Source organism: Salvelinus sp. IW2-2015, linkage group LG35 (assembly GCF_002910315.2).
Source record: "Salvelinus sp. IW2-2015 linkage group LG35, ASM291031v2, whole genome shotgun sequence".
In the NCBI taxonomy this organism is placed as follows: Eukaryota; Metazoa; Chordata; class Actinopteri; order Salmoniformes; family Salmonidae; genus Salvelinus; species Salvelinus sp. IW2-2015.
Genome location: NC_036874.1, coordinates 7,821,847 through 7,893,935, shown reverse-complemented (window position 1 = coordinate 7,893,935; position 72,089 = coordinate 7,821,847). Strand labels below are relative to the sequence as shown.

The following is a 72,089-nucleotide window of genomic DNA, read 5'->3' as shown; positions in this document are numbered from 1 at the left end:
TTATTTTACAGTGGAATTGCCTTGATGTTAATCCCCTGGACTGTAAGAGTCAAATTGGAGCAGAATGGATGAAAGTGTGCAAGGATCTGTGGCGCATTCTTCTAGGTTCAAAGGGCAAGGCCATGCGGTAGAGGGGTCACACTCCCACTATAAAAATGTGCATATATTTTTTTAGAATTGGGGCCAGATCTTAAAGGTGCAATATGCAGAAATCGTTCTGCCATTTCCTGGTTGCTAAAATTCTAATAGTTTGCCTTATTTTAGTTTATGTGAGAAAGCAAGCAATGTATAGAGAATTACTGTACCATCTAAACCTCTGTGAGATATCTTTTCAGTAACCAAAAATATTGTATTTTCAGCTGTTTGAAGCTGGTATACAAAACCGAAAGTAAAAGACACAAATTCACATAGAAGTGCATGTTATAGATCTATCATTCACAATGAAAGCAAGTCTAAGAAGCGGTAGATCTGTTCTATGTGTGTTATTTCTATGTTTCCCATTCATTAAATTTAGTTATATATATTTAGTGCCGTACTAGTTAGTGCAATATTAACAAGTAATTGTTCAAATATATCTTTAATGCAAAAAAATTGATTAGTGTGGAGTCACACTTGCCCAGAAACGAAATAATACAACTTAATTGTATGCATTTAATGACTCCCATATGGCTCCATGACACATATTAAAAAGATATGGCCGTTTTTATAGTGGGATTGTGACTCCGTTACCGCGTGACCTTGCCCCAATGCTTTTAACTAAGCCTGCTATTAAGGACTGCAGATGAAGCTAAAAGCTGCAGCTGAGCAACCCGTCAAAATATATTCTCATTCCTGGATTGTTGGGACTGTATAAGCAGCCCTGTCTCACATAACTTTTCAATTAAAAACAAGTCCATTTAAACTCCGGTAATGACGACCAAGCAAAACAAAGAAGGCACTGATGAAAAATACTTTCTTGCTTGACCCAGATCAGGTCAGGTTGATAATTAAAAGTCAGGGTAAATCATTCCCCTAACAAGGATAGTGAAATACTTCCTGTGCATAAAGCACCTCCTGATTAAAGTGCCTATTTGGCCAGTCACCAAAAGGTGCTCTTTGGCACTCTGCTTTGCCAGTCGCACTTCATTGTTGTGATATTCTCCTTCTTCTGTGATTTGCGCCATCTCTCTGGCTGGGGAAAAAACGTACAAAAAAAATCTACAAGCTGGATAACATTATTGTATCTTTCTCTCTCCCTTGATGAATTATAATTGAAATGTTAATTTTAGTTTATCAGGCTGCAGATGAAAATCAATTATGAAATTGAAAATATATCATAAACATCTAGTTATCTAATTATACGTTTTAAAGGATATTTATATGATTGGCTCATCCAACTTATTCTAAATGATAAGAACATTTACCATGCTCAATCAGGATTGCTTTAAATGTTTGAAAAAAATGGTCACCACCGGAAAAATTTTGCATCATGCATACACTTACATCTGAAGATAAATCAAGTAGTCTAGCCTTTCCTTCTTTGACAATATAGCCTAGCCAACCCAGGTACTGTATTTTTGTATATTTATTAATATTACGTTTGTGTTTTTGTTCCTTCCATATTAGGTTGTGGACCTGTTCAAATGTTGAGTCAAAGGAACAAAATGGAAATGACAGTCACCATTTTGGCACTTATTGTGGGATTAAAGTCGAAAGCCATGTCAAGAACTCGTTTGAGGAGGTCTCTGTCCAGAAGCCCACGTTGACCATAAAACTATTACATGGGGTCTGAATTAGGCTGACCCATAAATCAATCGACGCCAAAGGGCGACAACACAAGTCCGCTCCTAGACGACTGTCCTGCTTGAGTTTCCAGAAACAAACAAGTAACGTTATGATGTAATTCACAATATGTACAAAATATTGTTGCCCACAGGTGCTTAGTTCATATTATTGACAAGTAGCCTACAATGCAGATTGGTAAATCAGTAGCCTAGTTTATGAACTGTCTAATATAAAAACACAATTGCAAAATGAATTAGGGTTAGGGTTACACAATTTAAAATGTACAKTGAAAATTGTATACAATGAACGAAAACTCACCAACTAATGACTTCAATGAAACGTTGATAGTAAAACATTTCCATATTTTACGCACAACTCCAAACGTTCGGGTTCCTTCTCGCCTAAGCTTTTCGTTCGGTTGCTGGTTGATTTATCATGTTTTACAAGACTTTAAAACATATGCCTTGAGACCTTACACAATTTAATTTGTCCTCCTTCATTAATTTATTCTGACTACTGCACCACCCTCGGGGAGTAGTAGGATAATTACGCTACGGAAAATAATTTAGGTCGACTACTTTATTCTCTTCTGACGCTATCGAAAGCCCGCCTTCTTGCCCCTGCTCGTGCTCTTCTGCGTGGTAGTGATGCTCGAGTCGCAATCGCATCCCACAGAAACATTTCATAATTACCTCAAGCGAACTGGAGGAAAGTAGCCTATAGGTGTGAATCAACGAACCAGTAAACTACATGAATGAAACACTTGTCCATGAGGACAGAGAGCAACGGCCAAGTGTGCAACAACGGGTTCATGGTAGGCTACCATAGATGTGCGAATATGGTGGCGAAATCCCTGAGCTCTCAGCATTCTGACAGGATTTGTGATTTTATCCACTAGACTGATTGAGTTCTGGAAATGATCCAGGACAGTACATTACTATCGTGCTGTGTAGGCCAATATTTGGGAATGATGGGCAAATGTGCACGCTGGTCAGCCAAATCTTTTGACTTGGGCAAGAAATATAGAGAAATAAAAAACTATAGGGCAATCACAGACTAAATTCATCCCCTTCGGGGTTAGGTTGGAGAGTCCATGCCTCAAAGTGTGCATACACATGCATGCAATCATTCGTGGATTTGCCCCAATAATCCTCACAAAACATGATTTGATATTTTAATTGGTACAAAAACATGTTGGTATGGTTGATTCTAACCTGACATTGAGCATTCCCTTTAGGTTATACAAGAGATTTGTGTTCAAGAAGAATTCTGGCGAGCACCTTATCAAGTGTGGCCAACCTGACAATACCCTGTGAACTCCCCATCAGTGGGATTCGGGCAAACTACTCTGGGTTTTGTTTTAATCTAACACTGTGACTGTTTCTCAGAAAGATGCCAGATGGGAGCCAAGGCCCAACATCTAGCCCGCTAGTAAATGGTAGATTTGGGCTCAACCTCACGTTCCATTTTAAAGAATCCCCATCAGTTTGCCTGGTGTTCTCTGATTGGAGCAGGGCAGCCTTGCGGTTCCTCTCTATGGAGCATAACATGGAGCATCTGCCAGCCGGTATGTTCCTGATGAGGAGGAACAGGAAAAGAGGAAAAGTGCGTCTGAAACTGAGGCAGGTGCAGAAGGTTATTGCGTTTAACAACACTCAACACATGGCCATGTTAATTTGGAGAAACTGCCCGAGGCCTTGTCAAAGTTCGTTTTGAACAGATGATATCCCTACAAGCTCTCACATTCTCACGTCAGAATTAGACATTCATCCATGTTTCTCAAATGTGTTTAAGGTTAAGTTTATGCATCAACTCCACATTTTTAAGGTCATGTTTAAGGTCAGGCATGAACTCCGATAGGTTAAGGTAAGGGTTAAGGTTTGGGATAGGCTTAAAACAAAAATATAGAAAACAACTTTCTATCACTGGATTCAAACATGCAACTTTTGGAATTAGAGGCAGATGCTTGAACTTAACATCGCTCACTGTTGCCCCTAGTGGCTGGTTTCCGCGTCATCTCCTGACATCCTCGGACATGGATGGACGTCAGAACACTGACTTGTATCACAGGTGACCTGCCTGCGATATCCAGCATTCAGATAGAATGGGATTGATATAAAAAAATGTATTAGAGGTACATTATGTCTTGATTGTACAGGAGTCTCACACTCTCCACATGACATTCTGTTACAGTGTTGTTCACTCAGGTGCATTAATTGGCATTGGTTGCTTTGCCGACATAATGTAGCTGATAGTCACTTAATTCATTTTAATGACCAGTATGGTACATTTGCTGTAATGATCGTGAGGAGCCTTTTATTTCTCTGTATCTGAAACTGGTGCGCCATCCATTAGTGATTTGGGAGGACAGTGGCACTCTTGGCAAAGCCCAAAGGACTTTAATTACGTTTGGCCACTGGGGGGAGAATGTCTAAAATGAACAAAGGGAGATGGAGCCGGTTCTCTATAATTAACCAGGTTCACCTTTACCACCGAATGGAGTTCACTTACTTTAATCTGAATTAAAGTAGTACAACAAAACAATCTAGTGGACTACATTAGTGTCACATACTCCATTTCACATATATCAGACCTGAACGAAATCTGAGAAAACATGACGAGGAATGATTTGCATCATTGTCAAAATCTTTATATCAACATTGTTGATTAATGTAGATATATATTTCTAGCCAAAAACAAAACATGTACAGAATAACAGAAAGATAATGTTGTGTTTCATCAGAATGATACCATAAAGGATCATAATCTGTATAATATGAATAATCTTTATGTTTTTCTCTGCGTAGGAAGGAGCCTGAAATTAAGGATGAGCTCTTTCTTGAGGGTTTTTCTTTTTGTGGCGGCTGTCACAGCCAGCTGGTCAAAGGCCTGCTAACAGGCTCTGCTTGGTTAGCGGCCAGCACTTCGTTTTGTAACCCAGAAGATTACATTGGGATTATTTGTTTTGGGTGGCTCTGATCCATCCTTAAATGTTTTTATATAATGAAAACAAGAGGAAAACAAAAACAAAGCACACTCCCTTCTCCAAAGCAAGACTCAATAAATTAATTACATGTAAATGCTAATCTCAGACAAACATGTAATTAGTAAAACATTGTTGTGATGAATTCGTTAAATGTTTTTGCAAAACAGAATCATGTGTTGGTTATGTTGCTTGGTTGATGCGGATAATAGATTCTGGGATACTGGGAATTTGTGAAAATGGCTTTCGTCTGTTATAATAGTTTGACCACCATTTAAATTTGAGATTTGAGTTTAAAGTCTATAACAGACCAGACCAAACCAACCAACCAACCAACCAAGTAAACAAACACTCACATACACACACACACACACACAATAGTAACTGTGGTGTATGGAATTTCATATGATGTCAAAGGTCATCCTAATACTATTCTGTGGATCAAAGCATGGAACTCCAAATAGACCTATCAGCTTTTAATCCCACAGCGAGGCCTCAGCTGCTGTCTCTTGTGGCTCTGCTTGGCTCTACTAATGAACAGGCCCATAATGCAGAGTGCTCAAGTATTCTTTAAAATATTGGCACCGCTATAAAGTGAACATCACTTAGCTACAGTCTCCTAGCTCATTTCATTTTCTCTTCTGCACGGTGAGTGTTTGACCCTGGTCTAAAAATATGCTTTTGAGACCGAAGCATGAGGCACGCACCACTTTAACTAAATCTTGTCTCGGACTACTAATCCCTAAAGAGCAAACTTGGAGATGGAGCAGCATGATGCAGATGAGATCTACCAATTTTTAAATACAATAGTGAATGAGCTTGCAGTCTGTGGCATTGTAATTGGCTTTTCATTCTTTCTGTGTGATGTGGAGGTTAGCCATTTCTGCTCTACATGAACTTTAATCCCATAAACAGTAAAGGGAACATGTGCACGTCAACAAAAATAACAGACGCCTGCACAATGATCCCTATTAATATCATTAGTTATTAGGAATCATGAATGGCTTTGTTTCATTGCCAGATATGATGGTATCCCGTGATAATTTCCACGTCAGCACATGTCAAATCAAATCAAATGTTATTTGTCACATGCTTTGTAAACAACAGGTGTGGACTAACAATGAAATGTTTACTGACGGGCACTTCTCAACAATGCAAAGAGGAAGAAAATTGAGAAATAATAGAATAGTAAAACACGTAATAATTAAAGTAATAATAAACTGTATACACAATGAGTAACAATAACTTTGCTATATGCAAGGGGTACCAGTACCAAGTCAATGTGCAGGGGTACTAGGTAATTGAGGTAAATATGTACATATAACTAGGAATAAAGTGACAGATAGTAAACAGTAGCAGCAGTGTATGTAATGAGTACAAAAAGGGGTCAATGAACATAGTCCGGGTAGCTATTTGGTTAACTATTTAACTAACTATTTAGCAGCCTTATGGCTTGGGGGTAGAAGCTGTTCAGGGTCCTGTTGGCTCCAGACTTGGTGCAACGGTACTGCTTGCTGTGTGGTAGCAAAGAGAACAGTCTATGACTTGGGTGGCTGGAGTCTTTGACAATTTTTAGGGCCTTCATCTGACATTGCCTGGTATAGAGGTCCTGGATGGCAGGGAGCTCGGCCCCAGTAATGTGTTGGGCCGTACACACTACCCTCTGTAGCGCCTTGCGGTTGGAAGCCAAGCAGTTGCCATACCATGCAGCCAGTCAAGATGCTCTCAATGGTGCAGCTGTATAACTTTTTGAGGATCTAAGATCCCATGACAAATCTTTTCAGCCTCCTGAGGGGGAAGAAGCGTTGTCATGCCCTCTTCCCAACTGTGTTGGTGTGTTTGGACCATGATAGATCCTTAGTGATGTGGACACCGAGGAACATGAAGTTCTCGACCCGCTCCACCCAGCCCCGTCGATGTGATTGGGGGCATGCTCAGCCCTCCGTTTCCTCTAGTCCACAAGTATCCACTATGTCTTGCTGACGTTGACGTAGAGGTTGTTGTCCTGGCACCACACTGCCAGGTCTCTGACCTCCTCCCTATAGACTGTCTCGTCGTCATCAGTGATCGGGCCTACAAGCATTTCGCTACACTCGCATTAACATCTGCTAACCATGTGTATGTGACCAATAAAATGTTATTTGATTACTACCATCATGTCATCGACAACCTTAATGATGGTATTGGAGTCATGCGCGGCCATACAGTCATGGGTGAGCAGAGAGTACAGGAGGGGACTAAGCACGCCGCACTGAGGGGGGTGTTGTTGCCTACCCTCCCCACCTGGGGGCGTCCCATCAGGAAGTCTAGGATCCAGTTGCAGAGAGAGGTGTTCAGTCCCAGGGTCTTTAGCTTAGTGATGAGCTTGGAGAGTACTATGGTGTTGAATGCTGAGCTGTAGTCAATGAACAGCAATCTCGCATAGGTGTTCATTTTGTCCGTGTGGGAAAGGACAGTATGGATAGAGATTGCAATAGAGATTGCATCATCTGTGGATCTGTTGGGGTGGTATGCGAATTGGAGTGGGTCTTGGATGATGGTGTTGATGTCAGCCATGACCAGCCTTTTAAAGCATTTCATGGGTACAGATGTGAGTGCTACGGGGTGATAGTCATTTAGAGAGGTTACCTTGGTGTTCTTGGGCACAGGGACTGTAGTGGTCTGCTTGAAACATGTACAGTTGAAGTCGGAAGTTTACATACACCTTAGCCAAATAGATTTAAACTCAGTTTTTCACAATTCCTGACAATTGGTCCTCGTAAGAATTCTCTGTCTTAGGTCAATTAGGATCACCACTTAATTTTAAGAATGTGAAATGTCAGAATAATAGTAGAGAGAATGATTTATTTCAGATTTGATTCTTTCACCACATTCCCAGTGGGTCAGAAGTTTACATACACTCAATTAGTATTTGGTAGCATTGCCTTTAAATTGTTTAACTTGGGTCAAATGTTTCGGGTAGCCTTCCACAAGCTTCCCACAATAAGTTGGGTAAATTTTGGCCCATTCCTCCTGACAGAGCTGGTGTAACTGAGTCAGGTTTGTAGGCCTCCTTGCTCGCACACAGTTTTTCAGTTCTGCCCACAAATATTCTATAGGATTGAGGTCAGGGCTTTGTGATGGTCACTCCAATACCTTGACTTTGTTGTCCTTAAGCCATTTTGCCACAACTTTGGAAGTATGCTTGGGGTCATTGTCCATTTAGAAGATCCATTTACGACCAAGCTTTAACTTCCTGACTGATGTCTTGAGATGTTGCTTCAATATATTCACATAAAGTTCCTCCCTCATGATGCCATCTATATTGTGAAGTGCACCAGTTCCTCCTGCAGCAAAGCACCCCCACAACGTGATGCTGCACCCCCGTGCTTCACGGTTGGGATGGTGTTCTTCAGCTTGCAAGCCTCCCCCTTTTTCCTCCAAACATAACAATGGTCATTGTGGCCAAACAGTTCTATTTTTGTTTCATCAGACCAGAGGAAATTTCTCCAAAAAGTACGATCTTTGTCCCCATGTGCAATTGCAAACCGTAGTCTGGCTTTTTTATGGCAGTTTTGGAGCAGTAGCTTCATCCTTGCAAAACGGCCTTTCAGGTTATGTCGATATAGGACTCGTTTTACTGTGGATATAGATACTTTTGTACCTGTTTCCTCCAGCATCTTCACAAGGTCCTTTGCTGTTGTTCTGGGATTGATTTTCACTTTTCCCACCAAAGTACATTCATCTCCAGGAGACAGAACACATCTCCTTCCTGAGCGGTATGACGGCTGCGTGGTCCCATGGTGTTTATGCTCGCGTACTATTGTTTGTACAGATCAACATGGTACCTTCAGGCATTTGGAAACTGCTCCCAAGGTTGAACCAGACTTGTGGAGGTCTACAATTATTTTTCTGAGGTCTGGCTGATTTCTTTTGATTTTCCCATAATGTCAAGCAAAGAGGCACTGAGTTTGAAGGTAGGCCTTGAAATACATCCACAGGTACACCTCCAATTGACTCATATGATGTCAATTAGCCTATCAGAAGCTTCTAAAGCCATGACATAATTTTCTGGAATTTTCCAAACTGTTTATAGGCACAGTCAACTTAGTGTATGTAAACTTCTGACCCACTGGAATTGTGATACAGTGAATTATAAGTGAAATTGTCATGCCATGACCTTGGTTATCTATGTTTTCTTTAATATTTTGGTCAGGTCAGGGTGTGACGAGGGTGGGTATGCTTGTTTTTGTCTTGTCTAGGGTTTTTGTAGATCTAGTTTTTTTTGAAAGTGTAGGTCTATGGTGACCTGAATTGGTTCCCAATCAGAGGCAGCTGTTTATTCATTGTCTCTGATTGGGGATCCTATTTAGGTTGCCATTTTCTCTTTTGGTTTCGTGGGTTCTTGTCTATGTGTAGTTGCCTGTCAGCACTCGTTTTTGTATTACTTCACGTTCGTTTTGTTAGTTTGTTGTGTGTTCTTTCTTCATTAAAAGAAGAATGTATGCATACCACGCTGCGCCTTGGTCTCCTCAATACGACGGCCGTGACAGAAGAACCCACCACAAAAAGACCAAGCAGCGTGAAAAGGAGGAACAGCGCTTTGTGGAGAAAAGGACCTGGGAAGAAATACTGGATAGAGCAGGACCCTGGACGCAGCTGGGGGAGTATCGCCTTTCTAAGGAGGAGATAGAGGCAGCAAAGGCGGAACGGCGATACTACGAGGAGAAGTACCAAGGGAACAGGACTCTGCCATGGAAGCAGGTAGCAACAGCTCAGGAGGAACAGCGAAGATATGAGGGGACACGGCTAGCACGGAAGCCCGAGAAGCAGCCCCTATCATTTTGGGAGGGGGCACACGAGGAGATTGGCTGAGTCAGGTTGGAGACCTGAGCCAACTCCTCGTGCTTACTGTGGGGAGCGTGTGACTGGTCAGGCACCGTGTTATGCAAAGATGCGCACGGTGTCTCCAGTTCGCATTCTTAGCCCGGTGCGCTCTATTCCAGCTCCCCGCAGTTGCCGGGCTAGAATGGGCCTCAAGCCAGGACGGATGGTGCCGGCTCAGCGCTCCTGGTCTCCAATATACCTTCTTGGACCAGGATATCCTGCGCCGGCTCTGCGTACTGTGTCTAAGGTTCGTCTGCATAGCCCAGTGCGTCCTGTATTAGCGCCCCGCACTTGCCGGGCTCAAGTGAGCATCCAGCCAGGACGCATTGTGTTAGCTCTACACTGCAGATCTCCAGTGCGCCTCCAGAGTCCAGTACGTCCTGTGTATCCTCCGCGCACTCGCCCTGAGGTGCGTGTCCTCAGCCCGGTACCACCAGTTCCGGCACCACGCACCAGGCCTCCAGTGCGCCTCCAGAGTCCAGTACGTCCTGTTCTTCCTCCCCGCACTCGCCTTGAGGTGCGTGTCCTCAGCCCGGTACCACCATTTCCGGCACCATGCATCAGGCTTCCAGTGCGCTTCTACAGTCCAGAGCTTCCGGCGACAGTACCCAGTCCAGAGCTTCCGGCGACAGTACCCAGTCCAGAGCTTCCGGCGACAGTACCCAGTCCAGAGCTTCCGGCGACAGTACCCAGTCCAGAGCTTCCGGCGACAGTACCCAGTCCAGAGCTTCCGGCGACAGTACCCAGTCCAGAGCTTCTGGCGACAGTACCCAGTCCAGAGCTTCCGGCAACAGTACCCAGTCCAGAGCTTCCGCCGACGTTTCACAGTCCGGAACCTCCAACGACAGGCCACAGTCCGGAACCTCCAACGACGGGCCACAGTCCGGAACCTCCAACGATGATCCCCAGTCCGGAGCCTCCAGCGACGATCCCCAGTCCGGAGCCTCCAGCGACGATCCCCAGTCCGGAGCCTCCGGCAACAATCCCCAGTCTGGAGCCTCCTGTGACGATCCCCAGTCCGGGGTCTCCGGCGACGGTCCCCGGCCCGGGGTCTCCGGCAACGGTCCCCAGCCCGGGGTCTCCGGCGATGATCCACAGTCCAGAGCCTCCGGCGATGAGCCACGGTTCAGCTTTACAAAGGTGGAGGGACCAGTGTAAAGATGGGGGGCGGCGTCCAGAACCAGAGCCGCCACCGAGGGTAGATGCCCACCCGGACCCTCCCCTATAAGTTCAGGTTTGCGGTCTGGAGTCCGCACCTTTGGGGGGGGGGGGGTACTGTCTATGTTATCTATGTTTTCTTTCATATTTTGGTCAGGTCAGGGTGTGACGAGGGTGGGTATGCTTGTTTTTGTCTTGTCTAGGGTTTTTGTAGATCTAGTTTTTTTTGTAAGTCTAGGTAATTGTAGGTCTATGGTGACCTGAATTGGTTCCCAACCAGAGGCAGCTGTTTATTCGTTGTCTCTGATTGGGGATCCTATTTAGGTTGCCATTTTCCCTTTTGGTTTCGTGGGTTCTTGGCTATGTGTAGTTGCCTGTCAGTACTCGTTTTTGTATAGCTTCACGTTTGTTTTGTTACTTTGTTAGTTTGTTCTGTGTTCTTTCTTCATTAAAAGAAGAATGTATGCATACCACGCTGCGCCTTGGTCTCCTCAATACGACGGCCGTGACAGAAATAATCTGTCTATAAACAATTGTTGGAAAAATCTGTTAAAAAAAAAGAAAAGCTGTTTAAAGGCACAGTCAACTTAGTGTATGTAAACTTCTGACCCACTGGAATTGTAATACAGTGAATTATAAGTGAAATAATCTGTCTGTAAACAATTGTTGGAAAAATGACTTGTGTCATGCACAAAGTAGATGTCCTAAACGACTTGCCAAAACTATAGAATGTTAACAAGAAATTTGTGGAGTGGTTGAAAAACGAGTTTTAATGACTCCAACCTAACTGTATGTAACTTCAGACTTCTACTGTAGGTATTACAGAGTGGATCAGGGAGAGGTTAAAAATGTCAGTGAAGACACTTGCCAGCTGGTCAGCGCATGCTCTGAGTACGTGTCCTGGTAATCCATCTGTTCCTGTGGCCTTGTGAATGTTAACTTGTTTAAAGGTCTTACTCACATCGGCTACGGAAAGCGTGATCACACAGTCGTCCAGAACAGCTGGAGCTCTCACGCATGGTTCAGTGTTGCTTGCCTCGAATGCATTTAGCTTGTCTGATAGGTACGCCTCACTGGGCATCTCACGGCTGGTTTTCCCTTTGTAATCCATGATAGTTTGCAAACCCTGCCACATCCGTCGAGCGTCAGAGCCGGTGTAGTAGGATTCAAGTTCTGTATTGATGCTTTGCCTGTTTGATGGTTCTTCAGGATTTCTTACAAGCGTCCAGCAGCAGCTCTAGCCTTTAGCTCAGTGCGGATGTTGTCTGTAATACATTGTACAGTCACTTGTGTGACAACTTTGTCGAGGAACTTATTAATGAAGCCGGTGACTGATGTGGTAAAATCCTCAATGCCCTCGGATGAATCCCAGAACATATTCCAGTCTGTGCTAGTGAAACAGTCCTGTAGCTTAACATCCGCTTCATCGGACCACTTCCGTATTGAGCACATCACTGGTACTTCCTGTTTGAGTTTTTGCTTGTAATAAGCGGGAATCAGAAGGATAGAGTTATGGTCAGATTTGCCAAATGGAGGGCGTCTCTGTGTGTGGAGTAAAGGTGATCCAGAGTTTTTTCACCTCTAGTTGCACAGGTGACATGCTGGTAGAAATGAGGTAAAATATATTTAAGTTTTCCTGGATTAAAATCACTAGCCACTAGGAGCGAGGCCTCTGGATGAGCATTTTCTTGTTTGCTTATGGCCCTATACAGCTCGTTGAGTGTGCTCTTAGTGCCAGCATAGCCACGAAAAATATAGATAAAAACTATTTTGGTAAATAGTATGGCCTACAGCTTATCATGAAGTATTCTAACTCAGGCGAGCCGAACTTTGAGACTTTCTTAATATTAGAGATCGCGGACCAGTTGTTGTTAACAAAGAGACACACACCCCTTGAGCTTACCCGACACTGAAATTTTGTCCTGCTGATGCATAGAAAAAACAGCTAGATGTATATTATTCAGGTCCTTCTTCAGCCACAACTCCGAGAAGCATAGAATATTACAGTTCTTCAGGTCCCATTGATAGGATAGTCTCGAACGGTGCTCGTCCAGTTTGTTCTCCAGTGATTGTACATTCGCCAATAGAACAGAGGGTAGAAGCGGTTTATTTACTTTCCGCCGTAGTTTCATCAGGGTGCCTGCACGTCGGCCTCTTTATCACCGTCTCTTTCTTTTCCACGTGTCCGAAATCCACCTCCAAATCAAGGTTAGTTATCGCTGTTCTGATGTCCAAGAAGCTCTTTCCGGTCATAGGAAATGATATCACAAACATCATATAAAAATAAAGTTCAGATCAGCGCAAAAGAACACACAAAATTATACATTCCAGCGCCATTCCTCCCCATGTGCAAAGCCAAAGGAGGAAGCCCCTAAGTGACATTACATCCCAAGCCTTACGGTTGAACTAGTTACCCCAAAACTAACAACTGTCACGTGGATTTTGTGCCAATGTCACTGATGGTATTTCAGTACATACTAAGGTCTACCAGCACAAAGATCAGAATGTGGTTGGATGCATTCTAAGCAATGATAGATTTCCCATCCAGAGCCTCAAATCATTGTTGTAATACAATGTGTTGCTAATTCTCTGAACACTTGGAAAATATGCAGTATTTTGTTTTTTATGTGTTATTCCTTACATTGGTACCCCAGGTAATCTTAGGTTTCATTACATACAGTCGGGAGGAACTACTGAATATAAGATTAACGTCAACTCACCATCGTTCCAACCAGGAATATGACTTTCCCGAAACGGATCCAGTGTTTTGCCTTCCACCCAATACAATGGATCTGATCCCGGCCGGCGACCCTATGCGACGCCGTAAAAGGGGCAAACGTAGCAGTCTCCTGGTCAGGCTTCGGAGACGGGCACATCGCGCTCCACTCCCTAGCATACTACTCGCCAATGTCCAGTCTCTTGACAATAAGGTTGATGAAATCCGAGCACGGGTAACATTCCAGAGAGACATCAGMGATTGRAACGTTCTCTGCTTCACGGAAACATGGCTAACTCAAGAGACGCTAACGGAGTCGGTGCAGCCAGCTGGTTTCTTCASGCATCGCACCGACAGAAACATACATCTTTCTGGTAAGAAGAGGGGCGGGGGTGTATGCCTTATGATTAACGAGACGTGGTGTGATCATAACAACATACAGGAACTCAAGTCATTCTGTTCACCTGATCTAGAACTCCTCACAATCAAATGTCGACCGCATTATCTACCAAGGGAATTCTCTTCGATTATAATCACAGCCGTATATATTCCCCCCCAAGCAGACAAATCGATGGCCCTGAACGAACTTTATCTGACTCTTTGTAAACTGGAAACCACACACCCTGAGGCTGCATTCATCGTAGCTGGGGATTTTAACAAGGCATCTAAAAACAAAACTCCCTAAATTCTATCAGCATATCGATTTGCTACCAGGGCTGTAAAACCTTGGATCATTGTTATACTAACTTCCGCGACGCATATAAGCCCTCCCCGCCCTCCTTTCGGAAAAGCTGACCACGACTCCATTTTTGCTTCCAGCCTACAAACAGAAACTAAAACAACAAGCTCCCGCGCTCAGTCTGTTCAACGCTGTTCCGACCAATCTGATTCCACGCTTCAAGACTGCTTCGATCACGCGGATTGGAATATGTTCCGCATTGCGTCCAACAACAACATTGACGAATATGCTGATTCGGTGACGAGTTCATTAGAAAGTGCATTGACGATGTCGTACCCACAGCAACGATTAAAACATTCCCAAACCAGAAACCGTGGATTGACGGCAGCATTCGCGTGAAACTGAAAGCGCGAACCACTGCTTTTAACCAGGCAAGGTGACCGGAAACATGACCGAATACAAACAGTGGAGCTATTCTCTCCGCAAGGCAATCAACAAGCTAAGTCCCAGTACAGAGACAAATAGAGTCGCAATTCAACAGCTCAGACACAAGAGTATGTGGCAGGGTCTACAGTCATCACGGATTACAAAAAGAAACCAGCCCCATCGCGGACCAGGATGTCTTGCTCCCAGACAGGCAAATACTTTTTTGCTCGCTTTGAGGAAATACAGTGCCACTGACAGGCCCGCTACCAAAACCTTCGGGCTCTCCTTCAGCAGCCGAGGTGAGTAAAACATTTAAACGTGTTAACCCTCGCAAGGCTGCAGGCCCAGACGGCATTCCCACCGCGTCCTCAGAGCATCGCAGACCAGCTGGCTGGTGTGTTTACGGACATATTCAATCAATCCTTATCCCAGTCTGCTGTTCCCACATGCTTCAAGAGGGCCACCATTGTTCCTGTTCCCAAGAAGCTAAGGTAACTGCTAAACGACTACCGCCCCGTAGCACTCACTTCCGTCATCATGAAGTGCTTTGAGAGACTAGTCAAGGACCATATCACCTCCACCCTACCGGACACCTAGACCCACTCCAATTTGCTTACCGACCCAATAGGTCCTCAGACGACGCAATCGCACACACTGCACACTGCCTAACCCATTGACTGAACGCAGAGAAATACTATGTGAGAATGCTGTTCATCGACTACAGCTCAGCATTTAACACTATAGTACCCTCCAAACTCGTCATCAAGCTCGAGACCTGGGTCTCGACCCCGCCCTGTGCAACTGGGTCCTGGACTTCCTGACGGGCTGCCCCCAGGGGGTGAGGGTAGGTAAACAATCTCCACCCCGCTGATCTCACACTGGGCCCACAAGGGTGCGTTCTGAGTCTCTCCTGTACTCCTGTCACCCACGACTGCGTGGCCATGCACGCCTCCAACTCAATCATCAAGTTTGCGGATGACACTACAGTGGTAGCTTGATTACCAACAACGACGAGACGGCCTACAGGGAGGAGTTGAGGCCCTCGGAGTGTGGTGTCAGGAAAATAACCTCACACTCAACGTCAACAAAACAAAGGAGATGATTGTGGACTTCAGGAAACAGCAGAGAGAGCACCCCCTATCCACAGCGAGGGTCAGTAGTGGAGAAGGTGGAAAGTTTTAAGTTCCTCGGTGTACACATCAGGAAAACGAATTGGTCCACCCACACAGACAGCGTTGTGAAGAAGGCGCAGCAGGCGCCTCTCAACCTCAGGAGGCTGAAGAAATTCGGCTGTCACCAAAAGCACTCACAAACTTCTACAGATGCACAATCGAGAGCATCCTGTCGGGCTGTATTCCGCCTGGTACGGCAACTGCTCCGCCCACAACCGTAAGGCTCTCCAGAGGGTAGTGAGTCTGCAGAACGCATCACCGGGGGCAAACTATCTCCCTCCAGGACACCTACACCACCGATGTCACAGGAAGGCCATAAAGATATCAAGGACAACAACCACCCAACCACTGCCTGTTCACCCCGCTATCTCCAGAAGCGAGGTCATACAGGTGCATCAAAGCAGGACCGAGAGACTGAAAAACAGCTTCTATCTCAAGGCCATCAGACTGTTAAACAGCCACCACTAACATTTAGCGGCGCTGCCAACTAACTGACTCAACTTCAGCCACTTTAATAATGGGATTGATGGAAATTATTGTAAAAATGTACCACTAGCCACTTTAAACAATGCCACTTCATATATGTTTAATACCCTACATCTCATTCATAATTATATTATATACTGTTACTATATCATCTACTGCATTCTTGCCATTTTATGTACATGTATCACTACCACTTAAAACTATGCCACTTTATGTTTACATACCCTACATTACTCATCTCATATGTATAGACTGTACTCTATACCATCTACTGCATCTTGCCTATGCCGTTCTGTACCATCACTCATTCATATATCTTTATGTACATATTCTTTATCCCTTTACACTTGTGTGTATAAGGTAGTAGTTGTGGAATTGTTAGGTTAGATTACTTGTTGGTTATTACTGCATTGTCGGAACTAGAAGCACAAGCATTTCAGGAGGCTGAGGTTGAATACTCACCATACTCACCAAGATCCAAAATATATGGATTGGTTGTAAATTTCAAAGCTTCTACTGTGGAATTGCTGTAAATTCTGTTACATGGTATAGGAGGGGTCTTATGGATCTTGGTGAGTATAAATAAACTTGCTGTATATATAGTTGTTTATGATTACTTTGTTGCTGTTACAGAACAACACAATGATGTCAGATTACTTATTATTATAGTACCAGACCAGCTTAGTCAAGTTGGAGATCACATCCCATGACTCAGTCACGGGATTGGTCATGTGATCAGAGCAGAGGATCCTGGGAGGTGATCTGCTTCCAGTTTTGTGGTGGGCTCAATAGTATGCCCAGAAACAGGAAACAGATGTGGCCTCCTCTCCAACAGCTCTGTCAGGTCTCACTGAATATTGCACGTAAATTCAAGTAAATAGAAAATAAAATCTGTTTAATGTAACGGTACAAGGATTTTGGACAGAACAGAAAGCTCTCTAGTAACACAATGACCATACCATTTAAGGAACTGTATGTGAGAGTGGGGTAAGTCATGCCAAAGGGTTAGCTGATCCACACCTTGTTGCTAGGATACCATACACAAAATGAATCATGTAAGCAAATATTTGGGAATAGGTAATCTTTTCATGGAATCTGTGAAAGAAGAAACCACATGGAAAAATTGGTAGGTCCCCCAAAAATATTTTCACAAAGTCATATTGATGTATTGTGTTATAGGTTTCATGATGCTTGTATCTAAACCAAAGTAGATTATTTTAAGACATTTTTATACATCAGTTGGGGTCTCTATAAGCTACAATATGAGGTCCTAAACATGGCATGAAAGCTCATACTCAGCTGTGTATGCTACTATAATCAAAATGGTCGCTTTGGGGTAAATTGCACCATTTGTTTTATGCATAATACACATAGTATTGTCATGCATTATGATGCATTTGTATTGTTACAGAGCAGAAAATCATATCCCATGTATACAAACGTAAAACAAGCAAGGGTCTAGCCCTTTGAATTTCTTGAGAGAGCAGCCAAGGAAGTGAGAGAAAGGAAGAAGTCCATTCGAGCAGCAGCAAGGGATGAACAAATAGACCAAATTACACTTAAGAGGTACATAGGCAAAAAAGAAAATGAACATGTACCTGTGCAAAAGAGAAGCTATGATAGAGTAGCAGAGGCACACAAGGTTTTGTCTGACATGAGTCTGAGCTTGCTGAACAAATCAAGAATCTTGCAGACCAGTTTCATGGGCTTAGTAGCCTCAGATGCAGACAACTTGCCTACGAATTTCCACATTGAAACAACATCCCTGTCCCAGACATTTCCTGCCCCCTTTTGAAGACACCTCGCATTTGTGTGATTAGTCAAGTTCAAATTCTGAAAAATTCCTTCCTCAGTTCTGTTTGTATTTGTATTTATTATGGATCCCCATTACCTGCTGCCTTGACAGCAGGTACTCTTCCTGGGGTCCAGCAAAATTAAGGCTGTTATATAAAATTTTTAAACATTACAATACATTCACAACAGATTTCACAACACATTAAGTGTGTGCCCTCGGGCCACTACTCTATTACCACATATCTACAACCCAAAATCCATCTGTACGTGTGTGTATAGTGCGTATGTTATTGTGTGTGTGTATGCATGTGTCTGTGCCTGTGTTTGTGTCTCTTCACAGTCCCCGCTCTTCCATAAGGTGTATTTTTTATCTGTTTTGAAAATCTGATTCTATTGCTTGCATCAATTACTTGATGTGGAATAGAATTCCATGTATCATGGCTCTATGTGGTACTGTGCGCCTCCCATAGTCTGTTCTGGACTTGTGGACTGTGAAGAGACCTCTGGTGGCGTGTTTTGTGGAGTATGCATGGGTGTCCGAGCTGTGTGCCAGTAGTTCAAACAGACAACTCGGTGCATTCAACATGTCAATACCTCTCACATATGCAAGTATTGATGAAGTCAATCTCTCCTCCACTTTGAGCCAGGAGAGATTGACATCCAAGTTATTAATGTTAGCTGTCTATGTACATCTAAGGGCCAGCCTTGCTGCCCTGTTCTGAGCTGATTGCAATTTTCCCAAGTCCCTCTTTGTGGCACCTGACCACACAACTGAACAGTAGTCCAGGTGCGACAAAACTAGGACCTGTAGGACCAGCCTTGTTGAAAGTGTTGTTAAGGCAGAGCAGCACTTTATTATGGACAGACTTCTCCCCATCTTAGCTACTATTGACTGTATCAATATGTTTTGACCATGACAGTTTACAATCCATGGTTACTCCACACAGTTTAGTCACCTCAACTTGTTTAATTTCCACATTATTCATTGCAAGATTTAGTTGAGGTTTAGCGTTTAGTGAATGATTTGTCCCAAATACAATGCTTTTAGTTTTAGAAATATTTAGGATTAACTTATTCCTTGCCTCCCTTTCTGAAACTAACTGCAGCTCTTTGTTAAGTAATGCAGTCATTTCAGTCGCTGTAGTAGCTGACGTGTATAGTGTTGAGTAATCTGCATACATAGACACACTGGCTTTACTCAAAGCCAGTAGCATGTCGTTAGTAAAGGTTGAAAAAAGTAAGTGGCCTAGACAGCTGCCCTGAGGAATTCCTGATTCTACCTGGATAATGTTGGAGAGGCTGCCACGAGTGTGCAAAGCTGTCATCAAGACAAAGGGTGGGTACTTTGAAGAATCTCAAATATAAAATATATTTTGATTTGTTTAACACTTTTTTGGTTACTTCATGATTCCATATGTGTTAGTTCATAGTTTTGATGTATTCACTATTATTCTACAATGTAGAAAATAGTAAAAAGAAAGAGAAACCCTTGAATGAGTAGGTGTGTTCAAACTGAGTAGGTGTGACTGGTACTGTATATGTGTATATATGTAGATATCTTTGTTAGAAAGAATACTATATTTCTCACATCTAATTTGTTTGCCAGGTAATTTCTATATAAACTGGGCAGGTCTTCGTTCAAAATGAACTCTCCATTGGAATTCCAGGTAATTCAAGTATTGACGCTGTCACATAAACATGGTAAATCAGAAAAGACCTAGTAAAACACCAACGCCCCCCACTCCACAAACACACCAACATGCACATGCATGTACACACACACACGCCAACATATAATCATCCCCACATCACCATGACATGTTCTCGGTCTGAGAGGGGAACTGCTGGTTGATCAATGGAGACAGTCCAGGTCTCATTATCTAGAGTGGCTGGCACAATCAAACAGTGCCTGAAAGAGTCATTATCCCTGTTTGGGATAGGGGGCAGCGTTTTCACTTTTGCATGAAATGCGTGCCCAGAGTAAACTATCTGCTACTCTGTCCCAGATGCGAATATATGCATATTATTAGTAGCATTGGATAAAAAACACTCTGAAGTTTCCAAAACTGTTTGAATGACGTCTGTGAGTATAACAGAACTCATATGGCAGGCGAAAACCTGAGAAAAATCCAACCAGGAAGTGGGAAATCTGAGGTTTGTAGTTTTTCAAAGCTTGGCCTACCGAATACACAGTGTCTATGGGGTTAAGTTGCACTTCCTAAGGCTTCCACTAGATGTCAACTGTCTTTAGAAACTTGTTTCAAGCTTCTGCTATAAAGGAGGGGGAATGGAAGCTGAATGAGTCAGTGGTCTGGCAGAGTGTCTCAGGCTCGTGACGTGTGCTCCCGACAGAGTTAGCTCTCGTTCCAGTGCTTTGCTACAGACGATGGAATTCTCCGGTTGGAACATTATTGTTGATTTATGTTAAAAACATCCTAAAGATTGATTCCATACATCGTTTGATATGTTTCTACGACCTGTAACGGAACTTTTCGAGTTTTTGTCTGGACCTAGTGCTCATGAAGATGGATTACTGGGCTGAACACGCTAACAACTAGTGGCTATTTGGACATAAATTATGGACTTTATGGAATTTTATGGAACAAATCAGTCATTTATTGTCGAACTGGGATTCCTGGGAGTGCATTCTGATGAAGATCATCAAAGGTAAGTGAATATTTATCATGTTATTTCTAACTTCTGTTGACTCCAACATGGTGGAAATTTCTTTGGCTGGATTTGGCTGGATTGATCTCTGAGTGCCTTACTCAGATTATGCTTTTTCCGCAAAGTTTTTTTGAAATCTGACACAGCGGTTGCATTAAGGAGAAGTCTATCTTTAATTTTGTGAATAACACTTGTATCTTTTATCGATGTTTATTATGAGTATTTCTGGGATTTCTGTGGCTATCTGCAAGATCACCGGATGTTTTTCAATCAAAACATTACTGCACGTAACGCGCCAATGTAAACTGAGATTTTTGGATATAAATATGCACATTATCGAACAAAACATACATGTATTGTGTAACATGATGTCCTATGAGTGTCATCTGATGAAGATCATCAAAGGTTAGTGATTAATTTTATCTATATTTCTGCTTTTTGTGACTCCTATCTTTGGCTGGAAAATGGCTGTGTGTTTTTTTTACTTGGCTCTGAACTAACATAATCATATGTTGTGCTTTCGCTGTAAAGCCTTTTTGAAATCGTACACGATGGGTAGATTAACAAGATGTTTATCTTTCATTTGCTGTATTGGACTTGTTAATGTGTGAAAGTTACATATTTCAAAAAAATATTTTTGAATTTCCCGCGCTGCGTTTTCAGCGGAATGTTGTCGAGGGGTTCCGCTAGCGCAACGCCTGCGCTAGAAAGGTTAAAGGAGCTTAAGTCTCATTCTGCTGGCCAGTGAGCTCCGGAGGGCCAAGGGCATATGCTCCAGATGCCCCAGTCTATGCCAGAGATCAGACAGATTACAAATGGTCATTGACGAGTGCCAGGCTAGCTCCCTTGCACATGAATGACTCTCATACTCGAGCCTCCACATGGCTTGACCTTGAACATCACACTTCTACTTTTGAAACAGAGAGAACTAAACATCTTTATTTTGTTATCTAGTGTTTTATGTTGAAATAATGATAATGTCTTATCAAAAATGGTAACTAGATTTGGTGGATAAGACCAAGAAGCATGTTCTTGAGATGCAAAAATATTAGGAAATGTAGTGAGGTGCTTACTGGCGGCAGAGAAGTCAGGCACAGGAGAGCGAAAACTGATTTACAACGGTGTCGTTTAACTTTTAGGATAGGGGGCAGCATTTTCACGTTTGGATGAAAAGCATACCCAAATTCAACTGCCAGCTACTCATCCCCAGAAGATAAGATATGCATATTGTTAGTAGATTTGGATAGAAAACACTCTGAAGTTTCTAAAACTGTTTGAATCATGTCTGTGAGTATAACATAACTTATTTAGCAGGCGAAACCCCGAGAACAAACCATTCAGAATTTTATTTTTTGAGGTCACTCTCTTTTCAATGAGTTTTCATTGGGAAACCAGATTTCTAATTGACTTGCTTGCAGTTCCTACCGCTGGCAACAGTCTAGAGAAATTGGTTGAGGTTATTCCTTTGTGTATTGAAGAAGTATGGCCATTTTGAACGAGAGTCACTCGAAGTGTCCTGTTTGTTAGAAGCGCATGAACAGAAAGCATGCTACAGTTTGTTTTAATCCTGTATTGAACACAGATCATCCCGTCTTCAATTTTATCGAATATTTACGTTAAAAAATACCTAAAGTTGTATTACAAAAGTAGTTTGAAATGTTTTGGCAAAGTTTACAGGTAACTTTTGAGATATTTTGTAGTCATATTTCACGAGTTGGAACCAGTGTTTTTCTGGATGAAACGCGCCAAATAAATGGACATTTTGGATATATATCGACGGAATTAATCGAACAAAAGGACCATTTGTGATGTTTATGGGACATATTGGAGTGCCAACAACAGAAGCTCATTAATTATATTTTTATTTATGCGTTTTGTGTCGCGCCTGCAGGGTTGAAATATGCTTATCTCTCTTTGTTTACAATGGTGCTATCCTCAGATAATAGCATCGTATGCTTTCGCCGAGAAGCCTATTTGAATTCTGACATGTTGGCTGGATTCACAACCAGTGTAGCTTTAATTTGGTAACTTTCATGTGTGATTTAATGAAAGTTAGATTTTTATAGTAATTTTCATAGTAATTCACTTGAATTTGGCGCTCTGCATTTTCTCTGGCTTTTTGCCAAATGAGACAGTAGCGTCCCGCCTAAACTCTGATTTTTGGATACAAATATGAACTTTACCGAACAAAACATACATGTATTGTGTAACATGAAGTCCTATGAGTGTCATTTGATGAGGATCATCAAAGGTTAGTGATTCATTTTATCTCTATTTCTGCTTTTTGTTACTCCTCTCTTTGTCTGGAAAAATGGCTGTGCTTTTCTGTGGCTATGTACTGACCGAACATAATCGTTTGGTGTGCTTTCGCTGTAAATCCTTTTTGAAATCAGACATGTTGGCTGGATTCACAACATATGTAGCTTTAATTTGGTGTCTTTCATGTGTGATTTCATGAAAATTTGATTTTTATAGTAATATATTTGAATTTGGCACTCTGCATTTTTACTGGCTTTTGGCCAAGTGGGAAGATAGCGTCCCACATATCCTAGAGAAGTTAATATCCATAAACCCCCGTCAACAGAATAATACAATAAATGGGTCAAACAAAACCCGGTATACCAGCATACCGTGCACAAGCACTACAAGAAACAATTACGGACAAGGACATGGGGGGGAACAGAGCGTTAAATACACAACTGGAAATTGATGGAATTGGAACCAGGTGTGATGGAAGACAAGACAAAACCAATGGAAAATGAAAAGTGGATCAGCGATGGCTAGAAGGTCGGTGACTTCGACCACCGAACGCCGCCCGAACAAGGAGAGGGACCAACTTTGGCGGAAGTCGTGACAGGAAATCCACTCAAAGATGAACTCATTCAGCACAGGAAGAATAGTTTGGGTTGAATAGGGCCCCATTTTACATGAAAAAGTGTGAGTAATCAACATGCAGTTTAGTGTTATCATTGTTGAGTGTATGTCACGAGATGCATTCTTTTTTAAGGGGTGATTTAAGCATGTAGAGTCATGTCTGACTGCATGTACCTAAACATCATGAGACAGTCTTCATATATACACAGTCCTGACACATTGGCTCAGGACCATAGGGGGTTGACTAACACAGGGAAGTACCCACTCCAAAAACAGAGCAATCGTGATCATATTCAGAAGGGGGGACCATAGCATAGAATTGTTGGGATTTACCACAGACAGTATTTAATATTCTATATAGAGAGGCCACCTTGAAACTTTCGTATGTATTATACTTAACTATGATTTGAGTCACATGGAAAAATTCAACTTTGTTTCAGCTATCCAAAGTGAAGGTCCAAATTTATCCAAATGGCATATCCCCCCCACCACCAGACAACACCACCCCACTCACCACATACCCTCAATTTTACCTCTGATTTACAGCATGCCTAGAATTATTTTGCATTACTCCATTAAGTAATTTACAACGTAGGCTCATTCTGAAATAAGAAATATTATACACATATTTAGTTGTTTGATATACAATCATTAATTTTCTTTTTTTTTCTCTTGAATCTTCTAAATATACAGTAAGAGGATACTGCTTGCCTACATCTTTTAATTCAAATAATCGTCATACGCTTGTTATAAACATATGCGATTGAGATAAATGTTTGCAATGAATAAAGGACTATTGCAATGTTAAATATTGACTTTGAAGTTAGAGACGCTCCTGAAATCTGACACCTGACATCATCTGGCTGGCTCCTTTAGATGAGCGATTCCAGATGTAATTCCCCTTTACTGAAACTTTTCCCCCTCCTAAACTCCGAGCTCCCGTCGCACTTCCTCAAACTCCAGACTATATAACTACTCACACAGCGACCTACTTCATCGCAGGGAAACAACTGGTCAAAGGAATTCATCCGACACCTTCTCTCCAAATCTACAACCAAGGTAGAATTTGCCAACTCCCCATTTTTTCTATTTCTTAAATCGGCAAACTTTTGATGTTGCCTTTATGCCTACATTATTTTTTACACTGTCATTTTGTAGAACTATGTTCATTAGAACTTTCAGTTTCACTTGGGATTTTATGTTTCCATAAAACAATTTACCACATCGAAGGAGTTAATTAAAAATAACATTGGTAATCACTGCGTTTTGACAAATAGTAGGATTCGTTTGTTTTATAGCGAAAACATTGCAGAGCAGTGATGTGATTATAAGTGTACTTACTATATATGCTGTTTGCAACAAATGCACTTTGGTCATGGTGTAGCCAAACAGTTATCATATAAATGAAACTGTTCATCGAGTTAATTATGAAACCTTTATAGCCTACATTAATTTATAGCACCATGAAACAATGGGAATATTAGACATTGAGTAAACCATTAGTTGCTAGCATTATTACTGTGCAGCAAAGGTTTATACAGTAACATGAAGTTCCCTATGAATGATCTGAGGAATTTCCCATAGAACATAGAGGTACTGTCTTTTGTTATGTTACCACTTAATAATGAGGCGGAGCCAGAAAAATATGAATTGAAACTCAATGTACTTCAGCTCTCTTATGTATGTTATGTTGTCAGTATGAAAGTCAACATCCATTTCTGTATTTGTACTGTAATTAGTGTCCATCTTTGGTATTGCCTAGACCAGCCTTTCTTAAAGTATGGGTCGTGACCCGAAGTGGGTCGCTGACCTGTTAATGGTGGATCGCGACGTGTCAGAGTAAATTTATAATTATTTCATTAATTACTGGAATTGATTTGGCCAAGTGCATCTGCGTGTGCTTCGCGGTGTACTGGGTATTTTTTTCTGCAGTTTTCTTGAAGATCACTGGGTATTTTTTTCTGCAGTTTTCTTGAAGATCACTCCGCGACACACACGATGCAGCGCTGTCGTTCAGCTGCAGATTATGCGCTGTCAGCCACTGTCTTGTTATTCCCACTCGCCATCATTCACCGCTATCATCGAATGGAGTCATGCTAGCAAGAAGTTCTGACTGAGCTCAGTTGTCATGAAACGCACATACAGCGATGAGTTTCTCTCTCTTTCATACAAACTTATAACGAGGAGCGCCCACAATGTGTTTTGTGTGTGGAAGTGCTTAGTAATGAGTCTCTCATAACGAACAAATTAATAAAACGACACGTCCTGACCAAACATCCACAGCATGATGGTAAACCCAGGGAGTTCTTTCAGAACAGGGCAGAATGCTTCAGGAAACAGTGCTTCGACAGTGGAAAAGTAAGTCAGCTAGCATGGCATTGTTGTCATTTTATAACAGGTGATGATAAGCAGACATAAGGGAGTACTAACTAACTCTCATAGTAGTAGATGTGAATTTCTCTTTCAAACAATCCCCTGGACTTGTACACAGCTAATAGCTAACATTCACCAAAGCAAGCTAGCTACTGATAGTGCAACCCTAGTAACAGTACAGATGAAGATGAAAAATTATCAGGCCTACTGTACATCTTACTGTAGAAATTATTGTTGGAAACTAGTCTAGGTTGGAACTGTTGCTGTTAAAATACAATAATAATTTGTATTCTTAACTGGAATAAACGGATTGAAACGAGATGCTTTTTGAGGCAAACACACTCACAGTTCTGGGTTGTTCATCTACAACAGGAAGCAGTCTCCTGCCTGACTGAGAAAGCAGTAGATGTTCTGGTCCAGTTTGGCACCACATACCTATGCGAGTCAGGGTCCTCAACTGTGACATACTTAAAAATCAAGTACAGAAACAGTTTCAAGGCTGAGCATGACCTCAGTGTTACACTGTCAAGACATGCTCTCATTAGGACTGTGTGTGTGTGTGTGTTTTCTGGTCTACATCTGTGTGATGTGATCAATCAGTTTATTCCAGTTGAGAATAAAAAATATTTATTGTATTTTAACAGCAACAGTTCCAATCCAGACTTTCTTTCAACAATGATTTCTACAGTAAGATGTACAGTAGGCCTGATCATTTTTCATCTGTACTGTTGCTTAGGGTTGCACTCTCAAAAACTGAGCCTGTGTGTGTGTTCTGTTATTCATCTGTGATGTGATCAATCAGTTTATTCCAGTTAGAATTCAAATTATTTATTGTATTTTAGCAGCAACAGTTCCAACCTAGACAGATATGTAAGAGTGTTTTTAATGGAGGAAAATAAACATCAATATATATTTATATGGATATTTAATTCCATTGTTATTTGTTTTTGTCTATATTGCGTTTGTTTTAGGCATAATTGCAATGAAATGTACCAATATTTATGTATAGTTGCATATTTTCCTAAGCTTGGGTACCAGGAAAACACAGAATTTCTCATTTGGGTCCCAGGCTGAAAAAGTTTAAGAACCCCTGGTCTAGACTCTTAGGTGCTGCCGCAATATGTAAATGTAGAAATATAATGCAATGATCTAATTTTCTTTATCAATGTAATATGTATTATACATCAATGACTAAAGCAGCCCTTTTGTCTTTTCCCAGAATGCTGCTGTGTGGTTGTGTACTGTTGCTCTTGGGCTCAGTCCTAGCCCATCCCCTGAATGAGATGTCACTGGACGCACAGTGGGACTCCTGGAAGACCACCCACCTGAGAGAGTACAACGGCCTGGTGAGTGTCTGTCTTTCTGGCTGCCTGGCTAACTACTCACATTTATGCAGTGCTTTTTGTTTAAATTCTGCCCATTCCTCCTCCTAAAGTTAGCAATTACAGAACGATTACCTCAACCTTGGATAGCAAATATTTATGATGTTTCTTATTTGCTTTGATGGTGAAAAATGCTTTTGAATATCAAAACTATTCATCATTATGCAATTTGTTACAATATAGTGTTTCACTTATACGTATAAGAACAATGTTATCTTTAAGTCAATAGTTTACAAACTATTGTGGAAAACTTCTGTATGTGTTGTTCGCACTTGAAATGTTTTGTTATGATACCTGGCAAGCAAGAAAAGCAGGAAACATGAGAACCAATCCTCCGTTCAGAATTTCAACTTCCTTGTTTTTACAGTAAAGAGTTATCAGCCAAGCTGTTAGGAACACAAGTATTTCAGTGCTATAAGATAACTTGACCTTATAAGACTATGTTTGGGCCTCACTGCTTCAGGATGTGTGTGTCCCACAATTTGCGGTCAGCACATTCCTCAGCAGTCAGCAGAAAACACAGAACAGCACTTTTTCCCCTACTACATCCAGCTTTGAAGCATCATTCCTCACACACTGTAATGAGTGATCGAAGGCTCTGTAAAGAGTTGACAATAAATATTTTCCTAACTACCTTTCACCTCCACCATTTTGTGTCTATATGAACCAGTTCAGTTGCACTGTGGAGACTGTGAGCACAGGGACCAAAGAACACATGAAAGGCCAGCTGTATGATTGACAGTCGTGTTTTGTTGATGTTTTCATGGAAGGGGGAGGAGGTGATCCGTAGAACCATCTGGGAGAAGAACATGCGTCTGATCGAAGCCCACAATGAGGAGGCCGCTCTGGGCATTCACTCGTACGAGCTGGGCATGAACCACCTGGGAGACATGGTGAGTTAGTGAGCCACATCCTCTATGGGCGTTTTTTGTTGTTGTTGCATACATGGAGAAAAAGCACACCAAAAAGGGAGGGTCTGAAAAGGGTCTAAGTAACTCCATGTGGAAACATACTTCTGGAATGATATGTCAGCGGGAAACTATTTTGTGTTTGCTGTCCTCGGTTATACTTTCTAATCAGTGTCTCCCTACTGTCCACGACTTATCATTTTGGGTAAGTGTTTCAAATAGGAGAATGTCCCACAGGTTTTATTTATGGTTTTATTTCACAAACAAGATCAAGCACAGGACAGAGTAGTGACTTTTATCTGATGCAGACAGAGCACAGTCATCTGTGTTTTTACTCATGCAATGGCCTACTGATTAAAAGGGAGGGTGTTAGGTTAGTGACCATTAAATCTACCCCTAGCTGTGACATGCATGTCAGGTTGGGTCATGAGTGATGACTGTGTTAGCGGGAGACTTGAACTCCTTGAACGGGCTATAGATTAAAATGGTAGGGAAAAGCAACCTGATATATAGCTGCTTGGCTTTTACTGCTTGGCTTCTATGCCACTCATTAATGCTTTGTCCATTTATTATCCATCGGAGTACCCAGAGATCCGTTCATCTGAATGTCAGTTTAACTTCTATATTGAGATACGCTGTAAATAAAATAAGGATGTATAGTACTTCCAGTTTTACAGAGACTAGCAGTAACCTAACATGTTTCAGCACTCGTACTCGTGTCAGGGCATGGTGGGTTTAGAATTATGTCAAATGTGTCTGTTTAAAAAAATATATATATGTATTTCATGATCTCCAATGGGATTAATAAGCCATTGATCTATCTATGTGATAACTGCTGGACTATAAACATGGAAACACATATCCCTACTTATAGTGGGTAAATGGGTCATAGTCTATTGCTATGCATGCATAATTCCCTCATCCTCATTCCTCTCCTCTCCCCAGACATCAGAGGAGATAGTTGCGAAGCTTACTGGCCTTCAGGTGCCCATGAACAGGAACCGTAGCAACACCTGGATCCCTGGCAACAATGTGGTGAAGCTCCCCAGGTCCATCGACTACCGCAAGAAGGGCATGGTGACCCCAGTCAAGAACCAGGTTAGAGGATGCGAACAACAAAGAGCTGTCACTCAAGTCCAGTGTTTCCCCTAGATGTATTTCTTATTTCCTAGATTTGTTGCACCAAAATGTTCAATCAAGCTTAATTGAGGCCAAAATAATGGTTTTAGGTCGAGAGCAACAGTCTAGGCGGGGTGCCATCTGAAAATGTTTAGGGGAAACACTGGGTTATAAGGAACTGATTTCATATTCCTCTTTGCTTTCAGTCAGTTAAGTCAGGCCTCTTTGTTTTCTTGAGGTAGAAAATGATCACAGTTACAGTACAGTCACGTAACCTGTCTAGAACAATAAAAACCCATGGTTTGTCTAATTGACTTAGACAAGTAAAGAATGTGTTTGATCATGAAAGGTAATTACTCATTATGATCTAATTGGACACTAAGGCATTATTTATTATTTATGTAAACATGGAATTTAGTTAAGTGGTACATTAAGTACCCAGGCTGAAATGTGGAGTACATCTTTGCTACCAGGGAACACTAGGAGATTAGCCCTAGATTTATACCATTCATCTAATGAACATTAGGTCACTTTACATGAGCACTAATAGTCTGTGGTATCACCAAAGAGCTGTCAGGTTCAGGGGGGATGTGATAGATAGTGAGGCGTAAGTGCAGTATGTCTACCCTCTAGTGGTGAATAAGATAACTACAGAAGTTCTGAGGCCAGACGAAAAGGGCCTTTGACTCTCTGTCAAAGTGTACCACCTTATGGACAAATTGGAGAAGGCAGCTCTGACAGCTCTGTAAATGTTTTATGTCCTCTCTTTCTCAGCTCTCCTGTGGCTCCTGCTGGGCCTTCAGCTCTGCTGGGGCCCTGGAGGGCCAGCTGGCAAAGACCACAGGCAAACTGATAGACCTCAGCCCCCAGAACCTGGTGGACTGTGTCACTGAGAACAATGGCTGTGGTGGAGGCTACATGACCAACGCCTTCGAATACGTTGAGGAAAACGGAGGCATCGACACAGAGGAGGCTTACCCTTACCTTGGCCAGGTAGGGGCATGGTTTCGCTGACATTGAAACAGAATGTGACTGTCGTTTTAGTTGTTCGCCAAACAGCTGTTTTAGTTTGTTGAAATTACATTTTCAGTCAGCGTTTTCTTACAACACGTCAGGTGAGTTGGAATGTGCTGGATGACATTTGCAGTTTCTGATTGAGCTATCACATCACATGCTCTTTAACCAAAACAAGCTAATAATCACATGCGGTTAACCAAAAAGTGCTAAAATGTATTTTTTGGGCCAATTCCGGGAAGTGGTGACGTCCATGGTCTTATGTATTCTCCAATGGCCTAACTACAAACAACACAAATACTCGGCTCACTTCCATATTTTTTTGTAATTTGCTTGCATGTAAAAAACATAACACTCATGCAATTCTTTCTTTACCACTTCTGTAGTTGTCCACATTTTCCTATGATATATAGAACACACCACTACCAAGGTGATATGAAAGTAATTTGTCATTTGCTAGCAATGTACAGTAGTAACATAGCACCAAGACCAGCTATAGTGTAAAGTCAGTAGGCCTGATCACCAACAACAATGAGACAGCCTACAGGGAGGATGTAGGTATTCTTACGGCGTGGTGCCATTTAAACAACCTCTCCCTCAACGTTAGCAAAACAAAGGAGCTGATTGTGGACTTCAAGAGAAACCAGGCTGGACACGCCACCATCCCCATCAACAGGGCCACCGTGGCGACGGTCATCTCAGAGAACCTGAAATGGTCTAACCACACGAACACCGTAGTGAAGAAAGCAGCGACTCTTCAACCTCAGGATACTGAAGAACTTCACAGTGTTCTACAGAAGCACCATCGAGAGCATACTGTCGGGCTGCATCACAGCATGGTACGGCAACTCCACCACCCCGGACCACAAGGCTGTTCAGAGGGTGATACGTGCAGCCAAACACACCATTGGGTGCACATTGCCTGCCCTACAGGACACCTACAACACCAGGTGTCTCAGGAAGGCCAAGAAGATCAGGGACCCCAGCCATCCAAGCCACGCCCTATTCTCCCCGCTTCAATCACTCAGACGCGGACAGTACAGAAGCATCATGGCAAAAACTGAAAGACTGGCCAATAGCATCAGGCTGCTGAATAGCCACCACTACTAGTCAGCTACCTGCTCCCTCACCCCTGTTACTCCCCCCATGGAGATCCCCCCACACCCTCAACTCTCACTTACCTTACCTGCTACTCCCCCCATGGACATCCCCCCCACATCCTCAACTCTCACTTACCTTACCTGCTACTCCCCCATGGAGATCCCCCCCACACCTCAACCTCTCACTTACCTTACCTGCTACTCCCCTATGACATTCTTTCTCCTGCTGCTCCCACCCTAACGGATTTTACTCTGCCCCACCACCAACGACATTCATCACTTGCAGTTGTTAATATGTATATTATAATTTTGGGTTTTCATTTCACCAATGATCATGATGCTGCTCCACTGTGTCATTCTACCCCCCCCCCCCAACAGTCTTTACACTGCCTCCACCCCCAATGAGCTATTTATTTCATAACTGCCACGGTTGTTATTATGTAATTAGTGCTTTCTAATGTTTTTATAACCATTTTCATTATTTTTATTTCACTAGTCCTGCATGATGAGACTCAACAGCCTAAGATTTTCACTTTACCTTGCAACCACACCTGCAACCCTGTACATGTGACTATTAAACAATCAGAATCTGAATCATAAATAACAATCCATGTCTACTCTGTCTACAGGATGAGCAGTGTGCCTACAACCGTCTGGCGTGGGGCTCAGTGTCGCGGGTTAAGGAGATCCCTGAGGGAGACGAGCAGGCACTGACCAAGGCTGAGGCCAAAGTGGGGCCGGTGGCTGTGGGCATCGATGCCACCCTCTCCAGCTTCCAGTAACCAGAGAGGTGAGTGACATCTGCCTCCAACCATGGATAGAATAATCACAATTGTAGTGGTTTAACACACGACACATGCCAGTAGACTTCTAAAGCGCTTCTCTTAAAGCTTGTTGAAGCTCATTCCTTTACATTGTCATTTACTCAGGTGTGTACTACGATCCCAACTGCAACAAGGATGACATCAACCACGCCGTGCTTGCAGTGGGCTATGGACAAACTGCCAAGGGTGAGAAATTCTGGATCGTCAGAAACAGGTGGGTCACAATGCACTGGGCTTATTCAATGGCATCAGGTAACGTTTCACATGTTGACTTGAAATTTATTTTTTCTAAATCACGTCTTCTCTCTCCCCCCTCTCTAACAGCTGGAGCGAGAGCTGGGGCAAACAGGGCTACATCATGATGGCACGTAACCGTGGGAATGCGTGTGGCATTGCCAACCTGGCCAGTTACCCCATCATGTGAACACCAAGCGGCAGAGGGCACCATGGAGGCAGGGAAGCCAAACCACATATCAATGACTACACCCAATACAGAAAATAACACTATSTTTCTGGAATAGCACATTCATATAGTCTGGAGGTTTGGGTATCCCAGAGTTTTTTTGCAACCTACTCAAGTCTTAGTGTTATATCTTCAAACTGCCAGACTCAATTGTAGTCTGATCTACAGTGGAACAACTYTGATTGTGATGAGGAATGTGTGTAGTGCACAGCATTTACATAGGTTGTATTCAGTGTGTCAGGTCAGGTAACATTGCTGTGCAATGGGAGTTTTGTCTCACTTTCCTGTCAATACAAAAATGGCTTAAACTTAGTAAATGTAAGTGTATGTTGATCAAGATTGCTCCTGGTGGGTTTTTTGATGATGTTGACTTTTATTTTATTGTTCAGCACTTTTACACCAAATTCTGATGATTGAATTGTAACATTGTTTTCTATTAAATGGAATAAAAGTTGATTCATTTGAAATGTGAGTGTGTGTGCCTGTAAATTCCCCCATTGAAGGGAAGAGAAGTGAAAGAAAGAAAGAAAGAAAGACAAACTGAAAAAGGAAGATTAAGGTTCCTGAGGTTTTTAGCTATATTAAGTATCTCAAATCAAATACCACTCAGTGTACCCTTTTGCAGTGCTGTATGTATACATACACAACAATATGAAATAATCATACATGTATTTGTGTTGACTGTTAAATCTGATGATGATGAATACAGTATAGATTAGAAGCCTTCTTGAGGTCTTGAGATAGAGAGACAATGACAATAAACAGGTGAAAATGTCACATACCAGTTTCATACCAGTAACACCTCTTCCTGCCTCAGACTCACCCRCTCAAACAACAGACTTCCTGTGATCTAGTCTTAAAATCAGATGAAAGCTCCTGAATAGTTATTGTAGCGTTGATTAAATGTAATGTTTATAAATACACTGATTGCAATGTTTAAAAAAGAGATTGGCAGACTGTTAAGAGCAATGGGCCAGTAACCAAAAGGTTGCTGGTTTGAATCCCTAAGCCAACTAGGTGAAACATCTGTAGATGTGCCCTCAAGCAAGTCACTTAACCCTAATTGTTTATATATTTTAACAAATATTTAAGAACAGTGGGCTGGCTACTAGTCAGTATGATATCTGCCTATATATTTTTATATTTTCCCCCTATCCTTCATAGAAGTCATATACATTCTAATTAAGGGGTCTATAGCATTGTTTTTAAATGCAATGAGAAATAGTATTTTAGCATGGTCAACATAGACATTTATAGATGACACAAAAGAAATGGTCAATGAGGAAGTTCTACCACATGACTTTCACAAATAAATATCAAGCAAGAAAACAGATCCCACTGAAATCAATTGACGCGCCTTGCTCCCTCTGAAGTCATCATCAGGTGCAACCGAGTTTTACAAGGTAAAACGTTTCTCTGTTTTCAGAGCCAGATAGGCTATTTCAAGTTCATAATGTAATTAGCTAGACTCGTTTAATTAGGAATGTTGTTTTAACTTGACCTTATTTAAGCATTTTCATAAAGCATTCGTTTTACTTTCGTTTTTAATATGTCAGTGCAACATTATTTGCTTATAACCATTCATGTATTTATGTTTTCTTCCTTCTGTGAAATTGTCGAATTCCTCTTTTCATTACAACCTTTTTTGTAACTTGGACAACATCAACATTAATGAGTTGTACAGTTTCATAAACTAGATGATTTCTACTGATAGCCTAGTGGCAAACCTACTGAGATACTTATTTAACTAAATAATAAGCCTACCCAACGACACAATTTGCTTAATTTTTATGAAATGATATAATTTGACCAGTTTTTGGGCTTTCTTTTTCGCAGTAGAGATGGGTTAACAACACCGGTACGTCCGATAGCCTAATCTTGAACACCGAAGCTTCCTATTGAATTTTTCATTTTTCATTTTTCTATATGCAACGTTTTTGTAGAATCTGAGTGATGGAGTTATTTATTTGATCAGCGTTAAAGACTCTTGATCAACAGTTTGTTTGCGCAACAGTTTCAATACCCGTTGATGGTTGGTCTTGTGACAAGCTGACTCATTGTGTATAGGCTACAGTAGTTCCTGTCGCAGTAAACTTATTTGCGCAACTTAAACTTAATTGAGTCACACACTATTACTTCCTTATTTGGATACACAATGAAACAGTACAATATAATTGCCTCCTGGTTGAATAATACTTGTCTATTTTCTGTGCAGGCATGATGTTGTGGAACTTGCTGCTCGCTGTACTATGTGGCACAGCAGTTGCCCTGTTTGACCCAATGCTGGAACAGCACTGGCAGATGTGGAAGAAGACACATGGCAAGAACTACCAGACTGAGGTGAGATGAACCAGCATCGTTACAATATGTTTTGGCTAGGATAAGGCCAAGCTGCTACAATAGTGGCATTTAGACAGGTTCTGTTTGCTGTATAGGTTGAAAGTACCACGACCTTTCCCACATACATTTAAAACATTATTTTTTTTACCTTTATTTAACTTGTCAAGTCAGTTAAGAGCAAATATTTATTTTCAATGACAGCCCAGGAACAGTGGGTTAACTGCCTTGGTCAGGGGCAGAATGACAGATTTTTACCTTGTCAGCTCGGGGATTCCATCTAGCAACCTTTCGGTTACTAGTCCAACGCTCTAACCACTAGGCTACCTGCCACCCCATTTCTTACATCTAACTAGCTAGCACTGAATGCATTGTGATTTAACCTGTGTGGTTTACATATTTGAAAGTGTATTGTTTTACAAGTCATTGACTGAGATTGTTCTACCCCTGTGTGTGTGGATACTGTGTAGATTGAGGAGCTGGGCCGAAGGGAGGTCTGGGAGAGGAATCTTCAGCTGATCAGCCTCCACAACCTGGAGGCGTCCATGGACATGCACACCTATGACCTGGGCATGAATCACATGGGGGACATGGTGAGGGCCTCAGGTCACTGACAATGCCAAGGGCCAGTTTGGAACTCTGATATCTGAAATTGTAGGTAAATGTAGTACCTACCTTGGCCTGAATCCATAAATGTTTGATAGTGCGTGTATGGAATATGATTCCAAAAAAGGCATGCTTTCAGTAAGTATTGCAGTCAGACCTGGTTTACATGAAGGAAGAGTCAAACATTTAGATTTTGACCTACATGACTATTTATTTTGTTGAGTTCCTTTGTCATTTTTTTCCGGTGTTCGATTTTCTTGGTCAATAGGTGTTGAAATGTTGCTAAACTGGTTTCCTGAAGACAAGACATTGCGTGCATTCATTCCTAATCTTAGTGATTAATGAGCATGACTGCAAATATACTTCCTTATTCCTCTAGTATGTATAACAAGTGGATGTACCCTTTCATGAGTACGCATCTGATTTGTTTTCTGTAAATACGCAAGTAAAAGTATCATCACATTGCACTATGTGCCTTTAAATGTATTTGTTATCCTGTTTCAACGTGCATCTTCCTCTAGTTGATGTAGCCTTGAGTTCATGGGATGGATTTATTATGCTGATTACAGTAAGTGCTCTTTAAATGCTCAGTGTTGCCTCTCTTGTCAACCATTTTCAGACCCAGGAAGAGATTGCCCAGTCTTTTGCCTCATTGCGTGTTCCTGCTGACCTCAAGAGGGAGCCCTCTGCATTTGTAGGATCCTCCGCTGCCCCCATACCTGATACCTTTGACTGGAGAGAGAAGGGCTACGTCACTGAAGTCAAAATGCAGGTAATGAGGAACAGCTGCGGTTTGTGCGAACAGATGCGGTCAGTGCGGTTTGTGTCTGCTCCTTTATGTACTGACATGTATGTGTAACTGATAGATGCACACACACACACACTGCATGTTAATGTTTTTAAATATACAGTACCAGTCAAAAGTTTGGACACACCTACTCATTCAAGGTTTTCTTTATTTTTACTATTTTCTCATTTGTAAAATAGTATTGAAGACATCAAAACTATGAAATAACACATATCTAATCATGTAGTAACCAAAAAAGTGTTACTTTTTAGATTCTTCAAGGTAGCCACCCTTTGCCTTGATGACAGCTTTCCACACTCTTGGCATTCTATCAACCAGCTTCACCTGGAATGCTTTTCCAACAGTCTTGAAGGAGTTCCCACATTTGCTGAGCACTTGTTGGCTGCTTTTCCTTCAATGCAGTCCAATTCATCCCAAACCTCAATTGGGTTGAGGTTGGGTGATTGTGGAGGTCAGGTCATCTGATGCAGCACTCCATCACTCTACTTCTTGGTCAAATAGCCCTTATACAGCCTGGAGGTGTGTTGGGTCATTGTCCTGTTGAAAACAAATGATAGTCCCACTAAGCGCAAACCAGATGGGATGGCGTATCGCTGCAGAATGCTGTGGTAGCCATACTGGTTAAGTGTGCTTTGAATTCTAAATAAATCACTGACAGTGTCACAAAGACATGGCGTTTTGGAACCAAAAATATCAAATTTGGACTCATCAGACCAAAGGACAGATTTCCACTGGTCTAATGTCCATTGCTCGTGTTTCTTGGCCCAAGCAAGTCTCTTCTTCTTGTTGGTGTCGTTTAGTAGTGGTTTCTTTGCAGAAATTCGATTATGAAGGCCTGATTCACACAGTCTGTTGAGATGTGTCTCTTACTTGAACTCTGTGAAGCATTTATTTGGGCTGAAATTTCTGAGGCTGGTAACTAATACGCTTATCATCTGCAGCAGAGGTATCTCTGGGTCTTCCTTTCCTGTGGCGGTACTCATGAGAGCCAGTTTCATCACAGCGTTTGATGGTTTTTTCTGTATATCACTACTATTGTACCTTGTCACAACACAACTGATTGGCTCAAACGCATTAAGAAGGAAATAAATTCCACCTGCTAATTGAAATGCATTCCAGGTAACAACCTCATGAAGCTGGTTGAGAGAATGCCAAGAGTGTGCAAAGCTGTCATCAAGGCGAAGGGTGGCTACTTTGAAGAATCTCAAATATAAAATATATTTAGATTTGTTTAACACTTTTTGGGTTACTATATGATTCCATATGTGTTATTTCATAGTTTTGATGTCTTCACTATTATTCTACAATATAGAAAATAGTACAAATAAAGAAAAACCCTGGAATGAGGAGCTGTGTCCAAACTGGCAAATTGTAAAGTCTTTCGTCTGTGTTGAACAGTAGTAAGACTAGCTGTCGTCATTGGCGTCGGCTAATGGGGATCCTAATAAATATATCAAATAACATTTGTGTACATGTGTACTGTTGTATGTATATCATAAATTATATGTATTATCTTTTTTAACTACTGGTAAATATCCTTGGGATGAATTAAAGATGTTGTTACAGGATAATAACTGATATCAGGATGTCAGAGCTGTCTCTTTTCAGGTCTTACTTCCTCTGTTTGTTTACTGTAGGCCTCTTCCTTGTTCTCAGTTGTTGAATGAGTTCCTTTTTTGTGAGGTAGTCGTTGGCCTAAGTGCTAGGGTGTGCAAGTTTAAAACCCCTGAATGACAAGCACTGCACGTTTACATAACATGAACATTTCAGTTACACTTTATTGTTCCAGTAAAAGGTTTCTGTATTACATAGTAAAATAATTACTTTTGGGGTACTGTGAGAACTGAATCAAGCACCACTAGGCACTATTTGACACCAAGTTGTGAATTATATTGCACTTTTTCCTTTTAATTATATTGCACGTTTCAGCAAACATTGCTACCACATAATTTATTGTAGATTTAATAATAATGAAACAGTACTGTAAAATAAGGTATTACTAATAGGACGCTCAAATGAACTTTATCCAGGTATTAGATGGGGATTGCTTCTGTCTCGTCCATAGGGCTCCTGTGGATCCTGCTGGGCATTCAGCTCTGTCGGAGCCCTGGAGGGCCAGCTGATGAAGACCACAGGTAAACTGATAGACATCAGCTCCCAGAACCTGGTGGACTGCTCCTCCAAATACGGCAACAAGGGCTGCAATGGTGGCTTCATGAGCCAGGCCTTCCAGTATGTCATCGACAACCAGGGCATTGACTCTGACCAATCCTACCCCTACAAGGGAGTGGTGAGTATAAACTAGTATTAACAGTATTAATAGTGTGTAGCTGGGGTCAGCTGCCCTTGGTAAGTAGCTGCAGTAACTAGCTGGTTGTAGCTTATTTCCCACGCCACATTAGCCTTGTGCAGTAGTATCTGACCCCTTTGTTATCTTGTCTCCCCTGTTAGCAACAACAGTGTAGCTACAACCCTGCTCAGCGTGCTGCAAACTGTTCCAGGTACAGCTTTCTGCCTGAGGGGGATGAGGGGGTACTGAAAGAAGCTCTGGCCACCATCGGACCCATCTCTGTTGCCATTGACGCCACCCGACCTCGTTTTACCTTCTACCGCAGTGGTACGGAAAAACTTCATTTCAACTTCTTGGGTCATTTTTTTTACATTTTAAGGACAGTATGGTCTTGACATTGGTCATGTATATCTAAATCTGAAACAATGTGGCTTTTATTGTGTAATTGTCCACTTTATGGTCAACTGCTGGGCTTTGACTTGTGGAGAAATGCATATATATTGAGGATTGACTTGTCATTGTCCAACCCATGTATCATTGTAGGAGTTTACAATGATCCAACTTGCACAAAGAAGATAAACCATGCTGTCCTTGCTGTGGGGTACGGTACTTTGGACGGGCAGGATTACTGGCTGGTGAAGAACAGGTAAGGGGATTTAGAACTTCACTCAGCGTTTCCATCTTCAAAGCTCCATCTGCTCTTCTGTTGTTCTGTATCTAGATATTTAGTCAAACAGGGCTACTGTTCAGAGCTGAGATGAAAAGATCCTCCAAGTGGACTTAGTATCTAACTTGATTCCCCTTTTCAAACCTCCATCTGCTCCTTTGTTTTATTACAAAAAACAGGACCATGGTGAAGGGTAAAAAGGGAAGTGGAAAGAGAAAGTAAAACTCAAATTGGGCTTTAGACAAATTAACCTTGGTAGTTTGGGAGTTAATGCTATTGTTTATTGTGGAGTTATTCAACCGGGGGTCTGCGGCCCCTTAGCGGTACTGCAGGGGGTCCGCCAAAATAATCATTTTAATATCATTTCCCCCCCAATGTTTTTATGAATATCTCTAGCAACAACAGAATAAACAACATACCTACTGTAGAAAAGAGGAGAATATCTTATTTCTACACTGAACAAAAATAAAAACGAAACATGCAACAATTTAAAAGGTTTTACTGAGTTACAATTCATATAAGGAAATCAGTCAATTTAAATAAATTCCTTAGGCCCTGATCTATGAATTTCACATGACTAGGAATGCAGATATGCATCTGTTGGTCACAGATACCTTAAAAAAAGGTAGGGGCATGGAAACCAGTCTGTATCTGGTGTGACCACAATTTCTCTTGTATTTTTGTTCAATTTAATAATGTCAACTTTATCTCTTAACTCCTAATATTGACCAAATTACTCTGATTGGAGCCAATTACACTCACTGGAGTATCGAACATAGGCTTTGAAAAAGCTCCCGCGAATAGGCTACCAGTACGGCAAGTGCCGCTGGCTGATGGTTAGCTGACTAAACTCAACTCCACGGTGAAGGAGGTTTCTGATTAACACCACCAACGGAGTTGAGCAGAGAACAGGCTTTGGGGAATTTAAGCACTGACTACATCTATTTGCCCAAGGTCAATACTTCAAAAATTGTAATTATGAAACGCTTACCTTGTACCTAGCTATGTTTGTCCTCTGTAGTTGTGTGTCTTTCTTTGTTTGATGAAATCCATATTTTATTCTATAAATGTTAATCAAATACAACCACTGACTGTTTTCTCGAAGATGGCAACTTAGCGTGAATGTGCATGTGCCAGTTGAATCTCAGATGAAGTAGGCCTAGGTCTACAAATGCTCATTTCCAATCCAATTGCACAATCTAGGCCACATCATCGGGGATTCAATTGGCACATGCACATTCAAGCTGAGTTGCCATCTTCGAGAAACAGAAACGAGCAAACAGTCGGTGGTTGTATTTGATTAACATTCATTGAAAAAGGAAGTCCCACAACTACAGAGGACGAACATAGGTACAAGGTAAGCGTTTCATAATTTACTTATTTTTAAGTATTGACCTTGAGCGAATCGATGTAGTCGGAGCTGAATTTCACAAAGCCTGGTCTCTGCTCAACTCCGTTGGTGGAGTTTATCAGAAACTTCCTTTACCATGGAGTTGAGTTTAGTCAGCTAGCTGCTGGTAAACTTTCTTGACTTGGACATACATGGCTGGCTAACCTTTGTTTAACCAGCTAAATAGCTGCTCTTAGCGAAAATGTGTTTAGAGTTACCTTTCTAGCTAATAGGCAATGTTAGAGTTTACATTTCCTCTTACAATTCTAATCTGGGGAGGTCAAAATACTGAAAAACGATCTACCAAATCTATTCCATTATGATTCACCTGATGATAAGACAAGACAGGTGATTTATTTTGTTACTAACGTATGATGGGGTCCCTGGGTCGCCGGTTTGCCTGGGAGGGGGTCCCTGGGTCTCCGGTTTGCCTGGGAGGGGGTGCCTGGGTCGCCGGTTTGCCTGGGAGTGGGTTCCTGGGTCGCCGGTTTGCCTGGGAGGGGGTCCCTGGGTCGCCGGTTTGCCTGGGAGGGGGTGCCTTGGCAAGAAAAGCTAGACCCCTAGTTTATTGAGTATTGATGTTCATTGGAAATATGTTTCAATCTTCCTCACCCTCTGTCTAGCTGGAGCTTATCGTGGGGAGACCAGGGATATATACGGATGTCACGCAACAAGGACAACCAGTGTGGCATCGCCTTGTATGGGTGCTACCCTGTCATGTAACTCCTGCCAATCAAAGTGGCCTAACTGGAAAAGCTGAGCCCTTTTATTAATTTAATGTAATTCATTTTTACTTCCTCCATTGTTTTAGTGTTGTTTCTACCATTTCACTTTCTATCACTTTCTGTCTATATAGACAGTACTTCTTAAGAAGTGTTTTAACAAATCATGTATAAGTAAAATGTGATTATCTACATTATCACTGTAGCCAGCATCCAGGGGGTGTACTGTACATCAAGCTGCCTCACGCTACAGACACAGGAGATAGGCTCCTGCTCCTATGAGCTGTTCTGGCTCGCACACGCCAAGGGTCGTGCAAGGCTACATACTTACTTAAATCAAAGTATATTTTGTCATCAAATAAATATAACTTTTAAAGAACTGATTTGAATTGAATTAATACTTCTACCTCCAAACTGTAGTGACTGTAAATTGCAATGTGTGTTTATTTCCATTTCCTCAGTCACAGCGTATGTAGACCTACATCCTGTGTGTTGCCATGCAGCGTGAATGAAGTCAGCAGACCAACAAACTAAATTGGGTTACAAATGAGTCATTTTAATTTTTTGGTGCAACATCACAACAAACAATTTCACATGAGGTATTCAAAGGGATTCTCTTTAGTTGTTGTTACAAAATGTCCCACCATGATTGACATGTAAAGTGTTGTGTTTTAAGCCTTTGGTTGGTTAGCCACATTCATTAGTTAGTCTAACACATGGACGAGAATGGCACGATACGAATGGTGGGTGAGTCCTAGTTCAGGAACCCAGACACAAACCCATGTCAAATACAATATTTCCCTCAATTTGGCCTCGTTAAAGCTTTTGAATGGAGTCYTTTATTCCTGCTTCCAACAGTGGGATCAAACAGTATTTCAAATACACTAACATATTGGAAAAGGGGTAATGGTTTTACAAATGTGAAAAAATAGCTTTAGTCTCCTCTTGACCTTTTGTTTTTGGTTGAACTCTTGATTCTTGGGCTTTCATAACTGTTACAGTAAGTCACATGYTTCTAGTTTGGTACAAGGAATAGGCAACGTTGATTACAGCAAGATCCTCCTTGCTTGGATTGTCACCTACTTTTTTGGTCTTGAAAATGATTATATACAGATTATTGGTAAATATGACTTCTGTAGTGCAGTGGACTACGCATTGGCTGGATGGGGCTTGGTTGCTCCTGTAACAGATTGATTCCAGCACATTTGGTTTTSAAAAAGCATGAGAGACAGATGGACAGACAGATAGACAGACACCCTGAAAGGATGGAATCTTTGGTTAAGAAACTTCTTTGCCACACAACATCTCACACAGTTGAGGTAGATGGGTAAGTATTCATGTACACAGGGGGACAAATGGAACACGGGTTACGGAGTCAAAATACTTCCTCTACAGTCACAACTTCATGTCAATCTCTCAGTTCAAACCACAAATGCTGAACCTAAAAATACTGTAACTGAACACATCTCACTGGACTTCACTATCTTTGGATTTCTGGTGTATTAATTAAGATGGAATGATAACCCCACTTATAGTACAAAAACAATATCAGAGGGTATCCATGCATATTCAGCTATACTTTAGTGTATAATGTACCTGTGTTTTTAAGCCCCAGAAGAGCTTGAAAACATCCTCGCCTAAGACGCCCTTTAATCTAGAGAGACATTTCTTTACACTCCGCTAGGGGGTGCAACAGGCGTAAACTGATGACAGACCACCTGCAATACTCTATCAACTCTCCGTACAAAGGGGAGTTCTCTCCTCAGTTAAGACAGAGCAGACAATGACTGAGAAGTCTCTCCCATTTGAAGGCAGACTCTATTCTAAAATATGGGCAGTGTAAAAAAAAAAAAAAGGTGTCATGGGGACCTATCCTATTGTCTTTGATAGAACACCATATGACAAGCTAGAAAAAAAGGAACATCAAAACTGGTAGGGGTTTTCATGTTCCCTGCACCAGACTGGCCCCCTCCCTTGGTCCCAGCATGCTTACAATTGTTGCTCATTAAACTTTAATTCTACTCTATTGTGCCCTTCCACCCCCTCTCCCAAAACATTGCACCCTGTTCAGGGGTGATTCAGCCACTTCTCTGATCTCCCCGCCCCCTTTGAATGCCCCTAAGCCCACGGGTCTGGCCAGGAGCGGACCCTTAAACCAGATACGCAGAGAGGAGATGGATAAAAAAGGCTCCCTTTGAAGTCTGCAAAAGTCGATGGCCTCTTTCATGACCGCCCYTCTTTCAAGTGCACGCTGTGAGGGGGCCCCGACAACACGCCCCTCCCAAGGTTAAAGACAGGAGAYGCGCACGRTAGCTGGTGGACAAGCTATCCCTCCCCASTACCRGKCAAAGCAAAAKCGAGAAKARGCTAGAYGAGCCTGTGGAACTGAGAAGACTGGCAGAAGGGATGAGTCTGGAGGATGGTGAAATCAAATTGAGCAGGACATAGACAGGAGTGTGTGCAKTGCAGCAAGGGGAGTCACTGCTATGCAAACCCCAGGAAGATGCACAGCATGCATGTTTCCATGGGGTCTCAAAGGATTCACACTTAAGAGCCTGAAATGCTCCGTAAGTGCAACCCTGGACACTCCAGACACTCTGCTGAATGATGTTTGAACACAATTTTACAAGCAACCTGTGAACCTATGAGATGTCACATTACCACAACATTCAAACAAGCTTAGCCTCGGCATAAGACCTGACCACAGAGACATTTGCCAATAGTAAAGAAATCCCCATTATTCTATCAAAAAAAACAAAGGCCTTAAAGAGAGAGATACGTAACATCACTGGGAGTCGGGGGGAGAGGAAAGGGGTTTAGGCCATACATTCAGGGAGGACAATCTTAATCTTTGGTATTARGATGGGATTCTACAACTAAAAGTGCCCATCAGAAAAAAAAGTCAGTTTCACACAGACATACAAAGCATTATTAAAGAAATACTTACAGTATATAGATAGCATAAATAAATAACCAAATAAATAGAGAGAAAACAAAAGAAAAACAATAAATACASAAATGCAGTAATAAATACATTGATCAGTTCAGCAATGGCATTTTAAATTCTTGCTCCAATGAAACTGGTTATAAAGAGGCATGTTAAAACCGTTCCTTGAGGAACTAAAATGACCTTGGTGTACGTAGTAGGACTGGAACAACAACTCATACTTCCATTGGATTTCTATAAATAGAGCAATGTGCTTGAAATCTGTACAAAAGGGCTGAAAGAATCACATTCCTCCATTTTCTAGGCATCTGTAAAAAAAAGATTTGCAATGGAGCCGAGGTTTGTTCAGTTAAGTGTTTTGAAACATGAGTGGAAAAAATACTACACCATTACTATACATTGTGTTACAAGTACTTCTTTCCTTTGCGTCCGTCGTGTTCAAAGTGTTTTGGTTGAGTCAAAATGGCTACAGAGCTTTTGTTTGGTAGGTCAGGCAATGTCCTAAAGCTGGAGGGTTTCATCAAAAAGTCTCTGACTTGGCATCCCTTGAAATTCTGCCCTTGTTTACAGATTCTGTCCCGATTTAAAGTGAGACACACCAAGGTTGCTCCTTGAAAACTGTGATTCAGTCAAGCTGGAACCGTTGTCAAGAACTGTAAAAGACAAGTCAAGGTTCTCGTGACAGGTAATGATTGAAAACGGAGAATCGTAGAGAGAGAAATAACCTCCTGATCATCCAAAGAGTTCTGCAGTCCAGCGAACCGTGTTAAATGGGAACACATGCCTCATTCTTTAGAAAGCGTGATGGAGCTATGATTTTGTCACAATCCCCATGTTATTCTCTGTGACCTTTGTCTTGACTCAGAGAAACAAAGGACATAAGATGGAGATCTGTCAATGTAATGGGTGGTGAAAATTTGAATTAGGGGTGTTATGCAATGCAGCGATGCCTCTTGATTTCTGTTTCTAGTAAGGGAGATGAAATTAGCCCTAAGGGCAAACAAAAGTATGGCTCCTCCTGATTATTAATAGCCTCATAACCATATTATTCCTTGTGTCATTTTTATTTTTATTTTTTACTTTTCATCTTTAACTCTGGATTGTTGGAAAAGGACCCGTAAGTAAGCATTTCACTGTTAGTCTACACCTGTTGTTAACAAAGCATGTGGCAAATGAAATTAGATTTGATTTCATAACCTACCATATTAAAATTGAATGTGATGAAATTATAGAAATCAAGGATGCTCACTGTTACCCTCTTAAAATTTGAATAAACTATTCACCCACGACCATTCCAATTATAGGAACTTGTCTCATACAAGTTCTCATATTATTCTGGGTATCACCCCTTCAATATCAAGGAGTGATCAACTTTGGTCTGAAATGCTCTGTGATAATTCTTCATAAAAAAGTAAACTACGCCAACTCCATCACTCCCTCTGATAATGAGGAGTACATTATTACGCCTGATCTCTACCTAGACCAGTCTATGTGCCCTCTGCTGCCACGACGCCCACCCAGCCCACCTCTATCCCATCAGGCCGTGCTGCAGGACACGGCGGAGGAGGACACGCTGGAGCCCGAGGAGCCTGTGGAGGAGGGGCGGCCCTCTTCRGCCCACTTGTTGACGTTGCGGCGCCGGGCGTTCATGAAGAAGTTGCTGACGGTGGAGAGCTCCAGGCCCAGCTGCTGGGAGATGGTGACCTGGAGGTCCTTGGCTGGCCGGTGGTTCTCCCGGAAGATGGCCAATAGGGTACGRCTCTGGAGGTCRGTGAACACCAGCCTGGTGCGCTTGGGGCCCTGGTTGCGCTCCAGTTTACTCTGCTCCTGCTCCTTCCGCTTGCAAGCTGTAGGCAGAAGAAGTAGAAAAATGGGTTAGCTAAAACAGACTGGCTAGCTAACTAGGACAAATGGATTAGCTGAGAGAAAGGGGATTTCTTGAAGGAAAACAGATTAGCTAAGCAAGTTTGATTCGCTAAAAGAGATGAATCAGCAACTTGTTTCACTGCACAGTTGGTAAAGTAAACCTAATCCACCAGAAATCTAGACATTAGGCTGTCACACTATTACATGCAAGTAGGCCACTCAACTTGGATAAATGCTGACTAGACAACTAGACTAGGCCTAAAAATATTTATTGTCATGGACATTACCACCCATCAGCAAAGAAAAAACATAAAGTAGGCTACAGATAAATAACAAATTAACAAGTTCTTCTAGGCCCGCATTTCATTTTTTACTGAATAGGTCTACATTGACATTTTAGTAATTTAGCAGACACTCTTATCCAGATTAGTTAGTGCATTCATCTTCAGATAGCTAGGTGAGACAACCACATATCTCACTCATAGTAAGTATATTGTTCCTCAATATAGTAGCTATCAGCAAAGTCAGTGCTAGTAGCGGGGGAAAGTAAAGTGCGAGTGTTAGTTCACGAAAAGCAAATGCAGTGTACACGTCACTGAGGTTAGGCTGCTCTGTTTTCTGTTGGCATGTGCGGACCTGTGACAAGTCAGTGCGCCTGTGTGACACCTGACCTGTGTGTGGTGGGAAAATGAGGCTAACACAGAGCAAGTACATGAGCAAGTGGGGAGTTTTCAGAATTAGCCTACACTAGAATAGAGCATGAAATAAAATGTAAATGTTACCTCCTGCATAACAACATTGGCTACTTCAATCGGCCTACCTGCAGTTCTGGCTTATGTTGTTGTTATTATTGACTATCAAAGTTTTGTTTAATAATTAGTGTTACAGTTTTACCTAAACATTTTCACACATTTACTGGTAAGACTCGGCTACAATTTCGCTTCGCTTTCATTTCGAATTTCAGTTTGACTAAATTCCAAGTTGTTGTTTTCCGTTTACACTTATCCAGGACAGAGGACGGAGATGTAGCAATGGGGGCAGAGGCTGTCATTCTACAGGAATAACAGACGTTTTCCAAGGCAAAAAAGAGAGGCCAACTTGAGGTCGGTAAAATTTGCCATGCCAACCAAATAGGATCCAAATGTAGACTATAAGTAGCCTGCAAGCAATTTTTGCAGTAAAGTCCCTAAAGGCTTTTTGCATTAGGATGGTAAATGACTAATGTGCAAGTCTGTGCATCATTCACAGGAGAGTGAAAAGTGTTAATGCTCCATAGGCTATTCACAATTGCAGTCCTGGACCATAGTATACAGCAGCAGTTGAGTCCTGGTACCATAGTATACAGCAGCCAGTGCAGTCCTGGACCATAGTATACAGCAGCCAGTGCAGTCCTGGACCATAGTATACAGCAGCCAGTGCAGTCCCGGACCATAGTATACAGCAGCCAGTGCAGTCCTGGACCATAGTATACAGCAGCCAGTTGCAGTCCTGGACCATAGTATACAGCAGCCAGTGCAGTCCTGGACCATAGTATACAGCACCAGTGCAGTCCTGACCATAGTATACAGCAGCCAGTGCAGTCCTGGACCATAGTATACAGCAGCCAGTGCAGTCCTGGACCATAGTATACAGCAGCCAGTGCAGTCCTCGTAAGGAAAAATAACATAATGTCTCTGAGAGAAAATTCAGTCATTTGAAATGACCCACTTAAAATGGTATATTGTTCAATGTTTACATGTAGCCTAATTAGAGTGTTGAGAGAAAACGGTATAGGCTATGGGCTGTGTCTGCAGTGCATCCATATGAGGATTAGACAATACAAGGTGTATGGGCTACTCTGCCCACAACTAAACATTTGACCACATATACAAGGAGGCCTACAATAGATACTGTATGTACTGGAAACACTACACCCACTGTTGTCTTCATAAATTAAGACAGCCCCCCCCCCTTCATTCTTCCTCCTTTTCCCTCCTCTTCCCCGCTGACTTGTCTTAGTGGACACTCCAACATCATTCGTTTCTCATAAAAGTCATTTACATGAGGCGGAGAGAGTGAGTGATAATCACTGTAGGGAGAAGTCATTTATTTTCTATTAAATAGGTTACGTCAGAGAGGCTTGAAACAAGCAGAGTCTGCACTGCTCCGAGTGTTCAGAAGCCCTAAGTGGACTAAAACATATTTGGGTGACTCTTGTAATTACCTAAATGCACACTTTTAAGACGTCTCAATCAGCAGTGTGTGGTTGTATTGCTTTTTTGCTGATGGTGAAGGGCTTTTTAAAGCGTAAGCAGTGACACACCACACACACACACACACACACAGCGAGGCTGCCCCCAGTCTCAAAAAAAGGCGCTGAGATGTTCAATAGATAGATTGGCTTACTGTATATCTCCCCATTGAAAATCATCTCACACACTGAGGGTTGATAGGCCTAATATTTGCTGTAAACCCACAGTAGTGCAAATGATAACCGGCAATTCAAAGACAATTTATACATATTTTATCATTAGGACATTTATTAGCAGTGCCATAATAACGACGACATTTCAAATTCACTAGCCTATAGCTGAGGTCTAGTTTAGCAAATGTGGATGTTGTGCCTTAATACACTGTGCTGTAATTCCCACTGTATATTTACTCTGAATCATTATCTGAAGGAAATGTTAGACTCGGAGATGTCTAACCTCTTGTCAATTTGAGATTACAGGGCCTGTTAGCTTTCAGGCATCTACAGCTCATTTACATTTCTGAGAATTATCGAACCATGTCTCATTAAAATCTGAACGGACTGAAAATTCAGAAACATGTCAATATTACCACAACTAAAATAAATAGGTTTTCCCAACTGCTACATGTTTTACTGGCATTATACATTCCTACCATGTCAATACGAAGACTGCAGCTATAGAACCCATACTGTCCTGTGCTCAGAAACACATTGTAATGAAAGCAATGACATGAAAGTTGTGGTTAGTTTGCTTGTACTGTGGAATTATGGGTTGTTGGAGGAGTCAGGGTGTCCTACACCTCCTTTTTTCCTCTGCCCCTCCATCCTATCCTTTTCTCCCTCCCTCACTGGCGATCATAACGCAGACCATTAAGTAAATGCTTCCTTATGCTGTAATCATGTGTAAAAGGCTTGCAATTACCATGCTATAAATCCCTGGCACTGGGGCTACTCCTGGAGACATAAATATTCCCCTATAGGCTTCTTATGATCGTGGGAACAGCCCCTGATCATGATGTATGCCCTTGTCTCGTGTTGCTGAAACGTGATCGAAAGCCCTTTCCCTACCCCCCGGCGTCTGAACCTCCACCCCCTCCTAGCCGACCCCCTCCCTGTCCCCCCTCCAGCCCCAGCCCACCCCCTGCTGATTTCTTGGGCCAGGGGCTGATAGAAATTATTGATTAAATCTGTGCAGCTCAGACTCCTCGACCCATAGAGGCTAGTTAACCCCTTCAGCGCCAGAATGGGGAGCTGCAACAACCCAATAAAAACAACATTGTTTGTTTGGGAGACTGGGCTGTTAAAACCATACTGGAATGTTACTCATTTTTGATATGCAAATGTTTCCCTTGTGACCTTTGAGCTAGGATAACTGAACTGAATATAGTAGCGTACATACAGTGGATTGGCTTCATGGCTTTCATTACTGGGGGATGGCGCAGCCACTGGACCTGAGACATAAACCGCATTGACCTTTCTTATTCATTTAGACCTTCAGTCAAGGGCTTCAGCCATCATCTTTAAAGTTAGGTTCCCTGATCCCTCGCGACTTAAAGTGTTCAAGCACCACTGCGTGGTCTTTAGCTGCACCCTGCCTTCTTCTCTGACTAAAGCCTGATTGCCTCCTCCACAGCCAGAGGTTGGCCTGAAGATGCATCTAATATACAGTGCAGTAATCCAGAGAGCATAACCTCTAAACAGGAGAAAGTAAAATGACCTTCTCCATGTAAGCGCTTCAGAATGTCTCCACATAAAGAGAAATATTAAAAGACGATGACATTACATAATCAGGTCCACCATTTATCCTAAAGCTTTGCATAATAAAACATTATGTCGAGGGAAGATAACTGGCATGATAACAATAAACATGGAGAGCTGGCTGAGACACTGAGATGCTGAAGGAGCTGGTGGGTATTTAAAGGGAGTGCTGCATTAAGGTGGATCATCTTAAAACTTGAGGCGTGAAGCAAAGAACACTTGAGCTATCTTCAGACTAGGGAGCACAGGGCACTGTGCATTCTAATTCCTGTCTCGATCTGCCGATGCGGTCGAGGTATGTGTGGGCATGGCGTGCTGCTCTTTCCCATGGAAATCAATAGAGACTTGTAATTAAACAAAAGGGGGTTGGCTGGGAAGGGAAAAACAACCCCCTCAGAAAGTAGGTTATGTAGAAAAGTGCAGAGCTGTCCAAATTGTGCCTTTGCTAATAACTAAATATGCAAGTTCAGACTGTGTGGGGGAGAAACATTGTCAAATGTTAGTACGCTTGCAATACATCCCCCATGTAAGCTCCTTAATTTTTTATGACTAGGATTGATCTGCTCCTTGAATTTTGAGCAGTGAGTCGTGCAAAAAAAATCTATGACCGTTGAGGTAAAATAACAAGAATACCGCAAGATAATCCAAATTGTTGGGTCATCTATCATAAAAAGGTGGTGTTTCCACAAAATGAAAAAAAGTATATTGTTTACAGATGGCACAACACCTCAGTGGCAGGGGGAAAACATGTCCTCCTTGCACAATAACACTGCTTCAAGTAAAGATTGGATGCATTGAAGATATACTGTAGACAACAAAGCTGTCACATAACAGAAACTCTGCAAATCTAAACAAGATAATTCATCACTTTTAACTGGGTTGAGTATGATTAGTGTAAAATTTTGTCAAACTGAGGATGTACACATGTGTTCAGAGAGCTACACAATCAAAGATCAATAATTGTAAGAGGATTGCAAGAGTGCACAATCATTACTTATGAGCCCTATTGTGCTTTTGGGCTTAATCAGTTAGGCTGCTGACAGATAGTGAAAAGCTGTGATCAACTGTGCTTGCTTACACAGCTCACAGACCCCTGCCGACATATGCACACTCCTCTCAGCCCATATCATATTACTGTGTTCACTTGGATCTCTTTCTGTGCTTCGTGTATCAGATGGGTTCTCAGTCTCTATGGAGTGACAACACTGTAACACAGCGCTGTATATTGTGTTATCTTCTTCAGTGCATATCCGCAAAGAATATCAAATGCCAACCAAATCATGTCCTGCCTTTTAAAAATACATGTTTTTTTTCATAATGTTGTTTTATCTTGTACTCCCATTTCACAAATATTCATTTTATTTTTCTAAGATATGGGGATTTCATATGAAGTGTGGGTGAAAGCACAGGTGTATGTTTACACAACAGAAACAACATTTCCTAACTATCTCCCCAACTCTTAACTTCAGGCATGCACAAACAAATAGTATATTATGGCGGTTTTATGGCAGGTTTCACCAACAATAATCCTTGTAATTATGATCTCCATGGTTCATTTAAGAAGGGAAAATGTCCATTCTGAAGGTTTAACTAGATCACAATACATTGTCTACCCTGCTCCTTGAATGCTTTGTAACATGTATTTTGTGAGAGGCCTAAAATGTGAAAGGCATGACCGTACAAACTATGGACCTATCATTCAAATCTATCCTTTAGGAACATAGGAAAGGCACAACTAGTTTTTCATTCCTCTGAGCAGCATACAGATCGTGTTGGATTTTTGGAGAAAAACATGGAGAGGTGGAGAGAAATGGAAAACGATCTTACCCTCCAGCCGCAGTGAGGCCATCCTTTGAAACTCTGGCTCCTGCAGCCAGCGGGACATCCTCTTGAAGGTCTCGCGGCCAGACTTGAGCTTGCCCCAGGGCTTGGGGTTTCTCAGGAGGTCAGACAGAGTGCCCTGTGACCTACACAGCACCCTCTCTGCAAAGATGGCCTGGGGGATGCTGTACCTCTTCAGCTCAGTGATGATCCTCTGGGCCACGTCCCTGGTGTCGATCTCCTCTCCAGCCCCTCCACCTCCACCACCCTGGGAGCTGGGCAGCATGCCCTCAKTGCTGGGCYAAGAGGACGAGGAGTGGGGGAGCTCCCCGGCCTTTGAGGACTGTTGGCTGGGGTGGTGGTGTTGYTAGTGCTGGCTGTAGATGTGAGGATMGTGGCTGGGKGCGTGTTGGTGAGCCTCCATCTTGTTCAGCTGATGGCTGACCGACGAGTCGCCGCCCAGCCCTGGAGGGGACATCTCCCTGCCYAAGTCRGCCGTCCTGCAGAAGATGTTGCCCCCATGGACCTCGTAACCACTTGGAAGCATCTGGCCACCATTGCCGTTGGGGCTGTTTCCCAGMSTCCCGTAYCCYTGCATGGGTGTCCCCAAGCCAGAGCCTGTAGAAGGTGGCGAAAGGCTCTGTGTCATCCCCAGATCTTTGCCGTAAGGGTTGTAGAAGTTGCCACCCAYGCCTCTGTCCTCACGCATGAGAGTAAAGCTCCCGATGACATTGCTGACCGGCAGGCAGGGATGGTGGTGGTGATGGTGGTGGTGAAATTTGTCATCGAAYGGCTGCAGGGGGGTTAGTGTGGTGTACGTGCTGCCACAGCTAGATGGAGCATCTCCTCCATAGCCCAGSGCTGACATGGAGTGGTCGAAACCTGGAGGTCGGTGCTCAGGCTCCAGGGACATGGAGTGCCCCCCAAGGGAGGGCCTGGGGAAAGCAGCTGAAAGGTCCCGTGAATGCAGCATCGCTCTGCCATCCTGATTGTGGAGCTCAGAGTGGATTTGGACAGACATCTCCCCTAGGCTTCCATCCATTTTGAATTTAGTGAATTTCCCTTTTTTTCTATCTTGATGGTGTTGTTTCAGTAGCCTAGTTGTTGTTTAACAGTAGACTAGCAGTCTGGATGGTCCTTCTCCTGTTGCACAATACTATGGATTTATTGATTTCTGAATGGATTGATTTATGTGCTTCTATACTGTCCAATTAATTATCTGATAACAACTTAAGTAGTCTCTTTAAACTCCTTCAAACTCCAGGAAATCAAGTGTGAAGCAGCTTCAGTAAGATGAACTATCACATTATTTGGATTTGTGCTACAACACTCTTCTCATCCTTTCTTTGGGGCTCAACTGTGTTCCTCCGCAGAATCGTCGCTCTTTTGCCTGCGGGAGATCAAATGTTTACTCGTCTGTATTTTAGTTATAGCCTGCTCATGCAATAGTGACGTCTAGGCTATTGTAGACTATAACCACAGTCACAAGCATTTCAAACATTAAGTGTAATTGTTTCATTCCTACGAGAGCCGATCAATGCATGTGTAACACAAAAAAATGACATCGCGATGTCGTCACAGGCAAATCCACTCTTACAAATCACATTATTGCCTCTCAAGCAAAGTTCTAAATACTCGATGAGCGCGCACACGATTCTTTGGACATTAACGTGCGTCATGTTTGCATATTTCTCAACACAATTCGGACAACGAATGGTGGTCATATGTTCTATTTAGGAAATGTCTGAGCATTTAAGTTGTTTTGAGATATAACGACACCAAAAACGAACAGATATGTGGCCTCTTAATTGTATTATTCTTACCTTATTCTGTTATATGAGCGCATCCGCGTCTGTTGTCGGTCCTCTGCATCTCTCCGATTGTGTCGCTTGTCTCTTGTCTTCCAGCCTGTCCGCGCAGATTCACACAATTGGTCAGATGCACCGAGGGATGCTACATACAATAAAACAAGAGGCCAAACAATTGGCGGTTAGGTATACGTCCTTTCCCTGTCCTTTGGTCTTTTTTTTAAGTCAAACGTCCATATGTAGCCTTGCTCTTCTCTACCTAGCAGCTCTCCTCTTTTTCTTTCATTATCTCGTGAGATTTTCCTCCTCCTCTTCCCTCAGCCTGCTACTTCATCGATTTCATCCCCACCAACTCTTTCGCTTCTCTTCCTCCCCCCGCTCACACTCGCTCCTTTCAGTAGGCTACGTCACAGTCTTAAAAATCTGACAGATGTGCAATGAAATTCCAACTCCAATTAACCCTTTCTCTTCGGCCAACGTCTCCAGGGAGGGGGCAGGGTTTTACCAACTAGGTGAAGACGAACCCTTTCTCACAACCCCAAAGTTAAGCCTTTTTATCTAATAGCATGCAGAGTTTATGAATTATGCCAACACCCTGTCCATGGCTCAGCTATTTAATTCACCTGATCCTGGACTGCAACGGTTAGGCTACTGTAGCTCACTGAGATAACCTACTGTGTTGTGCTTTTGTGTCCATCCATGCTACACAAACCTATTATTATCTTTAGCCTGATGCCGGACTGCAGATTTAACTGTAAACAATAGTATTTTGTCCATATTTTCCTTTTTTATTATTATTATTACTAGTAGTAGTAGTGGTGGTTGTATTCTTGTTATTGTGTGATTATTATAATATTACCCTGTTACTATTATTATTAGGAACAGTGGTCTATTAATAATAACAAATGTTATTAGTCATGAATATGCAATTATAAGAATCGCATTACAGTCTTATTGACTATTGAAAAACTATTTATATTGACTACATGGTGTAGACTCTCACCACCCATTTTGGAATACTTAAATCGGTATCTCTCCATAGGGCTCATTTGAATTATATTATAATGTCCTCCTGCTTTAAAGCTTCTTTTTTTATCTTATTTTGGAGATTTGTGGGAAATGTAAATCCAACCTCTTACACATAAACGTTGTCAAGTGACACGCTTGTAACTGATTCATTTAGGGAACCTCTTAATCAGCACTCAAACCACGGCTGAGCAGGCCCATTGACACCAGACTGCGCACTTCAATCTGTAGTTCTAAACAAAATCAATGAGGCCATTCGTTTAAATGCGACCTTTTTACATAAGATACTCGACCTATAGCAGATATTGCTCTGGCTTTTCATTTAACACAGCACATATTTGGTGAGTCACTTGTTGTGGTGTGTGTGTGTGTGTGTGTTGTGTGTGTGTGTGTGTGTGTGTGTGTGTGTGTGTGTGTGTGTGTGTGTGTGTGTGTGTGTGTGTGTGTGTGTGTGTGTGTGTGTGTGTGTGTGTGTGTGCGTGCGTGCGTGCGTGCGTGCGTGCGTGCGTGCGTGCGTGTGTGTGTCAGATAGAGAGATTTGGGAGTTGAGAGAAGGAGATGTGGTTGATACTAGGCATACTAATCATATCTAACTGTCAGTTTAATTTTCAGAGATGAGCAATTCTGGCGTTCGAAAAAATTCCGTGAGCGGTGGGACCGATGCCTTCCTGGAGCAGATGCTGCCCTATCGATCCGCGCCGAAAAAGCCTGGATGGTGAGATACATGTATGGATAGCAAGTAGCTGGAGGTAAAATGGTCAGCAGCTACAGAGCGAAAATAAAAAGGTCTTTTAGGAGGTCGAGGTGAAAGTTCACCTTCTGTGGCTGGAAAACTCGAGAAGGCATGCTGACACCCGAGCTTCAGCACTCAGACGCTGGCCTGGAGTATGTGGTCCTCAAATTCGCGTCAAATCCGTATTAACAATATATGTAATTGACAGAAAGACAAACAGTAGGCTACTGTTTTTATTTTTGTCAAATCAGTACATTGATTAAGATTATACAAAAACAACACCAGGCTATTCTCGACGAAATCAAAAAGAGACTGTCCGGGTTATTTATCTCTGCCAAAAAGCAAATCAATAGCCTATATATCGTCATATGGACATTGTTTTGTTTTTGACCTATGCTGCTATCGTGCTAAAACGCAACCCTGCTGTCATCTTTAATGATTTTGTAAAGGCTACTGCTCACATAAAATGCTTAATTCATAGATTTTTCTCAAAATCTATCCACTTCCCTTACCTACATTTTATTAGCATAATAATTACATAGCCTATAGGTTTCACAGACGGAGCTCTTGCTTTGAAGGCCTACCAAACTGGATGCCACTTTCACCTCAAATAGCACACAATAATACAACATTTAGCCATTTATCTAAGACAATATATTATGTTATAGGCCGATTGTAGGCTACACAGGCCTATTGCCGGCTACATATGGCTATTGCCATTATAATACCAACAATGACAAGCATCATGATGACAAGAATAAACGTGAGGATTAAAAAGATGTCACTGTATTATATTTGTTGAACATTAAAATATCAAATATCGTACCTGACGCAAAGATCTGATTAGTTTAATCAGGCTATGTTGAGGCACAGATACATATTAAAAAAACAAATGCTTACTCTTATCATAAGCCTATACATTGTCATTGTATCAGAGATTTCAAGTTGACCTTTTTCAGCCCCACTAAAGGAGAACAGTTCCTCAATGGACGCATGAAATCTGCGAGGAAGGAAAAGTAGGCCACAACTCCCTTGGTCATCTACATCTGTAAATTCATTTTCAATCTTAGCACTAGCATCAAATCGCTCTAGACCTTCATACAAATCCGTTTTTGCTTTGCATTTTTTTTATTTTTTAGAAAGGACTATGTGATGCATAGCCTACAGGAAAACACATAGTCCTACCCGTGAAGAGTTTCCGTTATCTTTAGGATTTATTTCTATTTCCTAATGTAGGCTAGTCAACATATCTGGCAAATGTTTTCAAATAATTGTTTGAAGCATAGGCCTATATGCTTCTATATTACACAATAGCCTACTGAGTTTGATATGAGTCTTGGGGATTGTAGCATTATGATCTTATTTGAGGGTGCTTTCATCTTGAGAACCCTCATGCATTATTAAATCCGGCATGATTTCACTTGAAAACAGAGGAATTTTTCTGCGCAAATGATGGAACACATGAAACCTGAAAGCGAAACCGTGTCCAGTGCCTTGGTTGTTTTCCTTCTAGCCCATAAGGGACAGGGCTTTGAGACCATGTCTGTTTCCTCTGCTTTAACCATTAAGCAAAGACTCCTTACCAGACTAACTTTTCCTCGAATCCGTTGAAGATTAGGATAGAAAAGTAAGCTATAGGCCAAGTGCATGAAGATGAAATATCACACACACATGTACACACACGTACGGCTTACATTTCCATATTTACTTTTAAGCTAACCTCAAGTTTCGTACACGCACAGTGAAGATGTTATGTGTGAAAATATTAAGGCTGAACATGTGATCTGTAGGCATATTGTCTCAGAGTTATCAGATTCCCTTTTTTTATTGAGAAAACATCATTTACAATATGTATGTACTGAATAGACTAGTTGAGTCGAGTACCTAATAGGCAAACCATAAAACAAGAATAAAACACAAGGCCTTGCACTATACTTCTGCCGATCACTAAACATTCGGTTAGGCCTATTCTGCAAGAGAAACATAAAAAGGAACACATTCGAGGTTATTACATTTATTAACGTTTTACTCTGTATTATGAACTGTATTTATTTCCTCATTATTTATGCATGCCCTACTTTGTGTTTATTCGTAAATGTAACCAAACCATACAAACGTTACGTGCTCTCCTGTAACAGCTTGTGATTGTTCAACAAAACCTTGCATCCAGAAGTTACTTTCCAATTTCGTTGTGTCAGTATAGGCTTATGTAGGCCTATCTCACCATATGCATAGGACACACTAACTTTTATTTTAATGAGTTAACAAACCATACGCTAATAAACTGAAAGATCTTGACATTTTTGCATTGTAAAAGCTATTCCAAACGTTCATTGTTCAGTCCATTGGATATATATTTTGATAGGCACAAAAAATATTTGTCCTTTTGTCTATTCTCTTACTAAAATATCATTTTCATTACACCAATCCCAGTTACACGAACTTCAGCATTTCCACTTTATATAAGGTCATTAACATGTCTGTTACTTGAAATAGGCCAGAGCATGTCAAAAGTTGAAATAGTTTCAATAGTTGTCTTTAAATCAAGAGAATGTCGCCAGTTTGTTGGTCTGAGTAGGCATTGTGCGGTGACGTAGAGGTGTATGGATGGCATTTGAGGTTGAGTTTGGGATTTGCGTAACATATTGTAAGCTATCTGTTCCTTTAACATTATGTTTATTCCAACTATATCATAAATTATCTTATATTTTGTCACACATGGTGGTGCATTTGGCCTATAAATGGTAGACTATAGGCCTATTGGAAAAGTATAAACGGCTAATGCCATAAATAGGCAAAAGTTAGGCTATAGAGGTGATAGGCCAACTTGGAAATTGGAAATATCTATATATTTATTTGTATTGGTGTGCAATTTGTTTGTCAGTTTCAAGAGAAAATGTAAATAAAGATAGCTGACTAAAAAGGTATTAATAAATAGCCTTCATTGTAACCATGGTGCTGAGTGTTTTTTAAACCGCAGAATAATTTGAAAGCAATTATCTAATCAAATTATTCATCAAATGATTAGGCCTACCTCATGCAACATTTTTAAAAGTAATACTAAGAAAAGACTAATTTGTCTCTAAAGTATATATATTTTCTTGGTCTTTTTCTCCCCGAAACTGTATGATGTTTCATTTTATTGTTTTTATTTCATTATGCCTATATATTAATTCTTAAAACGAAAACACACCCATCAGCCAATCAATAAATCAATTACTACCATGACGCTTGATGCAAGAGAATAATCAATAATTGAATTCATTTGACTTGATTAGATTTCTAACATCAGAAAATAAAATTCTAGGCTATTGATCTATTCATCAATGGAAAGTCTGCATCATATTCGTGTAACTTACAACATAAGACAATAGAGGTGTTTTTAGTGAGTCAATACTTGAGTGAGTCAATAAATCCGATAGACATATAACTTGATAATCAATTGTGTATGTACTTTTAGTTGTGGATAACGCATACTTTAGAATTCAATCAAACGCATTGTGTTTGAAACGTCGTTAACCGTGCATTATGCCTATGTTTGCTGAGGTCGTGTCAATAAAACCCATACTTCCCTAATAAATGTGTCATCTTGGAAAGCAAACTCATATTTGCGATCCAATTTTGATCCAATATTTTGATGAGATCCAAAAGACATATCAACTGCGTTGAATGACAGGTTGACGTCAACAGAAGCTCAACATGTAGCCCAGGGGTTCACTTAGGTGCCAAAAGAGCGCGAATATAGGATACTTACCCATTTAGAAATTAATATTTTTGTGTCCTAATATTTTTTTTTTATTCTAAAAGTATAGCAGCATATCTTACATGAACTTTATTCAGTCATTAGCCTACCAATGCCATTAATGATATCCTAAATGTCAGGGTCAGAACTACTTTGTGCACTTATGCTTTTATGGCTTACACAATTTTCTAGTCATTTGACTTTAGTTTTGAATTATTTGACCGTTTAATATTAAACTTGGACGGCCTATAGGCAATAGAATATGTTGCACGTAGGTTATTTGTAACCTGTCAAACAATTAAAAAACATTTAGATTCAAACGCCCAATAAGATAAACAATTAGCCTAAATTACTGTACTTCTTCACACTGGTCTCAATTCAATTAAAACAATATATTATAATACATCGCAGATAGTTTTTGCCCTAGCCTAGGCTAACAATTGAAGAGTATCGACTTTTCGATGCATCGAGTTTTCAGATTAAGACACACGTGTGCAGCCAGGTGCAGCTGTTGGCTAAAATGATGGCATAAATGTTATCAACATGAGGGTCTTCGATAAAACAACATTTTAGAGTTGTTTTAGCTTAGTTCAGTGTAGGCTAAGTGTTCAGTGTGTGTGTGTATGTGTGTGCTCGTGCGTGTGTGCATATTTGTTGATGTTTAGCCTAATCAATATAGGCATCTTGCATATTTACAAATGTAGACCTAAAAATCACATGGCTGTTATAATTAGAATAATTACAGGAATCGTTCTTTATGTTAATGACATTATCGTATTGCTAATGTTTGCTTCCCGAAAGAGGGAAAAACGTTTTAATATGCAACATTCTGCTCGACGGGTTAGAAGGGTCGATATAGTTGCCCTTTGTTTTACTCCATAGGCTCTGGTACACATCTTACATTAACTTTGTAGGAGTTCTGTAAAGTTTGAACGTTAGAATTAGGCTACTCAACAACGGACTTTCCTTGTGCAGTTTTTGCAGATGGCAACATAGGCCTACAGGAACATTTGAGTGCAGTAGCATTAAACACAGCCAAATTGGTCTTGTGTAACTAAAACCCCAAAGTTGTATAAAGAAAATTGTCTCTTGTCAAAGGTAATGTGATATAAATATTGCCTTTAGGTCATGGTTACAATCTCACCTTATTCCTCCTGGTCAATAAAATATTTAGAGGCATCTTTTTGTTGCATAACTTTAAAGCCACAGTCTGGGATTTGGGAAGCTGTTCACCAGTCATTTAATGAGCTTAAAGGCCCATTGCAGCCGTTTTCGTATCAATCTCAAAAAAATTCTGAGTAACAATGAAGTACCTTACTGTAATATATTGAAATGGGCAACGCTTTTTAGCAAAAAACTATTTCTCAAGCAAGAATTTAGCTAGGACTGTCTGGTAGTGGTCTGAGTGGGGAGGGGAAAACTGAAAACTAGCTGTTATTGGCAGAGAGGTTTGGAACTGTCTTTCTTATTTGTCTATTATCTATTATTATTTGTCTGTAAACCAATTTATGATGTCAGCATGGAAAGCCCATAATCCCACTCTGTCACAGTTCTTGTGTCTTGAGCGCTGTTTGAATTTGAGAGGGGTTACATTTCCCTAGCCCCATCCCTCAGCTATATACCAAAACAAGTGTCAGGGACCCCATTTTGTTTCTTTTTCAAATCCCAGAATATAGTTTTAAAGAATCCATGCATGGTACCTACTGAAATTATTCAAAAAATACCTATTTATGATTCTTCTACAACAAATCTAATAGAATATCCGAAAATATTCTGATTGCTTTATTGCAACCTATTGCGGCTAATGCCTTTTGGTTGTCTTGGGATACCTACGACTATGTTGATGCGATATCTTTTGGATCTTGCATATTCTATTTTATTTTCTATTCTACCTATAGTTAAACAGATTTGATTCCAAAGCAAACTCACATGAACACCCCCTCTCCCCCTCTTTCTTCCTGACCCCCCTCCTTCTCTCGCTTCTCCTCTCTCTCTCTATCCCTCTCTCTTCTCTCTCTATCCCTCTCGCTTCTCTCTCTGTCCCTCTCTCTCATGCTCTCTCTCTCTGACTGCCTCTCTCTCTCTCAATTCAATTCTCTCTCTGTCTCTCTCTCATGCTCTCTCTCTCCCCCCGCACACACACACACACACAAACAAACCCTGCCGTTCTATCATCTCCCTCCTTGCATGCCCTCCACACCTTTCAGTCCCGCTTGGAATAAAAACCCATTTCTCAGAAATATCCATAACCATCTTATGAATTCCCTAATCATAACTGCTTAACAATGTATGACCATTTGCCACTGTGCATTAGAGATACCACTTATGAAACATTTACAWATAGATTAACATCATACYTACTGTTCTATTTTCTATCATSATAATGCTTGCCTTGGCCTGTCAGCATGAGAGTGTGTGTCTCTTACAGCCAAGAGTGTATGAGTCTTTGCGGGTTAGCGCAGTGTTGTCCAGTCGGTGCTGTTTAGGGTTTCAAGCCGTCAGCATCTCTCTCGTCTGTTTGCCTGTCAGGTCAGCACCTGCATCCATTTTCCCCTCCTCTCCCATCCTCCGTTCCGCAGCCGCAGCCTGCTCCGGAGCTCTCCTCTCCTCAAATTATCCCCTGCTTTCTGTTCCTTGTCCTGTTTTTTAATCCGTTCTGCATCCTCTGCCTGAGCTCTGTCTCCCTGCTTGCGGCAGGGCTCTTCTGTGTCCCAGCTGCATATGTGCGTCTCTCTCCTGCCTACCGGTTCTCTCCCTTCTCTCTTTAATCAGCATGTTAATAAGAAAGGTAACTAATCAATACATTCAATGGCCTGGCCTGGCGATTGATACTATCTCAAACACCCCCCTCACTCTCCCCAGCCAAACACACACACACAAACACACAGAGTTCAAGCACTCTTGCTACAGGGGCTCTCTGTGGTAATTGTAATAAATTATCATTTTCCAAATGTTTGGGGCAAATTTGTCACATCAATCTAATTACACAGAGTGAAAGGCTGACTTTTCTTTCTCACTCTTTCTTTTTTCTCTTCCCTGTCAGTGAACTTCACATTTGGATGTCCATACTGTAGCTCTTAACTGCCCATATTCTTCCTTTTTTGTAGGCTAGTACTGTAGTGTTGTTTCAGTTATTCGGGCAGGGAGGCCTACAGAATCCTCAGGGCAGAAAAAGGTTGGTCTCAGAAGGCATACAAATGTTTAAGAGAAAATATACTCATCCAGCTCAGGGCTTTTAAAAAAGAGGAAAGAACATCCTGCCTTCTACCAAAGCAAATGCATAACCACATTCCCACCCCCCAATATTATTAATAGAAAGATAAACTTCCAAACCGTCCTCAGGATATGGACTCAAACACAGAAATAAAACATGTCTCTGCAACTACTGAGGCTCACATGAGAGACATGGCAGAAGATAAAGGGAAAGGATTCATGCAGGGAGGAGGCAATGCTACATTGGCAACTCTACAATACAAGGTGGCCTTTTATGGCTGACAGTATGGGCTTATCCCCCTGACCTTAACCCAATGTGGTTTTGCCTTCTGGTAACTTCACTGCCGAGACCAGAATGGTGTAGATCCTTTTACATCTGTCTGTGAGTTGAAATGTTTCCCTTTTTTCCCCTCCGTATCATTTTACCCTCTTACGATGTGCAATCAATAAGAAAAAAGGCTGCAATGGTACCTATTGTATGAATTATTACTGACAATGTGTTGTGAATCTATTGTAAATATTTTATTATCATTGAGTCAAGATAATAACTATATTATTAGTTGGGGTAACATATATTTATACCGGACAATGTATTTTAGAGCTTAGAGTTTTAAATGATTAAATTACCTGTCATAAGGGTCTCGTCTTATACATTTTTGGACCATTTTAGAAGAGAATTTAGGTATTGTAAATTGCCACTTCAGATTGTTGTGTTATGTGGGTGGAGGGTGATTCTTATTACATTGGTTTAGAAACACCACAAAGTAAATTGAAGCCTAATAATGTCCCCATAATGTTTATACATTTTGAGTGCATTTCTAATAAACAGTGGCCACTGTTAAGTCTGGATAGAAATGCACTTACATTGTATTTGAAACATGCATGTTTGAAACCTTAAAAGGCTGAAGAGAACATGACTAAATGTTCAGTAAATAGCTACCTTCTGGTTGCTTGTACATTTGCGGAATTATTCTTATATCAACAGTTTCCAGGTAAATGGCTGATCAACAGAATCCAGGCAATGGGTAGGTATCAAACCTGCCTCAGCCATGTTTATGCAATATCCTTGTTTACAAACAACCTGCGCATTCATGTACACATTCATGTCTGATTCAGAAAACTGGAAGCATCTACTTGAGAGGGGGGAGTCCATGTTGTATTGATGTACCCTAACCCATTCTGCAAAGGTATTAGACCAGGGTGGAAAACCTATGCTGCATAAACACTGCAATGCGTATTCAATTGATTTGAGCCTAATGTACAGAAAGCTGTGAATATCACTGGGAGATTTCACATCTAAGGCATTAAACGCCTTATAACACATATTCATGCTTTGCAGGATACCTCTATAGCCCATATAGCCTATATCCTGTTTCATTGCATTATCTGCATGTCCGAAGCCTCCCACAGGGGCTCAGAATGACCACTGGCCCCAGTGACCCTCAGCTCTGCTGTCACCCTTCATCATCTTGTGCTCCATCTTGGATGGTGTGGTCACCTAGCAACGGAGGCCAGGGTTCACGGCTCATGGACCAGAGGCTATTGGGAAATTAATCGATACTCCTCGGCCAAACTCGGCTCATCCCCTTCCCCCCCTTATTATGGGCAAATGAGACGAGGCAGTTCTCACTTTTCTACACCTCTATTTGTGAGGATATCCTGTTACAGGACAATAAATGGCTCTGCTTGCCAGCAGCCTTCAACGAGGATGCTTATCTATGTATCTGTCCCTTCATTCAAGGGACAAATAAAGCAAATTTAAAAATAAAAAAAATTCTGTTCGATACATGAAATCGTATTAAACAACTCTCTGATATGAACACATCAATAAAGCAGAATTAATAAATGCTAATAGGATATTGGATTCGGAAATAAAGGTGAAGCTTTAGGCATATAGCTAGTGCTATCTAGCAATCCAGATCTGTTTAGCAGGATCCCTGTTTATCATGAAGGTCCCCAACCTTTATAATCAGGCAAGGGTCAGTCACCTTTGATCCCCTCCGACCATACTGGGAGGATGGGCAAAATTCGATCACCTTAAACAGTTTAAGACAGAAGGGCAGAGAAGGAGAGGATGATGAAAGGTTGGGGGGAGGGCAGAGGAGTAGGAGGAGGAGGATAGGGAGGAGGGGTAACAAACCAGTGCTAATCTGTTCCCTGATCAGAGCCATCAAACTGAATGGGGAGAGTAAAGTAGATCTGGTAGTCCATCTGTGCTGATTTACCTCCATTGTCTTCCACACTAAAAAGAGGAACACCATTTTTTCCATCCCTGTACAAATGATTTCACGATTCAGAGATTTCACCCTAAAATCACTGCAGCCGATGTTGAACATTTTAATATGGTTCTGATCATATCTATGTCTTACATGTGGAATACATGTGTGACAAACAGAAACTATCTTCATAGGACAGAGTATTCACAGTCATTAGGTGCAGATGGAGCACAGTAATAGTTGTAATACTGAAAGCACCAAAGCATTTTATTAGACTGCAGATGCACACACCGAGGCAGCTGTGGCAGTAGCCATCTTTTGGAGGTTCTCCACAGATTAGGCAAACAGCTTTCGTAACTTTTGTTGGTCATCCCGATAAGAGGATGCCTAATACACACAGATGGCTGTCCAGCGCGTGGCCGGAGGTGGGCCGTGAAATGACCCCCCAGCTGGACACTGTGGACAGGTCACTGATCTCCAATCCCTTCCTTTTGAGCCAGCTGCCAGTGGGCCATGCTAATGGTGAACCCCTCCCCCTCAGAGGCCAGGCCACAGGGAGTGTCCAGCTGCACCCCACTCCCCGGCCTTTCACTGGACACCATAGAGCCTGAGGGGGTGGGGGCCCACAGGAGAGGCAGATGAGAGCAACAGCCACAAGGATGAAGCATGGGCATGACAAGAGAAGAGAAAATAACCTTTTAACCATAAAACTGAGTCGCCGCCTCTGGAAACTGGTGAGACAGTATGTGTTTGTGTGAGAGTGCGGCTCCCATTGTCCCTGTTCAATGTCCAGTTGAGGATAGAATGGTGGATGATACAGAATGGATGGAGGAGCTCTGGAGAAGGCATTGGCTAAGCGACACATTCCATTTGGATGTGTCTGCTGCTAATGTGATGCTCTTACGACCAGTGCTGTTTCCAGTTCGATGACTTGGCATGGGCCCATCCTGTACAGGGGGTGGTAGCTCTACTGAGCTGGAGTCTGGCTGCCTACTGAGAGAAAGCTTTTGGGTCTGGTTGCCTGGAGTAATGTCGATAAATCAATAGGACACACGTCACTGCAGGCCTGAGAAGCCACATGAAACTGTCATTGATCGGAATAAGGTGTAGCGGAGGAGAGGAGGCTTGAGGGGCTGAACTGAGGTGTTGGGATGGGAGGTACGAGGAGTCGAGAACCCGACCCCCACAATGAAGGCCTGGGTCAAAGGTCAAGGCAGTGGCCAGTAGCCCCTGAACAACTCTGCAGAGCCACGTGTTCATCAACACCACTATGTCACAGCTTACAAAACAGGAACAGCCTCTCCTACCCTGCTCCCTCCCTCCATCTCAGCAATACACTGCAAGGGTGCACTCTGACCCACTACTTGACTACCTGGCACTGTACAATACAAATGTAGCCTATAATGTTACATTGTAGTTGTTTTCACTGAAATAGATCATGTAATAGTGTCAGGAAATACATAATCATTTAGGAATTTGCATGTGATTTAATTTGATTACATTTTTGTTAGCGGAAAGCTGCATGAACTTAAACCAAACTAGATTGAAGGAAAATCTTTAAAAAGGCACTCAATATACAGTACATGGTTTTCCATAACCACTGTTTCCTACGACTCAATGTCCATGACCGCAGCATTGTACACCAGATCCACTGTAGCAAGTCCCCACAACCAATTCCRTTCTCCTCCTGCATTTTCAGCAGTAGRTTCGATTGCCYATCAATACAACAACACATGATCAACACAGGCCAGATCATGATATCCATCCCCCCCACTTAGGGCGGACCAGTGGAGCACCAGGAGCCAATGAGTCCCTTGTTTAAAGTGTGATAAGTTCAATGCACACTGCAGACAGACAAGAGTATGTCTGGTGTCAAGTTCTCTTGACATTCTGTCTGGCTCTGGTGCAGCGTTGTGATCTTCAGTGCTGACCAAGAGGAAAGCGTAGGCAATCCCTCAACCACTCCCTCTCTCTCTCATCCAATTTCTCTCTACTCTCTGGCCTTGCCCCTACATTTGCTCATGGTGAGCTAATGGCCAGCACATTGATCATGCTTGCTCGACCTCCAAATTGAGGTCAACAACGGAAGAAGCCCTCTCCAATGTCAGGAAACAACTGCTGATTTCAACATTATTAGCTTTTCTGAAATAATTTAATGTATTTTCTTTTTTTTCTATTGCCACATGAAACCCCTATTGTTAAATATCTGTCCCATTACATTTTTTTTTATTTAGGCCTACTCAAAGTTATTACACATTGTATAATTTATTTAAAAGTGGAATATATATAAATTCCAACATCGTTGCATTAATTTCCTGGACACTTTCATTATCACCATAGGTATATGAAATAGGCAGGTGTAAATAAATACATGGCAGCCTCTGTCCTTGCTCTGCGAGTTTCCATGGAAACGGCTGATAGAGTATCTTATCGATCGCGGTGTCCAGTCTGAATTGTGTAGCCCCCTGAACCGACTTTTTTTCTGCAGTGATGGGCGTGGATCAATATCCTGATATTGTATGCTTTTCTTGCCTTCCGTCCTCCATAATAGCAAAAGATAGAACAAATAATTGGACAATGTCAGAGATACTATTTCTAGAAAAGTCTAATGATCAACTGAAATGCTTTAATGCACATTAAAACGAGCATTGAAATGTATTTTATCCAAAAATGTGTATGGCGCGCGCGTTTTTTCGGGGGCAGAATAATGTTCGTGCAGACCTCAACATTCTGTCACAGCCCCTCCATAATCACCCATTTCCTTTAGTCTCAATATTTACGCATAGCCTACAGTCAGTGCATTCACCCAAATGTGTAGCCATTTACCCAAATCGTCTCTCTATAGTCGAATGAGTATATTTAACCAACTGCTAAATAAAAGTCTATTCATCTCTTGTAAACGTAATGGTGTGAGAGGACCCGCAGCGGACCTGGGGGAGCTCGTTTAAATCTCGCCTGAGGGATCCCCCCAGCTAGGGGTCATGGTTGAAGTCATGGAGCATCGGATTTAAAGGTGGGCGCTCCTCAAGGTGTCTCTGTCGCCTCGAGGCACGGTCATCACAATTCCTAGATAGGTGGAAATGGAAGTGCAGAGTGGACAAAGGCTTTTGAACACTTCTAGAAATGTTAGCCAAGGAGCTTGGTGATGGTCAACCACCTTCAATAAAACACCTTGCCCTTACCAATACACTATAGGCTTGTACTGTTTCACAATTCATCTTGTCTCCAAACCAACATTTTTTCATGACCTATTGATATGGGGGGCAAATTATTATTGTAGTGTCAGTTTCATTCAGTGTGAGGCTACTAATAAACAGACAGATATGGTATTAGGCTTTGAAAAATATTGTAAAATAATATGGCCTATTCTACTTCCAGCATGTCATGTAGTCAGTCAAAGAGTGTTATGGATGTCCATGTTTACAATAAAAAGGGAACATAAAATGCATAGAAGCGGACTGAAGGTGGTTTGTAAGTGGACTGGTGTCGTGCTGCTTATTTTTTCTAGTCCAGCACCAACCTGATATATATACAGTCTCTCCCCACACAGAGATGTCAATATGTTTGGTCTTCACTGTGTGGAATGCGCCCTCAGGCTCCCATATGAAATTAGCTGACCATTCCCATGTTGGTTCCTTTCATGCCCCCTCTTAATGCTGTGTATACTATTGTATTAATAATTCAGCCACAATTTAGTTGTAGTTGTGCCACATGTTACGGGGTCAATTGTAATGGTTAGATTGGACTGTATGCCCCATATATTGTCTAGACAGAACTTTTGTGGCCAAGCCATATCTTAGAAAAAAGGAGCTAAGTAGAACCATTTAGGGTTCTTCGGTTTGTCCCCATAGGGGAACCTTTTTTGGTCCTAGGTAGAACCCTTTGCAGAGGGTTCTACTTATAACCCTCTATGTAGGGTTCTTCACAGAACCCTCTGTTTTTATTATTTTTATTTCACCTTTATTTAACCAGGTAGGCCAGTTGAGAACAAGTTCTCATTTACAACTGCAACCTGGCCAAGATAAAGCAAAGCAGTGCGACAAAAACAACACCACAGAGTTACACATGGGATGAACAAACGTACAGTCAATAACACAATAGAAACATCTGTATACAGTGTGTGCAAATGAAGTAAGGAGGTAAGGCAATAAATAGGCCATAATTACAATTGAGCAATTAACACTGGAGTGATAGATGTGCAGATGAGGATGTGCAAGTAGAAATACTGGTGAGCAAAAGAACAGAAAAACAAAAACAAATATGGGATGAGATGAGATAGGTAGTTGGTTGGATGGGCTATTTACAGATGGTCTGTGTACAGCTGCAGCGATCGGTAAGCTGCTCTGACACCTGATGCTTAAAGTTAGTGAGGGAGATATAAGTCTCCAACTTCAGTGATTTTTGCAATTCGTTCATTGGCAGCAGAGAACTGGAAGGAAAGGCGGCCAAAAGAGGTGTTGGCTTTGGGGATGACCAGTAAAATATACCTGCTGGAGCGCGTGCTATGGGTGGGTGTTGCTATGGTGACCAGTGAGCTGAGATAAGGCGGAGCTTTACTGAGCAAAGACTTATAGATGACCTGGAGCCAGTGGGTTTAGGGATGAATATGTAGCGAGGACCAGCCAACGAGAGCATACAGGTCGCAGTGTTGGGTAGTATATGGGGCTTTGGTGACAAAACGGATGGTACTGTGTTAAACTGCATCCAATTTGCTGAGTAGAGTGTTGGAGGCTATTTTGTAAATGACATCGAAGTCAAGGATCAGTAGGATAGTCAGTTTTACAAGGGTATATTTGGCAGCATGAGTGAAGGAGGCTTTGTTGCAAAATAGGAAGCCGATTCTAGATTTAATTTTGGATTGGAGATGCTTAATATGAGTCTCGAAGGAGAGTTTACAGTCTAACCAGACACCTAGGTATTTGTAGTTGACAACATATTCTAAGTCAGAACCATCCAGAGTAGTGATGCTAGTCGGGCGGCGGGTGGATGCAGTGATCGGTTGAAGAGCATGCATTTAGTTTTACTAGCGTTTAAGAGCAGTTTGAGGCCACAGAAGGAGTGTTGTATGACATTGAAGCTTGTTTGGAGGTTTGATAACACAGTGTCCAAAGAAGGGCCAGATGTATACAGAATGGTGTCGTGTGCGTAGAGGTGGATCAAAGAATCACCCGCAGCAAGAGCGACATCATTGATGTATACAGAGAAAAGAGTCGCCCAAGAATTGAACCCTGTGGCACCCCCATAGACTGCCAGAGGTCCGGACAACAGGGCCTCCGATTTGACACACTGAACTCTATCTGAGAAGTAGTTAGTGAACCAGGCGAGGCAGTCATTAGAGAAACCAAGGCTGTTGATTCTGCCGATAAGAATACGGTGATTGAGAAAGTCGAAAGCCTTGGCCAGGTCGATGAAGACGGCTGCACAGTACTGTCTTTTATCGATGGAGGTTATGATATCGTTTAGGACCTTGAGCGTGGCTAAGGTGCACCCATGACCAGCTCGGAAACCGAATTGCATAGCGGAGAAGGTACGGTGGGATTCGAAATGGTTGGTGATCTGTTTGTTCACTTGGCTTTCGAAGACTTTAGAAAGGCAGGGCAGGATGGATATAGGTCTGTAACAGTTTGGGTCTAGAGTGTCTCCCCCTTTGAAGAGGAGGATGACCGCGGCCGCTTTCCAATCTTTAGGAATCTCAGTCGATACGAAAGAGAGGTTGATAGGGGTTGCAACAATGGCGGTGGATAATTTTAGGAAGAGTAGGTCCAGATTGTCTAGCCCAGCTGATTTGTTGGGTTGGAAACAGCAGAGGTGTATTTAGAGTGCAAGTTGGTCAGGATGATATCTATGAGGGTGCCCATGTTTACGGATTTAGGGTTGTACCTGGTAGGTTCCTTGATAATTTGTGTGAGATTGAGGGAATCTAGCTTAGATTGTAGGATGGACGGGGTGGTAAGCATATCCCAGTTTAGGTCACCTAACAGTACGAATGTGGGCAATCAATTCACATATGGTGTCTAGTGCACAGCTGGGAGCTGAGGTGGGTCTATAACAAGCGGCAACAGTGATGGATTTATTTCTGGAGAGATGGATTTTTAAAAGTAGAAACTCAAACTGTTTGGGCATAGATCTGGATAGTATGACAGAACACTGCAGGCTATCTCTACAGTAGATTGCAACTCCGCCCCCTTTAGCAGTTCTATCTTGACGGAAAATGTTGTAATTGGGGATGGAAATTTCAGAAATTTGGTGGCATTCCTAAGCCAGGATTCAGACACGGCCAGGAGTGTGCTAAAGCAGTGAATAAAGCAAACTTATGGAGGCTTCTGATGTTAACATGCATGAACCCAAGGCTTTTACGGTTACAGAAGTCAACAAATGAGAGCGCCTGGGGACACACAGGGCCTGGGTTAACCTCTACATCACCAGAGAAACAGAGGAGGAGTAGGATGAGGGTACAGCTAAAAGCTATAAGAACTGGTCGTCTAGTGCGAGAATAAAGGGAGCAGATTTCTGGGCGTGGTAGGATAGATTCAGGGCATAATGTACAGACAAGAGTATGGTAGGGTGCGAGTACAGTGGAGGTTAACCTAGGCATTGAGTGGCGCCAGTTAAGCTAGGTGCGGTCTCCGCATTTGTGGGTGGTGGGACAAAGGAGCTATCTGAGGCATGTTGAGCGGGACTAGGGGCTCCGCAGTAAAATAAAACAATGAGAGCCACCCTAAACAAAAGTATACAAGACATATTGACATTAGAGAGAGGCATAAAGCAAACACAGGTGTTGATTGGGAGAGTTAAGACAACAACGGGTAAGACAACAACGGGTAAACAGCTAAGACAACAACAACAACGGGTAAAAGGCAATGAATAGGCAGAGAGGGTCAGTTAGCTACACACAGGGCCTGAGTTCGAGGCTGGGGCCGACAGATTAACAAAATGAAGTAAAGTGTTAATGAACAGACCAGCAGGCATCAACTGTCTAGCCGAGTGATCATAGGGTCCAATTAGCAGCAATAGATGAAACAGGGAGCCGTTCGGTAGCCGTTACTACACTAGGCGAGCGGGAGAGACGGCGTTCAGAAAGTTAGCGGGCCGTGGCTAGCAGATGGGTCTTCAAAATTGAAAAAATAGATTGAAATATATT

The 72,089-nt window shown here is 41.9% G+C and overlaps 3 protein-coding genes and 1 pseudogene across 4 annotated transcripts in view; 2 read left to right on the top strand and 2 right to left on the bottom strand.

The window, feature by feature from the left end:
- Positions 1 to 2,429, bottom strand: part of LOC111958801 (leucine-rich repeat and immunoglobulin-like domain-containing nogo receptor-interacting protein 1) — a 22,100-nt gene extending 19,671 nt beyond the window's left edge. The window contains exon 1 of the mRNA XM_023980075.2: positions 2,083 to 2,429. The gene's annotated coding sequence lies outside the window, so the exon portion shown is untranslated. The remainder of the gene's footprint in view (positions 1 to 2,082) is intronic.
- A 22,130-nt stretch (positions 2,430 to 24,559) lies between these two features.
- On the top strand, positions 24,560 to 33,224 carry ctsk (cathepsin K). 2 transcript variants are annotated; one of them, XM_070437294.1, is made up of 8 exons: positions 25,845 to 25,943; positions 27,178 to 27,304; positions 28,111 to 28,233; positions 29,194 to 29,346; positions 30,142 to 30,360; positions 32,111 to 32,261; positions 32,399 to 32,519; positions 32,630 to 33,224. In XM_070437294.1, exons 1-8 carry the CDS (start codon positions 25,870 to 25,872, stop codon positions 32,727 to 32,729), a joined length of 1,068 nt encoding a protein of 355 aa, XP_070293395.1. In that variant the 5' UTR covers positions 25,845 to 25,869; the 3' UTR covers positions 32,730 to 33,224. The 2 variants fall into 2 exon arrangements, with proteins under 2 accessions (XP_070293394.1, XP_070293395.1); XM_070437293.1 differs by lacking the exons at positions 25,845 to 25,943; positions 32,630 to 33,224 and adding an exon at positions 24,560 to 24,644 and having other exon boundaries at positions 32,111 to 32,512.
- An 839-nt stretch (positions 33,225 to 34,063) lies between these two features.
- Positions 34,064 to 41,967, top strand: LOC111958812 (cathepsin S). The gene is made up of 8 exons (XM_023980083.2): positions 34,064 to 34,171; positions 34,984 to 35,108; positions 35,576 to 35,698; positions 36,331 to 36,483; positions 38,585 to 38,809; positions 38,971 to 39,136; positions 39,353 to 39,455; positions 41,490 to 41,967. The coding sequence occupies exons 2-8, from the start codon at positions 34,986 to 34,988 to the stop codon at positions 41,587 to 41,589; spliced, it is 993 nt and encodes a 330-aa protein (XP_023835851.1). The 5' UTR covers positions 34,064 to 34,171; positions 34,984 to 34,985; the 3' UTR covers positions 41,590 to 41,967.
- Positions 41,968 to 42,123: 156 nt separating this feature from the next.
- On the bottom strand, positions 42,124 to 62,265 carry LOC111958811 (hepatocyte nuclear factor 6-like; annotated as a pseudogene).
- Positions 62,266 to 72,089: the final 9,824 nt, after the last annotated feature.

Bases quoted from the DNA above. Each gene is read 5' to 3' on its own strand.
- ctsk (XM_070437294.1), top strand. From the start codon at position 25,870: ATGATGGTAAACCCAGGGAGTTCTTTCAGAACAGGGCAGAATGCTTCA. The intron at 28,234-29,193 runs GTGAGTTAGTGA...TCCTCTCCCCAG, and splicing joins TGAACCACCTGGGAGACATG to ACATCAGAGGAGATAGTTGC. The intron at 29,347-30,141 runs GTTAGAGGATGC...TCTCTTTCTCAG, and splicing joins TGACCCCAGTCAAGAACCAG to CTCTCCTGTGGCTCCTGCTG.
- LOC111958812 (XM_023980083.2), top strand. From the start codon at position 34,986: ATGATGTTGTGGAACTTGCTGCTCGCTGTACTATGTGGCACAGCAGTT. The intron at 36,484-38,584 runs GTAATGAGGAAC...TCTCGTCCATAG, and splicing joins TCACTGAAGTCAAAATGCAG to GGCTCCTGTGGATCCTGCTG. The intron at 39,456-41,489 runs GTAAGGGGATTT...CCCTCTGTCTAG, and splicing joins TACTGGCTGGTGAAGAACAG to CTGGAGCTTATCGTGGGGAG.